We start from the raw sequence: 72,089 nt of genomic DNA, 5'->3' as shown, positions 1-72,089 counted from the left end.
CATCATATGCAACATATAAACCATAATTCTTTTTCTATTTTATGGCATTTAATATAAATCATATTTATATTAACTCCTTATATATCAAATACATCATATCAATTATATCATATAAATTTAATTAATTTAATTATATCATATATAATCAAATTCCCTCTTGTTAATTAGAACATTTCAAACTAACCCAAAAACTGATTCTCAACTTGAATCCATTGAGCTACCAAAAGGACCTTATGGACCTGTAGCTTAAAGTTTCAACGTACGTGAATAATTGACTACTCTTTAGTCATGATATCCGCCATCTGTTAATTGTCGTGCACTCCACTAAAGACCGACAGTTTCCCTCTTCGCACTACAGATATATTTTTGTGTCCATTGGATATAACCAATCAACAATACGATGACTCTTCACAAATCGCTCGTAAGTACAGCTGGGCCAAATTATCATTTTGCCCCTGTAGTTATATCTAACTCTTTAAGTACCACTGATTCCTCTAATGAACAATAGATCATAGTCCTACTAGGACTAAACCCTTCTCGGGCCAAAAGAGTAGGTTGGCAAAAAAACCCGCAGAGACCCAACCCGTTCAGGGTGGGGATTCCCCGGTTTGACCGGGGGTGGGGTCAAACCGGGGAAATTTTTTGAGGCCCCGTTTGGGGACAGGGCGGGGACGGGGACAGTATCCCGCCCCAACCCCGATTTTACATATTTTTATTTTTATAAATATATATTTAGAATAATGTAAAATAATTAATTTATATATATGTTTATAATATTAATAGGTAAGCTTGGATTTTGGAGTTTGGAGCCAAGAAGTCTAAGAAAAAGCTCAAAATTAAAAACTAAAAAGCCCTAAATTTTCTCATCTCTTTCCTCTTCCTTCCCTTTCCCTTTCCCTTCTCTTCTGACTTCTGCCGAGAAACAAAAAAAACATCCTTCCCTTTCCCTTCCATTTCCTTTCCCTTCTCTAATCTCTTCCTGCCGACCTACCCTAGTATCATACCACCCTCAATGGCATTGAGTCAACGCTAGTCAACAACGCGACCTCTTCCCTCAACGACTTAATATACCGCCCAGCCCAACGTGACCTCTTCCTTCCCTTATCATGAAGATTTTCGCCGCACCTAGTCGTGAATGTTTGCCATCCATCATGTGAAGAAGGTTCGTCTGCGGTCTGTGACTCTGTGAAGCGCAATCCAGCCGTGAAGATTGCTTTTTTTTCTTTCGAGTTTCGTGAAGCCAGTAAAAATTTCCTTTTGTTTTCCTTTCGAGTTTCGTTTTTTTCCCATGAATTTCTTATTTTTCTTCTTCAGACTTTTTTTCTATCTCCTCGTTTCATCTCAACCATAGCAAAATACGTTTCAACTTGCCATAGAGGTTTTTGTTTTCCCCAATAATGGCAAAAATTTTATTAATGTTTGGATGGAAGATGTTAGTTGTTAGTAAAATCTGTGGTTAAACTGTTCAATCTTTGGGTATTTTGTGTTTTATACATTTTCTTGCAAAAAGAGGGAGAAAAGAAAAGATTGTCTCTTGGGGAGATGGAGATTCATTCATTCATTCACTAAATAAATGAAATGGAATGATTAATAAATTGATGATAATGTAGCAAATAATTACCTACATGTACATCTTAGAAGCTTTCACACTAATGATGATTTTGCTTTGGAAAAAAAAAATTATAACATGCTTAAGAGGGAGGAAGAAGAGGCAACAAACAAGATAATATATTTTTTTCCCTTTCTTTTTCACTATCATATTATTATGTCAACCTCATTTTTTAGCCATTGCAAACCTGAGACATCTATACTTTTCACCACTTACAATAATTTCAAGAGCTCCATCTTGATTGTCTTGATTTGATGCAGTTCCCATATATTGAATATGTTTGAATGCTTCGAGTCTTTTTGAATGCTTTTGGGGTTTTTTTGAAATTTGAATGCTTTGAATTTTGGGGCTGAATGCTTTGAATATGTTTGATTGCTTTGAATATATTTGAATGCTTTGAAAATGAAGTCCAAGTCTAAATAGGGGTTTTTAAATTAAATCTTTGGTAGGTTGAAAACAATGTCTTCATCACCTTCTACAAATAAAGATTCTCCAAGTCCAATCCCAGATCCAACCCCAGATTCAACCCCAAATTTAACTTCATGCTCTTCGAATGATGATAATTTGAATGTTGATAATTGTGTCATTCTTGGTGAGGATATTGAGAACAGGTCTTTAAAGAGGAGATTGACATCGGTTGTTTGGAACCATTTTAAGAAACAAAAAATAGATAGAGTATACAAGGCAATTTGTAATTATTGCAAACGAAAATTAGGGGGTGAAAGTAAAAATAGAACCAAACATTTGCATATTCATATTAAGATATGTCCATATAAAGGACAAAAGGACATACGACAATCCCTACTAAATCCCAACAGAGAGAAGAAAAATACATTGAGTTTATATAACTTTGATCAGGAAGCTGCAAAAAAAGCATTAGCTAGGATGATAATAAGACGTGAATATCCTCTCTCAATAGTTGAGCATGGAGGTTTTAGGGAATTTTGTAATGTCATCCAACCATTATTTAAGATGGTGTCAAGAAACACAATAAAGATGGAGATTCTGAAAATTTATGAGACTGAAAAGTTGAAAACCATGACATTGTTGAATGAGATCAAAGGAAAAATTGCCCTTACAACGGACATGTGGACTTCCAATCACCAAACAAAATGTTATATGGCTATCACTGCTCATTTTGTTGATGATAGTTGGGTTTTGCAAAAAAACAGGTTTATATATGTCCCTTCTCCACACACTTCTGAGATGCTTCATGAAGAAATAATGGAATGTCTATTAGATTGGAATATTGATCGAAAATAGTTATATGTAACTGTAGATAATTATAGTACAAATGACTCCATGGTTAATATGCTTATTGATAGTTTGTGTGGAAACTTAATATTGGATGGGAGTTTATTTCATATGCGGTGTTGTGCTCATATTTTGAACTTGATTGTGAAAGATGGGTTGGTAGTGATAGGAGATGGGATCGAAAGAGTATGTAGTAATGTGTCTTTTTGGATGTATACACAAAAAAAAGGAGAAATTTGAGGAAACTGCTCGACAGTTGAATGTTTATGATGGTCAGATGTTGAGTTTTGATTGTTGTACTAGGTGAAATTCTACATATTTTATGTTAGCCACTACATTAAAGTACAAGGTTGTTTTTTATCGATTAAAACAACGAGAACCAAAATACAAGTGTTTGCCTTTGGATCAAGATTGGGTATTAGTAAAAGAGATATGTGAGAAACTGAAAATATTCCATCACATGACTGAAATATTTTCTGGATCCAAATATCCTACTGCTAATCTTTTTTTTCCCAAAAATTTATAAATTAAAATTGGCTATTTCTGTGTGGATTAATTCTGGCATTCAAGAGATAAGAGACATGGCTTCAAATATGATGCCAAAGTTTGATAAGTATTGGAAGAAAATTCATGAGGTAATGGCCATAGCTGCAGTTTTAGATCCATGTTACAAATTGAAGTTGATTGAGTTTTACTTCCCTAGAATTTATGAGGATAGTTTTTTTCTTGAAGTGGAAAGGATTAAAAAATTTGTTCAGATTTGGAAACAGAATATCAGCTTAAGCATGAAGGTGAAGGTGATGATCATTACGCTATAAATTTAGATGGAACCTCACAGAATATAGAATTTGATGATTTTAATGATTATGACTTGTTTGTATCAAATTCTAATAATATGAATCAGAAGCAATAGTTTGATGAATATTTGGATGAACCTGTCTTACCTCGAACATCTGGTTTTGACATTTTGAGTTGGTGGAAATTGAATGGTGTCAAGTATTCAATTTTACAAGAAATTGCAAGAGACATATTAGTCATCCCGTTATCTAGTGTTGCATCAGAGTCTGCTTTTAGTACCTATGGTAGGATTGTAAGCCCACATCATAACAAACTTCATCCAAAGACGATGGAGGCTTTGATGTACGCTCAAAATTGGATTGCAACTAAAGTTTTAACAAGTTAGTTTGTTTATTTTATTTTACCTATTTTTAGCATTTAATATATTAATAAATATTTTCTTTTATTACAAATATTTGACAATATAAGGTACTAGCATGGAAAAAGAAATGGTTAAATATTTAGCAACTATTTTAGAAGATGCAAACGATTCTGATGAAGATTGCGTGGTGACTAAGGTATGCTCAAGGATTAACATTCTTTTGTCGTCTAGCTTTTTTTTGTGACATTATTTGTTTATTACATTTTAAATGTAGGAATGAATAATACTCACAACTAAGGATGGGATGATACTAAGAAAGGAGAAAGATTTGATTATGAAGTCATCATTGAAGAGAGAAAGATGAGCTTTATTGAATTTTAAGTTGTAAACTTATTTGAATGTATAAGACGTTTGCCGTTAATTAACTTCCTTATTTAAACTTTAGTGAATTTTAAATTGTAGACTTATTTAATGGATTTGTTAGCTTTTAAAATATCAATTGTGTTTATTTCATATGATAGTCTATTATTTTTTGTTTATTTGTTGTGCACTAGTCAAATTTCAAATAAAATCACTTGAATTAAAAAATGAGGAATTCGATAAACTTATTTAATGGATTTTTTTGTGGGCTAATCAAACTTTAAATCAAATCAAATCAAATTTTAATTAAAAAAAAAAGGGAATCCTCGCGGGAAAACGGAGAATGGGGCCCCATAGGGACCCCGTTTCCCTGACGAGGATGAGAGAGATTTTCCCCAACGGGGCCACAGACGGGGGATGCCCCCCACCCCACCCCGGCCCCGTTTCCAACCCTAAAAAGAAGGTGTAGCGCCACATTGTTCAAGCCCCAAAATCAACTCTTAAATGAGCAATTTATCTACTTACCCCTGCTTCGGGGAAGGAGTGAATTCCATCTTGTGTAGCTGAGTTCCCAGCTCCCCAATCAGACGAATCCCCAAAATGGTAGACTTGTTGAGTTGGCGATCTAGCCACTCTCACCCATGCAAATAAAAAAAACCGCCCTCATAGGCAGCAGTTCACAACTCATTCAGGATTAAGGTCATGTTACTTATGGTCATCCTAGTGAATGAAAGTCTCAATTATAAACGGCGTTATATAACGAGACTAGACATTTCATGGTCTGGTCTTATACAAACTCCTTTGTATAGAATATCCCCGCTCGCATGTCTAATATATGAATGATTAGGATCAGATCATTTGTAGCAATTTAATACATTTTTAACACCTACAAAGCGGGTCACACTCGTAGTGTCACAAGGATAAGGTATTCCTCCTTATCCTTAGACTATAAACCATTTAGGTTATCACTTAAAGCACGATCCACTTGTATGTCTTCACATACATGCTTAAGTTACAATGATAACCATGGATCTTAGTTTATTGATTTATGGCTAATGCAACTAAAATATCTCATATTTCATAGATTGTGATATATAATAAAATATCATATAATATATATCACAATCTGTTTATTCATACAAGTGTTTATAAAACTACAAGACCCTACAAGATTTAGGGCATCAACCCTAACAAAGTCACCTATGGTCATCCTAGTGAAATGTAAGTCTCTTCTAGTAATGGTGTTATATAGAAAGACTATTCATTTCGTGGTTCGGTCTTATATAAACTTTTTGTATAGAATACCCCCACTCACATGTCTCCACAAGAATGATTAGGATCAGATCATTTGTAACACTTTACAACAATTGTAACAACTACAAAGCGGGCGGTATTTGTAGTGTCACCAAGATAAGATACCCAACCTTATCCATCTACTACAAACAATTTAGTTTATTACTTAAACATGATCTACATGTATGTCAACCACATACATGTTTTAATCTACATGAAATAACCTTGGATCTTAGTTTATTAGATTGAATTAATGCAATCTAAATGTCAATAAAATACCTCTTATTTTATTAAATATATGATTTGTATTTACAAACTACAAGATACATGAGATTTTAAGACACAAAATCCAACACACTTGTCTAAGAAATAGTGTCCTGAGACACCTCAAGAAATTGGGGATATAAGACGTATTCCTTATGCCTCAGTTGTGGGCAGCTTAATGTATGTTATGTTCTGCACTAGGCCAAACATTTGTTATGCAGTAGGAATAGTCAGTAGCTACCAGTCCAATCTAGGGTTAGACCACTGGACTGCGGTTAAAAACATCCTCAAGTATCTTAGAAGAAAAAGGGACCAGAAGTTGGTGTATAGAGCTAAGGATTTGATCCTTACGAGAGACACAGACTCTGATTTCCAAACTGACTAGGGTTCTAGGAAATCCATGTCAGGATCAGTGTTAATCCTAAACGGGAGAGCTGTAGTATGGCGTAGCATCAAGTAAGGATGCATTGCATACTCCATTGTGGAGGTTGTATATGTAGCTGGTTGTGAAGTAGCAAAGGAAGCAGTTGCGCTCGAAAAGTTCCTAATCGATTTGGAAGTGATTTGAAACATGGACTTGTTTATCACCTAATACTGTGACAATTGTGGGATAGTAGCCAACTCAAAACAGCCTCACGGCCACCAACGGGGAAAACATATGGAGAGGAAGTATCACCTAATATGGGAAATTATGCAATGAGAAGATGTGAACGTCACAAATATCGCTTTGGAGCACAACATTGTTGATCCATTGGAAGGCTCTCTCGGCTAAAGTGTTCGAGAGTCATCTAGAGAGTATAGGTCTGCAAGACATGTACGTTGTATAATCTAGGGCAAGTGAGAGATGTGTGATGGGTATATGTATACCCTAATTTATGATATCATGTACATCCTACTAACTAGAGTTTTGGTTCAAGTAGAAGTTTGCCCTAAAATTCGTAGATAGTAAATGTAAATAATTTACGATCATCAATAATGAGTTATCGATGTTATTTTAATAAGTGTTATTGATTATGTTGTATTTGTTTGTCTTAATAACCCTAAAACTAATAAACTAACAACCTAGGCTGTCTTATAAGTCTTGAACTATATGCAAAGGCATATAGGGATTAATGTTCAAGATATAATCTAAATGGTCTATATTATAGGGATAAGGTTGGGTACATAATCCCGGTAACACTATCGATACGACCTACTTTGTAATTGATATAAATGTAATGATCCAACGCATTCATGTAGGTGACATGCGAGTAGAGGCATCTTATGCAATGCATTTGCATATGACCAGAATGCGAAATAGTAACCACTAGAAATAAATCGTTGATTAGTTAAGTTTCTATTTCAATAGGATGACCTAGGTAACTTAGTATTAATCTTGAATATAATATGAACACTATTCACGAGAGATTGTCCTTTGATTTGTATAGATGAGAATGGCCAGTTCTTCGACTGAATAAGCCTACCATTTTGGGGACAAGACCGAGTAGGGAAGGAACATAATAATTCAAGATGGATTTCACTCATTCCCGACTTTAGGGTAAGTAGATGAGTGTTCTCTTAAGTGGTATCTCCGAGACTTGAACAAAAGGCCCTACACTCTCACTGTCCCGAGAGGAGTTTTCTATTTAATGGGTGGACCATAAACAGGTTTTTCATTAGATGAGCACTGGTACTTAAGGATATAGAGATAACCTAAGGGTAAAACAGTAATTAGACCCAGTTGGTGTTATGAACACTCATGAAGGACTAACTTACTGTCAGTGGTCTATATTTGTGGACATAGAAATATATCTGTAGTGAGAAGAGTGCAACTGTGGTCTTTAATGGACTGTGAAGGAAAACTATCGAAGGTTTCGCAGCGGAAACAAGGATCATTATCATTTTTAGTTTCACGGAATTGAAAAAATTACATAATTAAAACAGAGAAAATTATGCATTAAAACTTAAAAAGTTATAGTATGCTTTTACAGGGAGAAGAAGAAGGGAAGAAGTAACACTTACCCTTGAAACCAATCTTCTTCGTCATCCCTCGATCCACGATCACAATCCGATCTCCAAATCAAGACACCACCACTTGAAAACCCTCTGTATTCTCTTGGGATTAGGAAAAGTGCAAGAGTGGTGGGCTTTACACTTTTTGGAAGAGGGAAGAGAGGATGAGAGGGAAGATCTTTTTTTTTTTTTTTTTAGAGAGAACTCTCCTCTGTCAAGGATGGGAGAAAGAAGATGAATCAATTGTTATGCTTCAACCACCCCCACACTACATGTCTGTTTTGAGAGAAATGAGGGGGAGTTGTCAACTCCCTCCCTTTAATTAAATTTAAAAAATTAATTAAATTAATAATATGTGTGTATATATATATATATATATATATATATTAACGACCTTGTTTTATATATATACTATATGTTATATCAAATATAACACGTAACCTGTAGTTTTGTATTGTATCAAATACAATATAACCAATAGTTTTATTTTCTCTCAACAATGCATGACATTTAATATAAATCATATTTATATTAAATTTAATTATATGAATCTCATCCATATAATTAATATTCGAATCATATTCAAATATTAATTCCTCTCAACTATTTATGATATTTAACATAAATCATATTTATATTAAATTTGATTATATGAATCTCTCATATAATTAGTTTTGAATCATATTCAAATTCCTCTTAAAATACTTTATATTATAATGCATCTACTACATTATATTAATTATATCACATATAATTAATTTAAATAATTATATCATATATAATTAACTTTCCTCAATTAATTTGAACAATTCAAATTAATCCAAAATTAGTTCTCAATTAAATCCCTGTTGAGCTACAGAGGGGACCTTATGGAACTGTAGACTGAAACTCCAATAGTACTTGGATAATTAATTAAACTCTTTAATTAAATTACTCAACTTTCATTAACTGTCGGTCATTCCTAAAGACCGATAATTTCACTCTTCGCACTACAGATATATTTCTGTGTCCATTGGATATAACCAGTCAGCAGCACGATGATCCTTAACAAATTGCTCGTAGGTATAGTTGGGCCAAACTTATTGTTTTGCCCCTGTACTTACATCTAACTCCTTAAGTACCCTGATTTCTCTAATGAACAATAAGTCATAGTCCAACTATGACCAAGCCCCTCTCGAGCCAAGAGAAGATGTAGTCATATTGTTCAAGCCTCGAAATCAACCTTGCCTTGCAATTTATCTACTTACTCTGACATCAGGGAAGAAGTGAATTTCATCTTATGTGGTTGTGTTCTCAGCTCCCCCATCAGATAAATCCCCAAAATGGTAGGCCCATTGAGTTGGCAATCTGGCCAATCACACCTATACAAATCAAATGACCGCCTTTATAGGTAGGAGTTCACAACTCACTCAAGATTCAGGTAATGTCACTTATGGTCACCTTGGTGAAATGTAAGTCTCTACTATTAACAGTGTTATATAATGAGACTAATCATTTCGTGGTCCGGTCTTATACAAACTTTTTTTATAGGATACCCCCGCTCACATGTTCAGTCTTCTACAACACTTCATTAAGGCTCCATTCACATAGAAAAAATGGACATCTCTACATTTTGATATTTGAAAATATTTACAACAATTTTACCATTTAAAACAATTATCCTATTTTAATAAATATGGCATATGCCAATATGGTATATTGGTATATCTTCATATATCTGTATAACAATATATTTTTCATTTATTAATTTATTTTAATTATTTTTTAATGCACTCTATTCAGACATACAATTTTGGGAACAGACAATTCGGTTTGTTAGAAAATTCTGTATGGTTATCCAAAACATTAAAACTAGTTTTGTTTTTCCTTTTTTTGGAGATATAAAGATTAAAAAAAGATCCTTTTTTTAATAGTTTTCAAGTGTACATTGTATTTATTTAACAAAACAGCTGTTAAAATCCATAAATTCAATTATTGAAATGTGTTATTAAATTTGTAATACATATATACTAATAAAATTTTTAATCCCATTCTAATTGAAAATTTTTCCATTTTGATTCCGAATTTTTAAAATACAAAATACTTGTTAGAGTTCATTAATATGTATCTTAATTAGTTGATTTTTCTAGTATAACAAATGGAGATACGAAGAATTATTGAACTTTTGATCTTAAGAGAGTTATTATAATATTAATTACCGTTGCATTGTACTTTAACTAATTAGTTGAGAGTTAAATTTTTAATATTAATATATAATATTATGTTTTGGTTTTTTGTTCGTGTGTATACATATATATAATATTCTTTTAAATACTGCTTGGAGAACAATCAACAAAAAGAAAAAATAAAAAATCTCTTTTTATTCTATTCACTCACAATTGTATTGTGCGTACATTATGGTAAGGTCTATTTAAAATTGTTAATTATTTCCTTGGTTTGATTTATTTTGTTTTGAAGATATGATTTATTACTGATGTTGTCCATGGAGAGAAACCAGAAAAATCTGGTGGTGTTGATTTCAAACGTTAGTAACAAAAGATGATGTTTTATCTCACTACTCTGAACTTAGCAAAATTTTTCAAAGAGTATGCTCCTGCTTTATCTAAGGAAAATCTAACAAAGAAATACAACTTGCATATGATGTATGGAAACATGTTGAATGTCTATACAAGAATTATATTCTGAATGTGGAATGTGGATAAAACACTTTACAATGTGTATATATAGTAGTGTTGATTCAGCAAAGAATCTTTGGAATTCCCTAAAGAAAAGTATAAAATAAAAGTTTCTGGTTCGAAGAAATTCATAGTTGCCAAGTTTTTGGATTAAAAAACGGTGATAAGTCAGGTTCAAGAACTCCAAGTATTCTTCATGATTTACCTTATGAGAATATACTTTTGAGTGAAGGTAGTAGCAATGATTGAAAAATTACCATCCTCATGAAAATATTTCAAAAACTATTTCAAACACAAACGCAAGGAGATAAAGCTTGTAGAACTTGTGGTTCGTCTCAAGATTGAAGATAACAATAAAATTGCAGAAAAAGGTTCTCCAGACAGTGTTATAGACCCAAGGTAAATATTGTTGAGAATAGACTACAAAATAACAAGAAAAGGAAATTTTCTAGTGAGAGTTCAAATTAAATGCACCAATACACAAGAAAGTTCAATGACAAGTGCTTTAATTGTAATAAAATGGGACATCAATCGAGGATTGTACCAAGCCAATGAACTTTCATAAGAGAAATGTCCAAGCCCATATAACCGAGATGGAGAATCTTTCTGATGGAGTTGTATACATTGATTTATCTGCATAAAGTGTGCAAAATGTCTAGTCTTTGATTTAGTAATTATTATGAATTTAGTAAGTTTTATGTTTGTATGAGAATGTAGTACTCAAGTACTCTTTCTTTAATAAACTGAATATTTTTTAGTTTGCTTACTTGGTTGATTCTCCTAAAATTTGGCAATGGATGATATGGATTTAATTCCTAATTTGATGATGGCTATTATGATTTTCAATTTCTTATCCAAATGTGGTAAAAGAAAAGTGTTTAATATAACACATTGATGCCATTATAAGTGTTTGCCAAGAAGCAAATAAAAATCGATAGCAAGGATACCATAAAACCTCGGTGGGTAGGTTATGGAAATGGTATTAGTGTGAGGGTATTTGATAATATTCACTATTCCTAACTTGACAATCCTAGTTTAATATTGGAAAATAATTTAAAAAGAGGTTGAGATATGTTTTAGTTGGCTACAAAATGTTTGTATAGTATTCTTAAAGTGTGAATACATCCTATACCTCTTTAGTGAATAATAATACGTCTTGACATACATGATGAAGACATAATACAATCAAACAACTACTTTTCTAGTGAATTATCACAATTGACTTTGTAAGATCAAAAGATAATATTGTGGATCTGCTTACAAAAAGGCTTAACTAGAGAGTTGGTTGAAAGTTCATCAAGAAGAATGAGATTAAAGCCTTTAATTTTAAAAAGTTAACCAGATAGGCAACCCAACCTAGTTCACTGGAGATCCCAAGTTCTAGGTTCAACAGGCAAACTGACCACTAGATTACTTAGTAAGCCTACGTTGAATTTTTTTTTCTTTTTACCCACTCTAAGGATGTTGAGACAGTGTAAGTGTGGTTTTAGGGGAAGATGATTTTTATAAGTTGTTGAATAATTATTTACGAAAAGAGCATAAACAATGTTCTTTATAGGAATCACCTATGTGAGTGTGAAGGAGACGCTTCTATGAGAATTTTAAGGTTAATTCTCTAAAACACTCATGATACCAAGCGGTATTCAAAGCCAAAATGAATACAATTGTCTTAGTTTACTGTAAAATGGTTAACAGTTCAAGGCATCGAATCTATTGATTAGCTAAGTAAAATCGATTGATGTTCACTAGGGAAAGTTCAAAGTGTTTACTGTTTATCTCGATGCAGATTCTTCATTGGAAAATACTGAACGCTTGTTTTGTTCTTTTTATCGTAATTTATCAACTTACCATTTATGGAATGAATTGTTGGAATAAATGGTATGTAACTCTTCATGTAGGGTTGCATCTTTTCAATTCTATAAGTTGTGTTCTTTCATGAATGATTGCATCACTTCATAAATAACTAAATTGAAGAAAGGACATGACTATTCGAATGACCATGAATTAGAATATAAATATGTCATTTCTTTAATTTGTTTTCAAAACGTTTTTCATAACATTTTCTTCCTTTAAAATTTATTTCCATTTTCAAAATTTGTTGAAGAAGTTCGGTATTTCTACAAAGTTTAATTCGTTGATCTTGTGAACATGGTGCTACATTCATAAGAAAGCCAATTTATTCAATCCTAGAAGATAATTACACTCTAAACTCATATATTAAGGTGAGTAAATTTATCTTAAGGAGATAATATAAAGTTGTTAAACTCAGATAATTTCTTGTAGATGAAAGTTGTAATTTTTATGGTTTCATGTGTTTTTGTTTCCATAACATTTAGATATGATTTCAGATTATATGTATTAACATACTAATTTAAGTATATACTAGAGCCATATAAATAGATATTGGATGAGAATAAAAAAAATATTAGATAGCAAAATAATATCAGTGTTTTTTATAAAAAAATAATAAATAATATCAATGAGTAAAATTATTATTTCCTGAAAATTTCAAAAACTACCCACCAAACATTTCAAACTCAATTTCTTTTTTTTTCCCTAAAAAATATATTTAGGTAACTTCTCTCTCATACTTCAGACATTTTTAAAATATATATATATATCATACTTCAGACATTTATTATAATTGTTTCACGAAATGATTTCTTATAAAATATATTTAAGATCATACGAAAAATTAAGCTTAGAATGAAAATAGGGCATATGAAAAATAAAATTTAAGACATATTTGATGGACAATTCGAATAATGTTTTATGTTTTCATATTTATTGAATAGAGAAAATACATTTGGGAAATAATATGATTCAAACCGTGCAAATTTTGAAACCAACATTTTAGATCCTATTTGTTAACTATTTATTTTGCATTTTTTAGATTTTTAAAATTAAGTCTTATAGACATTTTTTCCATTACCAAATTTCTTTATTTATTATCTAAATTTTACCAATGGTTTAAAAAATAAAATCAAAATTAAAAAATTAAAAAAGTAGTTTTTAAAAACTTGTTTTTGTTTTTTGAAATTGGCTAAGTGTTCAACTATTATACTTAAGAAAAAATGCAAATCGTGGTAAGAAATAGGTAAGGCTTAATTTTCAAAAATAAAAAACAAAATGGTTATCAAATGGGGCCTTATTGTTTTCATTGTTTTCAAATTTTAATTTATTTAATTTATACTCTTAAACTTTGGGGGTTATATCAATTTAAATCTTAAATTTTGGGGTTGTATCAATTAAAACCATGAACTTTAGGATTTGTATCAATTTAAACCCTAAACTAATAATTATGTCAATTTAAATCATAAACTTTCATGAGTGTATCAATTTATACCCGTGAACTTTTATTATTGTATTAACTTAAATCCTCCATTATGTTTTATTTGAATACACATATGAATATTCAAGGTTTAAATTAATATATTTATGAAAGTTCAAGGTTTATATTGATACACTTGTAAAAATTTAAGGTTTAAATTGATAAAATTATTAGTTTGGGGTTTAAATTAATACAATCCCCAAAATTCATGATTTAAATTGACACAACACCTGAAATTTAGGGGTATAAATTGATATTTGTCTAAATTTTTAAATTAATAATTATATAGAAAAAAAGTAGACGACGTTAATAATTATAGTATTTTATGTTATAGACTCAATTATTTTTGTTAAACTAAAATATATATGATATAGTGTTTTATAAGTTACATGGTATTATAAAATAATAATCATACAAAATTTTTAACATACAAAAGAGTTTATAAATCAAGTAATAGTGTATTATAAGTTACATGGTAACTAATATATTATCAAACACTTCGAATAATTATTTAAATTTAAATTCAATTTATAAATATCATACCGTACAGTTAGTTTTATGATTTATAAATATATTATGAATTTATAAATATCCTACCAAACACATATATAAAAAAAAATATGGAATACAACTCTATTTCCTTACGTCTTTGGTTTTCAAGTTGAGGAATGAAAATAGGGTGAAAAAGGAGAAAAATAGTATAAAAATGGACTAGTTGCATAAATAGAATTCAAGCTCAAAATAATAGAATATGTAGCACAAGGATAAAATAATTGCATATCTAGATCAAAAAATGGTAAAAGACTAAAACACCCATGTCTAACCACCATTTTACTCACTTCTTCTTAGTTTTCTCAAATTAAAAGCTATCACTGGTAGGAGCTATCAGTGATAGCCACTGATAGCTTCTATCAATTGCTATCGATGATAGTTGCTATCAGTGATAACTTTCGATTTGAGAAAAATCAATACAATCTTGAAATATTAGCTTTTAATTTGCTATCAATTATCAGTAGCTATCATTGATTCATTTTCATCAATTGGAATCAACCTTGAAATATCAATACTCAAGGCTATCAATGGCTATCAATGATAGATTTATAAATAGTGATCAACTTTGAAAGAAGACCAACAACTTTGATTACCACAGTAACTATCACTAATAATCTTTTATCATGGTTATCACTGATAGCAGCTATCAGTTGCTATCATGGATAGACTTTCATTAATTAGAATTAACCTTGAAATATTACATTTAAGGCTACCAATTATAGACTTTGGTTATCAACCTTTGAAAGTTCTATCACCGATATCACTAACATCACTCATATTGTGGTTATCAGTGATAACTTATTTAACTAATAACATCACTGATAAGATGCTATCAATGATCTCACTGATCAGTGATAATTCTCTATCATCGATGACGTGCTATCAGTGGTAGCTTCTATCACCAATAACGTACTACCAGGTAGCTTTTATCACCGATAACGTGCTATTGGGTAGTTTCTATCGTCGATAACATGCTATTAGTATTAGCTTCTATCACTGGTAACATGCTATCAGTAGTAGCTTATATCAATCATAGCCACTGAACACCTTTTTGCCTCTTTCTTATCCTTCCCAAACATTTATAAGTCTCTTTTCTTTTCGATGATAGCTTTTATCACTGATAAACATGTTATTAGTGATAACTTCTAAGCATTCCACTTACATTTTAGTTCGAGGTTCAATTTTATTAATTAAATTCACTAAGTTGGCTATCAATGATAGATTTTTATAAGTGACTATTAACTATGAAAATATAATCAAAGATTAAGCTATCAATGATAGAAAATATCAGTGGCTATCACTATAGACTTTCATTTGCTATTTGATATAACAATCAAACTTGATGATTGGCTTATTGGTGTTAAGTCACTTATTAATCGAGTACTTTGAAGTCTTGGGTACGAAACTCAATCTCATAATTCGAAAAATTTTAAAAACAAGAGAAAGAGAAGAAGTAAAAATTGAAGAAATGAAAGAAAATTAAATAGGAAACAAAAAGAAGCAAAAACTAAAGAAATGAAAGAAAAATTTATAAAAAAATCGAAAAAGAAAAAGAAAATAAAATAAGCAAAAATCAAAGAAAAAAATAAAAACACTAAAAAAAAATGTACAAGATAATGCAAAATTTACAAATATCCTATAAAAATCATAAGGTCACGTGCGTATGACAACCCACAGACTACATATTCAAAACATTGGCCGCCATCTTATTTTCTCAATTTCCCTCCAGTGCGCTCCCGCCTCTCTCTCTCTTTCTCTCTCTCTCTCAAGCCTCGAACTGCAATACCCATTAAACCCTAACCGTTCTCCGATCTCCTTCACTCTCCTTCCATCCATCGATTCCGATTCAGAACACCATGAAACGCAAGCTTAAATTCTCGCCCAAACCATATGCAGATCGCACGGAACAATTCCACAAGTACTTGAAACCCGGTGCGTTAGCACAGATGCGAGACTCTCAAATCAGCGCCAAATGGTACCGATTCAACTCGCTCTCTCAGATCTACCTCCGCCGTACTTCTCCTCTTCCGTCGTCTCCACTTTCCACCATCGGTCAATCGGAGATTGACGTGGTCGATGATTTCCCTTCTTTGGCTGGAAGGGGTTATGGTCCCTTCTGCCTTAAGAGGAAGAAGCTCGCGGCAATTAAGGCTACCTGGTTTCCGAGCCCTAATTTGCAGACTCCAACTACCGATATAACTCGAGACCCGGTTGTTGATGTGTTTAATAGCGATGTTGCTGCGCATTGAGTATAGATTTTCATATTACAGTGAATTGGCCTTTTATTATACTGTTGTTCTGTAAGTAGATTGTCATTGGCTGATTAGTCCAGGCTGTTTCTTTCTATCTTATTATAGGTAAAATTCTTTTCAAGGGGCCGGTTTGAATAATTATAGCGGAAAGTTTTTTATTATGAGATTTTGAACCTATTTGGAATCGATCCTGTTTCATTTAAATCGATGTTCAAATGTATTACTCTGACTATTAAGCAGCGAATGGTTTTGTTAAGTGAATGTTGAAGTGGGTTCGAATAAGGGGTTGTTATTGATGGATATTCCCATCGGTGATTAATTTTATTTGAAACTGAAATGGGTTCAATTAAGGAAGTGTTCTTTTAATTGATGCGTTTAGCAGAATGAAATTGCATCTTAATCACTTCATATTCAGCCTGTATCTGCAAAACCACAGGGGTCAAGATATTTTTCTTTATCAAGAAGTCCAACTGAGTTCTCCATCGGCTAAGATGTATTGCCTTGCCTTGGATTTTGATAAAGGGTTATGCAAAGCCAAAGGTAATTTTCGAGAAAACAAGGTAAAGATGAAATGGGTTTTAAATGCTTAACTTCGTTTATTACAAGCTACATCTTATTGTTGTAGGAAGAACTGCCTTCTGTTAGGTTAGCTTAATAGTTCTAGTTTGAGGTATGAAAGTAAAAAAGCAAGACATCTCTGTTGAATCAGGATTTTGGAGAACTTGCATTGACACTTCATACATTTTTTGCTGATGATTCTTCTTCATCTTAGATATCTCTAATGTTATTACCAGTTTAGTTGAATTGCTGCAATGCTTTATCATTTCTCTTGATAGGTAGATGATTGAGGTCATTTTGCCTTGCTTTACTTGTGCTTCTTTGCATAGTGTGACTAAGAACAACATTCTAGTTGTATTAGAACTCGTCTCTAATGCTTCAATAATAGATGAAATATTGAACTTCCGACTTTTAAAGGTAAATATTATCTTAATTAGTTGAGTTGTGTTCATTGAACTTATTTCTAACACCTTTATGAACATTTCGGTTTATTTTTTTCTTTTCCTTTTTTGTGAATATTAGTCATGCTATTCTTGGCTAGTTTGGTGATTGATGGAAGGCCATCTTGTTCATCGTCTAGTATTTGATAAATGATAAGACTTTTTGTACCTAATCTACATGTTCATTCAATAGCTTGGAAAACATCGTTGCATTTTTTTAGTCCAACAATTATATGGATAAAAATTGAATTATTGACCTATGATACGATGATTGGTGTCTTATCCATTGTAATTAAACCATGGTCAGTGCATTATGATTTGAATGTAAAATATCCTTAATCACATTTAATGAATTACTACGTAGGGCTCACACCATTTTTATGGCTTACTTTCTACCATCTGCCCTTTCTCTCCAGATACATATCCATATTCATATGCATGTCAATATTCATATGCGAAATGATAACTTTTTTTACTTTGTACGAGTCCTTTTCAATTCTCTATGTCCCCACAAGTGGCACAATATGTTGGACTTAAATGCTAATTTAAGATTGTTAAAAAAAGTTGCAAATATGGAGAATTCGAAAACTAATTTATAATGCCGAGAAGAATTTGTTGTCATTAATAGGTTGCATCTTTTGTAAAGACACGATACACATGAATTTGTCAAAAGATGCAAATTGGTTTTATTTAATTTCGGACATGATCCTGTCCTTGAGATTTAGAGTTGTTGTCTATTTAATTCATAAGCTTTCAATAGATATATTTTAATTACTTAAGTTTGCAACATGATTTCAAATGATTTCTGATTCGACTCTAAACGGGATGTTGATTGGACGATTAAGTAGAATAACAAGTTATCTCATTTAACTACTTGGGAAAATCATTTGATTAGTTGGGAAATAAGTTTAATTTTACGATATTTGCACATATAGGACATCAGCAGAAAATAATTGCACAAATCTCGAACAAATTGAAAGATTCCAAGGAAATAGCAAAATTCTATTTTAAGAAACTAGAAATTACAAAAATACCATTTCATGTTTCCATAATCATGTGTTTCGTCTTATTTTTCTCAATTTGAAGTTATTGGTAACTATCGCTCATAGCTACTATCAACGATAGTTCATTAGTGACTATCAATGTAGTCTATAGAGGTTATTAATAGTTATTGTTGATAGACTTTCATCAATGACAATCAACTTTGGAAGTTAACACCTTAAGTTATTAGTGACTAACAATGATAGATTTTTATAAATAGGTTCTTAGCCTTGAAAGCAAACCATCAACTTCATAAGATCAAGCTATTAGTGATAGAAAACTATTAATAGCTATCATCGATAGACTTTCACAAGTGATTATCAACTTTAAAAGATTGACACTAAAAGCTATTGGGGGTTATTATTGATAAACTTCTATCATTGTTATCATTGATAAACTTTTGTAGATGGTTATCTACTATGAAACAAAGTTATACACCTTGAAATATTAACACTAACAGTTAGCAGTGACTATCATTAATAGACTTCTATAAGTGGTTATCAATTTCGGAAGACTAACACTTAAAAGCTATTAATTGCTATCGTTGATGAACTTCTATTAATAGCTTTCAACTTATATTAGCTATATGTGATTATCAATTAATTGTTGAGCTTCAAACAATGCTCTTCACTAATGCTTCACCTTGCATTGGTTTCTCAATTTGCGATGATGATTGAATATGAATCTTTGATTATCAATGGCTATCAGTGGCTGTCACTAATAAACTTCTATCAGTGACTATCAACTTTCAAATATTAACACTTAAAGTTATTAGTGATAAAAGCCTATCAGTGAGTAGTCTATAAGTGACTATCACTGATAGATTTCTACCACTCACTATCAACTTTGAAAGAAATTTATTAACATAGATTGATCCTTAAAATTATAATGGATGGAAGTTTATCAATAACTATCAACTTTGTAATATTGATATTTATAGTCATTAGTGATAGAATGTTAACGGTATTTATGACTGATATAAGCCTATCAACTTTAAGAGTTGTGGATTTTTTTCTTTTAATTTGTGAAAAGTGCGTAACACTTGAAGATTGATATATATTAGCAACAAACTTCAATCTATAATATATCATTGTACAATCAATAAAAATTTACATGTCATATGATTATAACCAACACAATGACAACGACTGCACTTCGTGTGGCTTCATTCTTGTGTAGATATCAATCTATAGTGGTAGATTGATGTTAAATAGGAATATCATTTTATCATTGTATGTCAGTGATATACTTATATTCTTTATATCACTTGTTAGTAACTATCCATGATAGATTGTTACTATTTGTTTCATTATCATTCATTACCCATGATAAATTCCTATTTTAAAAGAATTTCATATATAATAATAATAATTTATTTTTGACAACCGCTAATAGACTTCTATTTTGTATATAATTCTATTAGTGCCTCTCTATAAAGTACTCTTCTTATTATAGAAATCTATCTATAATTTTGTGATAACGATCAGAAGTCTATAATTTAATCGGCTACTATCAATTTTGGAGTTTTAGTTTAATTTAAGTAGGATAAATACATTGTGAAGTTTTCAAGTTGTTGAAGAAAAGTCAATGAAAAGAATAAGATCTAAGGTTTATGTTGATAACGTGCGACCAAGGAGACAATCTAAGCCAACAATTCTTTTTCACAGAACTCAAAAGATGAGAAATAGACCATAAAAAAGATTCTCCAGTTTTGTATTATTTCTTTTGTAAAAGTCCAGGCCCATTGTATAAGGGCCTCACGGAGTTGGGTAATTGCTATCGTAGCACTTTAGAATTAGATATTGGTGTTTTCTACCTATAAGGCCTTAAAAATATGTCCACATTATGTCCGGAACATTTTATTTTTAACAAATAAAAATAAAAATAAAAATTATTGGTTTTCCTATTTTCACTAATATTAGTGGTTATTTACAATTTAGTCCTCATCTATCTTATATATATATTTCTCTCTCCCATGCACATATTCTCCCCCATGATTCAAGACCATTTCTTCCTCCTCCCTTTCTTTTCTCCTTCTCCATCCTTCTTTTTTCTCCTTCCAACAATGTGAGTTACAGGCAGGAGATGAATGGCATGGGGCAATCAGGCGACGGAGCGACCACGGGATGGTAAGAATGACGATAGCAGATCCAGAGTAAATGAACAGCAACGACGAACTCGGAGCAGACGAACGGCAGACCCGATTCAACGTTTAGTTTTATTTTTTTCTATTTTTTATATATACTATGATATATATATATATATATACTTTTTTCACCATTTGTAGGAAATTTGATATATATTGTGGTATATATATTCGTTTATTTGATATAAACGATAGTGTTTTTTTTTAGATTTCATGTATTATGATATATATTGCAGTACAAATGAAATTTATAAAGATTTATGTACTGTGATATATTTCACATATTTGTATACTGTGTTTTACGTCAAATATTGAGTCAATCTCTAATTTATAAACGGTAGTATATTTCATATATTGGTTAGAATATTTTCAAATACCGTATAAAATGTTCTAAGATATATTTAGAATAACCATGAATCCGTAAAAAATGTTCTAAGATATATCTAAAATAGGCATTAATTCATCAAAAAAATAAAAAAGTTGATACGTGAAGACCAACGTAAATAGAAAATAAAATTTCATTAAATGCATTTTTTCCAAATCGAAGAATGGAAAAAAACTACAATAATTTATTTTCTCTCTCTAATTGATAAATGAGAAGAATTATGTTAAATGCATTTTCTCTCTCTATAATAAATGTATTTTCTACACTCATCATCAAAGTAGCTTTAAAAATAGGAAAAAAATATATAAAATTCGAATATAAATAAATGAAAAAGGGTATAATGGTCCAAAATTAACCCTAAAGTCATCTTTGAAAAAAATTAAAATTTTAAGACATTTATGAAATATAAAGTTTTCTTTAGGCCTTTAATGTAGAAACCCCTATATATAATTCTCTCTCCCCATGCATTTTCTCTCCCCCCATGCACATCTTTATCCCCATGCATATATTCTCTTCCCCGTGCTTCAAGACAATTTCTTCCTCCTCCCTCTTTTTTCTCCTTCTCCCTCTCTCTCTTTTCTCTTTCTAGCGGTGTGAGTTATAGATAGAAGACGGATGGCATGGGGCAATCTGGCGACGAGGCGAGCATGGGACAGCAAGAACAGTGATGGCAGACTCGAAGTGGACAAACGACAATGATGGATTTGGAGCAAATGAACGGCGACGGCAGACTCAGAGCAGATGAGTGACGACGGCGGACTCGGAGTAAATGAATGGTGACGGCGGAATTAGAGTAAATGAACAGCAACGACGGACTCGGAATAGACGAACGACAGACCTGATTCAACTTTTAGTTTTATTTTTTTCTATTTTCTATATATATATATATTGTGATATATATGTACTTTCTTTAGCTTTTGTAAACAAATTTAATATATACTGCAGTATATGTATTCGTTTATTTGATATAAATGTGAGTGTTTTTTTTTTTTTTTTTTAATTTAGACTTCATGTACTATGACATTTATACTGTGGCATAAATGAAATTTAAGAAGATTTATATATTGTGGTATATTTCATATGTTATTTTATATGTGATTTATGTCAAACATTAAGTCAATCTCTAATTTATAAACCTAGTATATTTCATATATTGGTCAGAATATTTTCAAATACCCAACAAAATATTCCAAGTTATATTTAAAATAACCATGAATCCGTAAAAAATGTTCTAAGATATATTTAAAATAACCATTAATCCGTAAAAAAAAGTCAATAAGTTGATACATGAAGACCAACGTAAATAGAAAATAAATTTTCATTAAATGCATTTTTCTCCAAATTGAAAAATAGGAAAAAATTACAATAAATACATTTTATGTCTTCAATTAATAAATGAGAAAAATTATGTTAAATGCATTTTCTCTCTCTATAATAAATGTATTTTATCTACAAATCATCAAAGTAGCTTCGAAAATAAGAAAAAATATATATAAAAAATGTATATAAATAAATGAAAAAGGGTATAATTGTCCAAAATTAACCCTAAAAGTCGTCTTTGAAAAAAATTCAAATTTTAAGACATTTATGAAATATAGAGTTTTCTTTGGGTATTTTATGTAGAAACCTCAATATATAATTCTCTCTCCCTCATGTAGTTTCTCTCTCCCCCGTGGGTATACATGTTCTCTCTCCCATGCATATTCCCCCATGCTTCAAAATCATTTCTTCCTCCTCTCTCTTTTTTCTCCTTCTCCCTCCCTCTCTTTTATTTTTTTTCGTCAAGTGAGTTACAAGCAGAAGACGGATAGTGTGGGGCAATTCGGCGATGGGGCGAGCATGGGACGACAAAAACGGCGATGGCAGACTCGGAGTGGACAAACGACAATGACGGATTCGAAGCAAACGACCGACGATGGCATACTCAGAGTAAATGGACGACGACGTACTCGAAGCAAATGAACTGCGACGGTAGACTCAAAGTAAATGAACGATGACGGCGAACTTGGAGCAGACAAACCACTGACTCGATTCAACTTTTAGTTTTATTTTTGTTTCTATTTTCTATATATATTGTGATATATGTGTATTTTTCTTAATTTCTCTAGGAAATTTGATATATATTGTGGTATATGTATTCGTTTATTTGATATAAACACTAATATTTTTTTTTTATTTAGACTTCATGTATTATGATATATATATTATGGTGTAAATGAAATTTATGAAGATTTATATACTGTGATATATTTCATATGTTAGTTTATACTGTGATTTATATCAAACATTGAGTGAGTCAATCTCTAATTTATAAACTGTAGTTTATTTCATATATTGGTTAGAATATTCTCAAATATCTAACAAATGTTCTAAGGTATATTTAAAATAATCATGAATCCGTAAAAAAATGTTCTAAAGTATATTTAAAATAACCATTAATCCGTAAAAAAAAGTCAATAAGTTGATACATGAAACTAACTTAAATAGAAAATTAAATTTCATGAAATGCATTTGTTTCCAAATTGAAAAATGAAAAAAAAAAATACAAAAAATATATTTTCTATGGACAAAAATTACAATAAATATATTTTCTCTCTCCAATTGGTAAATGAGAAAAATTATATTAAATGCATTTTCTCTCTTTATAATAAATGTATTTTCTTTCCCCATCATTAAAGTAAATTCAAAAATAGGAAAAAATATATAAATATTGGATATAAATAAATGCAAAAAAGCGTAGTCCAAAATTAATCTAAAAATCATCTTTGGAAAAAAAATTTAAATTTTAATACATTTATGAAATATAGGGGGTGTTTGTTTCAAGGGTTGGGATTGGATGGATTAAACATCCTAAACCCAACCCTTGTTTGGGGTAAGGATTTAGGAAGCATGGCTTCCTACATCAATTTTCCATGGGGTTACCCCTCATTTTTTATTTTCATTTTTTCTAATTTAATCTAGGAAGTACGTCGGTCTACCTTCGAACACCACTTTTGGTGACCACCGCGGTCAATTCCGACTGCCTCCCTCCGATGATCATTGCCAGCTAACTTCGGCGACCACCGCGGACCAACTTCGAAACCACCTCCATCGACCAACTCAGGCCGCCACCTCCGACAACCGCCACCAGCGAACTCCGGTCTCCACCTCGGCGACTGCCATCAGCAAACTTTGGTTGTCACCTTGATGAATGTTGTTGGCCAACTCCGACCACCATTGATCAACCTCTAGCAACCCCCTTCCCCTGGCAAAATTTTGGCCACCAACTCCATTGGCCACCTTTGGCGACTGCCACCAACCAACCTTGAAAAACATTAATAAAATTACTTTTAGTATATAACAAAATAGAAAAATTTGTATATAAAAACACTTTTAAGAAAGAATTGCAATACATATATGTCATTTTATTTTAATGAGTTTTTATCAAGAGTGTTTAATTAAAAATGAATTTTTGAAAGATTTTTTTTTTCTAAGTCATTGCAAACACACCTGTATAGTTAAATTTATTTAGGTTATATGTGTAGAACTATATATGTTTGAAAGCTTTAATTTAATTTAATATTTTTTTTGTTGGTCAATTTAACTAGCTCGAAGACTTAGAATCATTTTCTAAACATAAAGATTTAAAATGTTTAAAACAACTTAGCGATCAAATAAAAACTAAAACTTAAAATTTACGATTTTTTATTCCTCAAATGTAATTTATAAGAAAAAAAATATATAGTTTTTCAATCATTGAATTTAATATTAAAATACTAGTTTATTTCAATTTTAAGTCAATGTATTATGATAAAAAAAAAATTGATCATTTTCAAATTAGTTAAAGTGACAAAAGTCTGAAATTTTATTTTAAAATCTAGTAAGATTAAAATATCAAATTATTAAAAAAGATTAAATAAAATTTTAATTTTAATCAAAATCTCTATTTCAATTTTTTTAAAAATATTCTTCTAAATTTTTTAGTTTATTTTAAACTTAACTATATTTAAATAATTAAGATGACAAATTTAAACTAATCTAAAATCTAACTGGTGATTACATATAATAAAATATTTCACAAACTAAATATCTATAAATTACACCTCCAAACATAGGCTTCTTAAACCCAGACTTCTAAAACCTGCACTTCAACCACAGTTTTCCAGGCTACCTAGACCTCTCAACTCAATCCCTCTTGCTTAACATTCCTAGGTTTAAGATTCCAGACCTGCACGCCAAATGTCACGGTCATGCTTGTCCAGGGCCTGTTGCCCATGGCCGCATGCCCAATCCAACCCCCTTCTAGCATACTTTCATATCTTGTATTGTATTAGCTTAGTTAGCTTGCTTTCTTTACATTTTCATTGTAAGTGACCACTCGCCCTTTTGCATATGTAAGGGCGCCAGTTGGCTTTTTGTTCAGAATGCACTATATGGGGATAAGACTAACCATCACTTCCTCATACCCGGAGTAATACTCTATAAAGCTGTTGTTGTTGCTTATTGCTTTCTAGTCTACTACAATCTTTCTTTCTTTATTCACACTCACAAAAACTTCTTACGAAAACCTTTTCTCCAAACCTGTTTTACCTAAAACGGGGGTGGAGGTTGCAAGAGGCACTCGGTGTGCTACCGGCAGTCCGTATTTGGGTTGGCTGACTTGTTCGTGAGTGGGAACAAGTGCCGCACAATCGCTAAGAGAAGCTTCCAAAAGAGAGATTGTGACAGTTGGTATCAGAGCCGAGTCGGCTTACAGAGGGAAGATCAGTGATCATGTCGGCGACGAAGAACCTGAACAAGTCCCATGTGGACAGATTGGTAGAGATGGAAGAGCAAATGCTCTACCTGAGAGAGGTCCCAGATAATGTCCGTTTCCTAGAGACTCGGCTACAAGAAGTTGCTGAGAAAGCCGATGGAATTGATGCAGTAGTAGGCCGCCTAGACGGGTTACCCGTCAGAGAATTAATGATGAGGGTAGAGACCCTCGAGACCAAAACAGCACGGTCCGACAGTTTTGAACGAGGTGATAGCTCACCGGGCTCTATTGCCTACATAGAGGAGTGTGTCGAAGAGCTGGACAACTCCCAAAAAGCAATACTTCAGATGGTAACCGATTTGTCTGAAGACTTTCGATCAGTCCTTAACGTCGTTAGAGCCGAGATAGCGGATGTGAGTGCTAGGGTGAATCTCACCATCCGAGCGGTACGGAACCAAGCCCCATCTGGGAGAGCAATGGCAGTAAGCAGAATAAAAATTCCAGAACCCAAACCCTTCTGTGAGGTGCGAGAAGCGAAAGCCCTGGAAAATTTTATCTTCGACCTTGAGCAATACTTCAAGGCGATGAACACAGTGACTGAAGAGTCGAAAGTCACACTAGCAACGATGCATCTAGCTGAAGATGCAAAACTGTGGTGGAGATCACGATTTACAGACATACAGAAAGGACGATGCACTATTGATACTTGGGATAGATTGAAACAAGAACTTCGCTCGCAGTTCTTCCCTGAAAATGTCGAGATCTTGGCTCGACGAAAACTCCGGGAGCTGAAGCAAATAAGTAACATCAGGGACTACGTAAAACAGTTTGTAGGACTCATGTTGGACATACGAGATATGTCTGAAAAAGACAAGGTCTTTTGCTTTGTTGAAGGGCTGAAACCGTGGGCGAAATCAAAACTATATGAACAGAGAGTACAGGATCTCCCCTCTGCCTGTGCGGCAGCTGAACGGCTATACAACCTTAGCACTGACTCACAAGATGTGAGGAAGCAGTCAACTTCCTCAAATGGGGGAAACAGAAACAGCCGTTCCAGTCCTCCCAGACCTGGGGGAGGAGACAAGAACACAAGGGGGGACCGTAAATCATCCCAACCGAGATCAGGAAACAACTGGCGGGGGCCGCCGCAATAGCATAACAATTACAATCGCCCCCTGTCTTGTTTCATATGTAGAGGGCCACACAGGGTGGGCGAATGTCCAAATCGAACCGCGTTTAATGCTTTTCAGGCCACGTTAGCCTCTATCTCTGAAGACAAGGCTGAACTGAAGGAGACGGTAACCGAGCCAGCGGCAGAAATTGAGAATCCCAGGATGAGGGCATTGAAATTCTTATCTGCGCTCCAGAAGAAAATGGGAAAGGCGACGGACCCACTAAAGAAAGGACTCATGTATGTGGACGCTTGGGTCAACCAAAGATCGGCCAAAAACACTATGGTTGACTCTGGGGCTACCCATAACTTCATGGATGAAACGGAAGCTCGCCGCTTGAAATTGACTTGGGAAAGAGATGCAGGAAAGATGAAAGCTGTGAATTCCGCAGCCCTACCGATTACGGGGATAGCGAAGAGAACTCCGATGAAGTTAGGAGACTGGAAGGGCTTCGTTGACTTCGTGATTGTCAAGATGGATGATTTCGACGTGGTATTAGGGATGGAATTCCTACTTGAACATAAAGTCATACCAATGCCCTTCGCCAAATGTTTAGTCATTACCGGATCTACACCCACCGTAGTCCAAGCCAGTATCAAGCAGCCAAATGGGGTGAGAATGATCTCAACCCTCCAATTGAAGAGAGGCCTGGCCCACGACGAACCCACGTTCATGGCCATCCCGATAGAATCAGTTGAGTCCACTGAAGAGGAGATCCCCCAAGACGTTCTATTTGTCTTGGAAGAGTATCGGGATGTCATGCCGAAAAGCTTGCCCAAGTCCTTACCCCCACGAAGGGGGATTGACCATGATATTGAGTTGTTACTAGGGGCAAAGCCGCCTGCCAAGAATGCATATCGGATGGCCCCGCCAGAACTGGCCGAACTCTGGAAACAGTTAGACGAGTTGTTAGATGCAGGATTTATCAGACCGGCGAAGGCCCCTTACGGAGCCCCAGTACTGTTCCAGAAGAAGAAGGATGGGAGCCTCCGGTTGTGCATCGACTATCGGGCCTTGAATAAGCTCACAGTTCGCAACAAATATCCCCTTCCTATCATTACTGACTTATTTGATCAGCTTCACGGTGCTAAGTATTTCTCGAAGCTGGACCTACGGTCTGGATATTATCAGGTCCGAATTGCTGAAGGAGACGAACCTAAGACGACCTGTGTCACAAGATATGGAGCCTTCGAATTCCTCGTGATGCCCTTTGGCCTCACCAATGCTCCAACAACTTTCTGTACCTTAATGAACCAAGTGTTTCACGAATACCTCGACAAATTCGTCATAGTATATCTTGATGACATTGTGGTCTATAGTGCCTCGCTGGAGGACCATCGACATCACCTCCAACTAGTCTTCGAAAAGCTGAGGAAAAATCAGTTGTATGTAAAGAGAGAGAAGTGCTCCTTTGCCCAAGAGCGCATAAATTTCCTCGGCCACGTGATTGAGTGTGGTCGGATTGGTATGGAAGAGGGCAAGGTGGCCGCGATTAGAGATTGAAGGGTACCATCATCCGTGACCGAACTACGATCCTTCCTCGGACTAGCCAACTACTATAGGCGGTTCGTAGAAGGATTCTCGAGAAGAACAGGGTCATTAACCGAACTGTTGAAGAAGGATAGCCAATGGAGCTGGACTTCTGAATGTTAAGCCGCCTTTTAGGGCTTGAAGAAAGTGATGATTGAGGGGCCGGTCCTCGGAATTGCCGACGTGACCAAGCTATTTGAAGTAGAGACTGATGCTTCTGACTTCGCGTTAGGCGGTGTCCTTCTCCAAGACGGACACCCCATCGCGTATGAGAGTAAGAAACTAAATGATGCCGAACGGAGGTATGCCGCCTCCGAGAAAGAGATGTTAGCAGTAGTTCACTGCTTGAGGGCCTGGAGACAGTATCTCTTGGGGGCCAAGTTCGTGGTCAAGATTGACAACAACTCCATTTGTCACTTCTTCAAGCAACCAAAGTTGTCGTCGAAACAGGCACGGTGGCAGGAGTGTCTAGCGGAGTTTGACTTCCAATTCGAACATAGACCGGGGATAAGTAACCAAGCGGCTGATGCTCTTAGCCGAAAGAGCGAACATGCGGCCCTGTGCATGTTCGCCCGCCTACAAGAAAGTACGTTGAGTGCAACAGTACGAGAAACTGTCAAAACTCACTTGACAAATGACACAGCGGCGCAGGCCATCCTACAGTTGGCTAGAGAGGGGAAGACACGCCAATTCTAGATGGAAGATGATCTACTATACACCAAGGGCAATCGCCTCTACATCCCTAGATTCGGGAAGTTACGAAGGTCGTTGATGAAGGAGTGCCACGACACACCGTGGGCAGGACATAATGGTTGGCAGAGGACTTATGCCCTTCTGAAACAAGGCTACTATTGGCCAAGCCTTCGAGACGATGTCATGCAATTTACCAAGACTTGCCTTGTCTGCCAATAAGATAAGGTCGAAAGGGCGAAATTAGCGGGTCTGCTGGAACCCCTACCTGTGCCCTCTAGACCATGGGAGAACGTGTCTTTCGACTTCATCACCCATTTGCCCAAGGTGGGAGAGTTCGAATCGATCCTTGTTATCATCGACCGGTTCTCAAAATATGCCACTTTCGTCCCAATGCCGAAAATGTGCACAGTCGTGATGACTGCCCAGCTGTTCTTCAAACACATCGTGAAATTATGGGGCGTCCCCGCGAGCATTGTTAGCGATCGGGACGGAAGATTCACTGGGACATTCTGAACAGAACTGTTCAAAATATTGAAGTCAACACTGAATATATCCTCTAGCTATCATTCCCAAACTGACGGCCAGACAGAACGCTTCAACAGTATGCTCGAGGAATATCTGCGTCACTTTATCGACGCTAGGCAGAAGAACTAGGTCCAGTTGTTAGATGTGGCTCAGTTTAGCTTCAATAGCCAGTAGAGTTCCGCGACCGGAAAAACGCCCTTCGAAGTGGTGTGCGGTAGACAGCCACTCATGCCACACTTGGTGGACTACCCTTATGCAGGCAAAAGTCCTCAGGCACATAACTTCACTAAAGAGTGGAGCAAAACCTCTGAGATAGCTCGCGCCTACCTAGAAAGAGCATAAAAAAGGATGAAGAAATGGGCTGATAAGAAGCGGAGGGCCCTCGAGTTTCAAGCCGAGGACAAGGTCCTGATCAAGCTACGACCGGAACAGTTTCGTTTCGGAGGCCAGAGAGACCAACTGCTAGTAAGGAAATATGAAGGTCCAGTGGAGGTAATTGAGAAGGTCGGGAGAACCTCATATAAGGTTCAGTTACCCTCATAGATGAAGATTCATCCTGTCATCCATGTGAGTATCCTGAAGCCCTATCATCCTGATCCCGAGGATGAACAGCGAAACATGCTAAGGCGCCCACCGGTCACGATAAAGAGTTCTGCTGAGAAAGAAGTTGCACAAATCCTAGATAAACGTACACGCCGTATTGGAAGACCTAGACGAGAATTGACAGAGTTCTTAGTGAAATGGAAGGATCTCCCCGACGAAGAGATCAGTTGGGAGAGGGCCAAAGATTTGAAGAATGCAGCTCCAGCCATCGCAGATTTTGAACAAGGTCAGTTGACGGGGACGTCAACCAATTAAGTGGGGGAGAATGTCATGGTCATGCTTGTCCAGGGCCTGTTGCCCATGGCCACATGCCCAATCCAACCCCCTTCTAGCATACTTTCATATCTTGTATTGTATTAGCTTAGTTAGCTTGCTTTCTTTACATTTTCATTGTAAGTGACCACTCGCCTTTTGCATATGCAAGGGCACTAGTTGGCTTTTTGTTCAGAATGTACTATATGGGGATAAGACTAACCATCACTTCCTCATACCTGGAGTAGTACTCTATAAAGCTGTTGTTGTTGCTTATTGCTTTCTAGTCTACTACAATCTTTCTTTCTTTATTCACACTCACAAAAACTTCTTATGAAAACCTTTTCTCCAAACCCGTTTTCCCTAAAACGGAGGTGGAGGTTGCAAGAGGCACTCGGTGTGCCACCGGCAGTCCATATTTGGGTTGGCTGACTTGTTCGTGAGCGGGAACAAGTGCTGCACAATCGCTAAGAGAAGCTTCTGAAAGAGCGATTGTGACACCAAACTCCTCCATAGGATATTCTTTAGGTCTTCTATGTAGAAACCCCTAAATATTGGTAACATTTTTAAAGAATGACAAATATAGCAAAATCTATTGGTGATTCTATTGTTATAATAGAATTATATTAGTAATATGGTATATCAATGATAGACTTTGAAAGATGGATCTAAATTTTACTATATTTACAAATTCATTGTTAATATTTTGGATCTAATTATTATATTTGCAATTGTTCCTTTATGGTTTCCCTTGATTCCCCTTCTAGAGTTATTCCCTAATCGATTACTTGAAGTATTATTCAGTGTAGATATGTGTACTTTACAAGAGTTTTTCTCCCCAAGTCTTCTTTATATAAAGTTGGTTCATCTTTCCCAAACACAGAGAAAAATGAAGGACAGATTTTCTCTAGCATATTCTCAATATTCTCTCTCTCTAGATGCATTTTGCATTTATATTTACGATTTTGAGTTAGTGCCAGAGCCCTATGTCTAATGATAAAAGGTCTTTTTATATTTGCGTTTTTCACTCTTCTGCTTAAAGTTTGCTCTTGATTCTTTGGATTTTTTTTTTCCTATTGTTCATCCATAGATGTCGAGGAAACTAAAGAAGCTACTATGACTACCAAATATCTTGTTGTGGTCGTCTTTTCATTTCTAGACATATTTTGTTTAATGAATTGAATTTTCCTTTCGCTATATAATGTACTAAATCTTAACACACTTCTGACACTACTTTTGTATTGGGTTTTTGTCCTTAATTTCAAACTAATTAAAATTTTGATGATAATAAACAGTATCTTTATTTACTAATAATTTTAGTATTTTGAAGAGTTCATTGTGTATAACTGAAAATAACGATTTCATCACAATTTGAATCACTCAAATCAAAGCTCAAACAAAGAAGTTAAGGTCAAAACAAAACCGAAAGAAAATCTTGGCACAGTGATGATGTAGCAACTGATGTGGCGAAGTTAACAATCAAATTGATGATGTGGCATGTGACATACGGGTGATCAATGGTCAACACATTTATGTGGCAGACGACGTCGCATTTCCAACCATCCAAGTCAAAGAAGTGGACAATGACGTGGTGACAATAAGGTCCAATAGAATTGCGACACGTGACGGTTTTAATAATAAAATAATAAAACAGATTTAATATTAACAAAAAAGTTAAACGGTCAAAAGTTTAGAATTTATTATTATTATATTATAACCATTGAGGGACTGACACATGACATTAAAAATAATATAAATATTATGAGTCAAACAGTTAAATTATTATTTTTCTTATTTTTTTTTTAAATGCAACCAAATAAAAAGCTGACATGTGATGGTCAATGGCTAATTTAGCATTTATACCTTTATATGAAGTCCCACAAAATTGGAAAACTTGTGAAAAAATTCCTAAAAATACTACATCCTCTTGAGAGCTTACTCCATTTTTTGGGCAATTTTTTAGTTTTAATTTTTATATTTTTCATAGCATTAAAGGGTTTTACTTGTAAGAATCTTGTTTTTACATAGTGTTGAGATTATATTTTTATATCTACTTTTTGAGAGAGTTTTCATATCTTGCTTTTTATCTTCAAATCCATCGTAAGGGTTTTTCTTAAGTCCGAAAAAGAGTTGTTGTAATAGATTGATCTTCAATCATCGCAAAGATCGGGTTTGCTCTTCTCCCGAAAAAAGAACTTGAAGTGGTTTGGCTTTAAGTCGTGGAAAGAATCAAATGCTTCTAGTGAGATACCTAAGAGGACCTTCGAAAGTGGAGATACCTAAGAGGACCTTCGAAAGTGGAGTAAGTAGGTTGTATCAAACTACTATAAAATTATTGGTGTCAATATTTTTATCCCTCTCCTATTTAATTTTGCAATTAATTTGTTATTATAGTTTATTACATAAAATTAATTGCAATATATATTCTGAAAATTAATTGCTATATTAGTTTATTTTGATTGATAATTCTTAAATTTTCATATCATTTAAAAATCTTATTATTAGAATTAAATATGGTGCTTAAGAGTGTGAGTTTTAATTTATCGATTACTTTGGATTGATTTTATTTATATGAAATTATAGTTTAATTTTTTTTTAATACAATTGGAGATAGGGGTATATGAACCATAGTCTCGTGATTTCTAACACATTTTTGCATGTCAATTGAGCTAATCTCGGTTTGGCGAAATTATAGTTTAAATTATTTGCTAGCAAAAAGTTTATTAATTTATTTAATTGGACGCATATTAAGAAAAAAATTCATTAGTTCAAATAAATCTCATTCACTTCTCTAAGGTTATCGTACATTTGTACATATTAACATTGATTACACAAAAACATTTAGTCATGTTGTTAAGCTTGTTCTCTTTCGTGTTCCCTTAACTTTTAGCTTTGATGAAAGCTTGGTCCATGCCAAATTGATGTGAATAATGTTTTTCTTCGTGGATCTATTTTTATGGAACAACCTTCTAGTTTTCAACAATCTAGCCTTGTTTCATTCGTATGTAAACTTAAAAAAATAGATTAATGAAATTTGTATTTATAATAATTATTTAGTTAAAATAATTCATTCAATATAAAATATCATTTTTAGTAATTTGATAATTCTAAAATTACTTTTTGGAACAAAACATAATAATTCAAAATCACTTTTATGCATATGAAAACCACTTTTAAGTTAGAAATTAAACATAGATATGATTGTATAAAAATCAATTATATCTAAATCTCTTGTACTAAAATCACTACTTCAACTATCACTCCCAAACATGTTGTTTGTATCTAGAAAGCATTTCACTCCAATCTAACTCAAGCAGGAACTCCATCCCCAACACCACGTTACATCCATTTTAACAATCATAAAATTGGTAGAGCCACTCTAATCCCCTAACTTCACGACTGTTCTCTTTGCCATTCCTGTAATTGGCAAGGCCGCAGAGTTCACAACTTTCATTTTACCTACGCCTCTCTCCTAATAGAGATTCAACCATCTGGCTTCTGTTTCGGACATAAAATTATGGGTGGCTCCTTAGTCGACCATGGTACTTTTGGTCAATCTATGGTTGACCCAAGTATCTACATACATTAGTCCGCCCCTTTTGGGCTCATTTGTTTCTCTTGTATTCTTCTGGAGGGTAGTTAAAAATCTTAGGGCCCTGACTCGCGGGGTCTCATCTTCCTTAGCTTATACTTTCTCATCCTGTACCTGAACAACTTTGCCTTTCTAGTATGAGGCTAATGAGGCTTGAAAAGTATTAAAGGCTGCTTATTTCGGACATTCGCTCGCCTTGTGTTGTCCCTTGCATATATAATAGGAAAGGGGCTGATAGAAATTCTGTTGATTCTGCCCCCGCCACGTATTTCCAGTTGTCTGCTGAAGTGGTTTTCCATCCCCACCAGTGTTTCTCTCTCCCCCATTGTTCCTCGATGGGCTCAAACCACCGCTCTTTCTCCCTTTATTAAGGGATCTTGAGTATTGCCTCACTCTTGAGATTCATCAATTAAGTCGAAAAATCGTTCGGCCGCCGCGTATGTGGCTGGGAGATATTGTATTATCTGTTCATACAGTTTTATCTTTGTCCATGGTTTCAGACATTCGACAAAAAAGAAAACTTTGTCTTTTTCAGACATATCTATTATGTCCAACATCTACCCAACAAATTGTTTCACATAGTCCCTAATGGTGCCAGTATGTTTTAATTCTCGTAGCTTACGTCTTGCCAAAATCTCAACATTCTCAGGGAAGAACTGAGAACGCAACTCTTATTTCAATCTCTCCCACATGCGATGGTGCACCGACCCTCTTGGACATCCATGAAACGGGACTTCCATCATAACTTGACATCCTTTGCTAGATGCATTGTCACTAGGTGATCTTCGACTCTTCAATTGTTGTGTTCGTAACTTTGAAATACTACTCCATATCAAAGATAAAATTTTCTAGCGCTTTTGCATCGTAAGACCTACAGAAGGGCTTAGGCTCAGGTACTTTTACCCTGTTGAATTGGACTGCACCCCTGACTAGGGCTTGATAGCATGTGTAAACAATGAACATTAGTCATACAACTAGAAAGCAATAAGCAACGACACGACTTTATAACATACAACTCATTGGTATGAGGATATGATGATTAGTCTTACCCCCATATAGTGCATTATAAACAAAAACACATCCATCACTCTTGCATATGGAAATGGGCGAACGGTCATACACTAAGAAAAGTACATAGAAAGCAAACTACCTAGCAAAAGGAAATACATAAGATGAAAGTATAGTAAAAGGAGGTGGAGGCGAACATGTGACCATGGGCAACACGTCCTAGACAAGTATGACCGTGACACATAGCGTCTAGTGTCAAATTGAGATTGGAGTAGCTAGTGATCCACAAGGAGTTGGTTTAAAATTGTGCAATAGAGTTTCAGGTGGCTCTTTAAGTCAGAGTCTGCTGTTGTATTTTGTTTTACGTAGTTTAAGTTTTAAAGATTTATGTATGTATTTAGTTAAATGGTTGGACATGTAAACATAAACCTTTAGTTGGACAAATGGACTATTTTAGAATGAACATATATATATAAAAGGGTTGATATTTATCGTTTTTCACCTCTCTTTCTAAGTTAAAAAGTTAATATATGAGGGGGTGTGACAATAGACCAATTGTGGCAAACTACTATAAAATTCTCAGGATAAATTTCTTTATCCACTTCCTTTCAATTTTGCAATTAATTTATTATTATGGTTTAGTGCATAAAATTAATTGCAATATATGTTCTTGAAATTAATTGCTTATATTAGTCTATTTTGATTACCAGTTCTTCAATTTACATATCATTTACCATTTACTAGAATTAAATATGGTGCTTAAAAATGTTAGTTTTATTGATTATCCAGATTGAATTTATTTGTATGAAATTATAGTTAAATTTTTTTTAATTTAATACAATTGGGGGTAGGGGATTTGAACCACAAACCTTATAATTTTTAGAACACTTGTATGCCAATTAAGCTAATTTCGATTTGGCAAAATTATAGTTTAAATTAATTGCTAACAAAAAGTTTGTTGATTTTTTTAATTGGGTAGGGAAAATATTAGGAAAATTTGTACGGATGACCCAATTTCTGGGTCCAAAATGTCAAATGACCCATTTTAAAAAAATAATGTCAATTGACCCCTTACTGACATCATCGTCATACCAAATTACGTAAATTACCATTACATCAGTCTCACAAGGTAAATCTCGCTATCTTATGACCCATGCCCACTCAACCCATCCTCGAGCACACGTCATGCTCACCTTGCCCACGTGCCATGCCCACCCACCCTGCACGCCATGCCCACCGATGACCACCCGCCCACCCTTACACTAGCATTTGTGCACGACATGCATCACCCCTATGCTCGCCATCCCCCACGTGCCTTCCTCCCTCATCCAACGCTCAACATCAATCCTTTTCCCAAAGATACATGAAGGTTATGTTTATCCATGGAGGTTAGCATATATTAAGAAAGGAGTAGGTTAGATATTGTAAAGGCCTAACTTCAAATTGGATTGATTCTTAAATCATTGGGTAAAGTGTATATTAACTAGTGAGGTTTTGTAGTTGCACATGGTTGAAGAGAACCATGGTGTCACCCGGTCTAAGCTTAAGCGGCCATAGTCCCTCTAAGAAGCTGGTCGCGGAGGGGTACCTCCGCATAGCTAGTTAGCAAGCTGAGGTCTCGTTCGTTAACGGAATTAACCAGACAAATCGCTCTACCAACTAAGAACGACCATGCACCACCACCCATAGAATCAAGAAAGAGCTCTCAGTCTATCAATCCTTACTATGTCTGGACTTGGTAAGTTTCCCCGTATTGAGTCAAATTAAGCCGCAGGCTCCACTCCTGGTGGTACCCTTCCGTCAATTCCTTTAAGTTTCAGCCTTGCGACCATACTCCCCCTGGAACCCAAAGACTTTGATTTCTCATAAGGTGTTGGCAGAGTTCTTAAAGCAACATCCGCCAATCCCTGGTCGGCATCGTTTATGGTTGATGTGATTGCTTGTCAATGTACAAATGGTTTGACAATTTTAATTAGTTTAAAATTAAGGGTAATTGTAATTGGTAGCAATTTTAAGAATAATAACTAAGTGTATAGCAACATTTTAAAAAATTGCAAATATAGCAAAGTCTATCAGTGACAGACTTGTATGGTCTATCATTGATGGTCCGTCAATGATAGACCGTGAGAGCAACTATAGAAGTCTATCGCTGATAAACTTTGCTATATTTGTAATTTTTTAAAAATGTTGCTATATACGCTAATATTTTGAATATGATTACTATATTTGTAGCTATCCCTTTAATTACCCTAATCGTCTTTTTTAGGGTTGCCATATTGATCCTACATCTTGTTGCCCGTGTTTCCTCTATCATACCTACTTTGTCCAATGAGAACCATAATGAAATTATGTCTACTACTATTCCAGTTACTCGACACCTTTGATAATCTAATTTATACTAATATTGTATCCTTTAGAGATAAATTCTTTTGAAGGGTCTCCAAATGGGGTGACTCAATATTCAACTACCAATGCCACTTCAAAACTACTTTTGCTCCTCTTCTAGCGCCTCCCATTCCTACTCATCCTATGGTTGCTCAAGGTAAGAGTGATCTTTTTAAGTTTAAGATTTACTTGATTTATTATACTCGTGTTGAACCATATGATGTTAAGGAAACTCTTAAAACACCTTTATTTGAAACATGTCATTGAAGATGAATATTATGCTCTTATTAAAAATAACACTTGGGAGTTGGTTCTTAAGTCAATTGATAAGAAAATTGTAGGTTATAAATGGAAGTTTAAAATAAAACGTCACTCTGATGGCACCATTGCTTGCTATAAAGTTCGTTTAGTTGCTAAGAGGTTTCATCAAACTCTTAATATTGATTACACAAAAAAATTTAGTCATGTCGTTAAGCTTCTGACTATATATATTCTCTTAACTTTAACTTTGATGAAAGGTTGGTCCATGCCTATTCGATGTTAATAATGCTTTTCTTCATGACTTATTCACTTAATCTATCTTTGTGGAGCAACTTTCTAGTTTTCGACAATCTAGCCTTGTTCCATTGGCGTGCAAACTTAGAAATAGATTAAAAAATATATATACTTATCTTAATTATTTAGTTAAAATAATTTCTTAAATATAAAATGTCATTTTTAGTAATTTGGTAATCCTAAAATCACTTCTAGAACAAAAAATAATAATTCAAAATTACTTTTATGCATATAAAAATTACTTTTAAAAGTTAGAAACAAATATAAAAATAAATTATATCTAAATCTTTTTTAATAAAATCACTACTTCAACCATTACTATTGCTCGTATCTTAGAAAGTATTTCACTCCAATTCAACTCATGAATACACTTATTTTAAAATTAAGTGATGAAAAAGATTTAAATTTTAAAAAATAAGTATATGAATAATGAAATTGGAACTTAAAACAACTTTTTTGGAAAAAACTAGGGGTGTTTGGGATATTAAAACCCAAATCGTATTTGAGACTCAATTATAACTTAATGTTTCAATATGATGTATATTATGAACATTTGAGAAGATTTGTTAAGATTGCAACAATTACGATTTCTCTTAAAATACAATAATGGAGTGAGAAATTGAATCTATGATTTCTGGAGATAAAGTGCATGCCAATACAATTAAGTTGGCGACAACCATTTTGACCAATGGAGTAGTGAACATAGCCTAAATTATTTTACAATTACATCGCAACCGTCCAGCTGTGAAAATTAGGGGAAAATATTCCCATCCATTCGGCATTCAAACGCCCAGAAAATATTGCTTCAAAAAAAAAAAAATAAATAAAAAAAAAAGAAAATAAAAAAGGAAAAAAAAAGAGAAACGCCTAGAGAACAGTGCTCACCATCACTCGTCTCCTTGCTCTTGCTCAACGGTCATATGGCGTTGGTGGGAACCAAATCCCTCCATAGTCTTCTTGTTTCGTCTCATCGGAGCAATCCACCGGCCTTTTGTCTCCAAATTTCTCGTTATTCCTCTAATGGTGCACCCTTGGGTTCCAGTTCTCTCGCTTTGAATCGTAAACGCCAAATTTATAGTCCCATCAGAGCCTGCGGATTACCCGATAAGGTTGTGATCTCTTCCTTTGGATCTTTGTCAATGTTGAAACTCGTACATCGATTTCTTTTCCCTGCATGTAATGGCTTTAAGATGAGATTTTATCACTGTGATTCAGAAAGACGATGGTGGAAGGATAAACGAACCTGCCAGTGTTTCGGGTTCGGAAAATAGGGTTACTTGGTTCGAGGCCTTATCGACTTTTGCAAATAATAATTTTCTTCCTCTAGGTAAGTTGAAGACTTATTGTTTTTATTTCCATTCAATTGGAATTATATTTATTCTGTCAGCTTGTCGTAATTTTGTTCCTCAATTCAATATGTAGCTCTTGTCACTGGTGTAGCAGTAGGAGTTGCAAATCCGAGTCTTGGATGTCTTGCTGACAGGTATTATCTCTCAAAGTTTAGCACATTTGGGATATTTGTCATTTCAGGTTAGGAACCGTTACTAACTATCCACATTAAATCTAAATTTTGTTCTGTAATCTATTATTTATACATGATGTGATTACGCAGGATTGACTTTGCGTACTTCAGAAATTAGTGCCTCAGTGGAGGCATGGCCTGTTGCAGTTTATGGGCTTGTATGATTCTCACTTATAATCTTCCATTATATTTTTTTTTGCCTGTAAGTTTATTCTTTGAGTATATTCATATATTCATATTGTTTATAATTAAGTTTTTTCCCCTCCATATTTTTTCTTTTGAAATGTGGTTTCATTTTTGTATGTGAAAGCCCATGCGTGTACAAATTTTCCATTATTGGCAATGTGACTTTCCACGCATTAAAATTTAATTTGTTATCTGTTTCATCATTTCCTGATGCTCATGTATTTCGAGTGATAATGCAATTCATGTTACCTGACTTATTATCATTTAGACTTTTATTTATTCATCCTGCTTTTAGCTCTTGGCTAACTAGTTTGAAGAGGTTTTCTACAATGCAGTTGAATGTTTAAGTTTTGTACACTGAATTTGGATGCTCGAGTTGCAGATGACTCTTTTTCTCCATGTTGACCTTTGGGAGTGGGGTGTGATGGTTGCTCTTTTAGTACTTACTATCTTCATGTTTGGTATAAATGAAGGGACCAAAGAGATTATTACAGATCATGTTCACTAAGAAATAACTCGAAATTGGATCTTGGTCTTTCTGAGATTGTCCCTTTTTATAGTAATAAGATGTTTTCTTGACTCTCATTTTCTTTTTCCAGATAAATTGAATATCCTTGTTCATGGGTAGTTTTTATGGCATATTCAATGCATGGGTATCATTTTGCACTGTTGTATTAATTTCGGTATATTTGTTGAGCTTGTATTTACACACACTCTCTCTCTATTGTTTTTTTGTCAGGCTTCGATTCTTTTGCTTACTCCATATTTTTCTAGGCTGATATTGCAAATTCATCTTCAACCTCAAGAATTTGTAACAGGTTTCTTTATGAAATTATTTTTAGCCATTGCATGACAGGTTAGAACTCTTGTCACATGTCCCTTATCCAAAAAAAGGGACCAGTTAGCCATTCAGATTTTCTTGGTCTATCTTCTACGTAAAACTTGAAGTTGCTAGCTTCATGATGCAAGCATAAAACTTTTTGATGAAAATAGAAGAGGAAGGAGAATAGAAACACACAAATAATTTACGTGGAAAACCCTAGGCCAGGGAGAAAAAACCATGATCTAGACTAGTTTTTTATTATTCAAGTGATCCAGAAATACAAGAAGACTTGCTCAAATAAATAGACAGACAGGAAGCCTTAGGCCCATAAGAGAATTACAAATAAGCCCCTAGGGCAAACCAACCCTTTTCGACACTCCCCCTCAAGTTGGGATGTAAATATCAATCAGATCCAACTTGCTGATACAATAATCAAAACTCTGTCTTAATAACTCCTTTGTAAGGACATCTGCAATCTGCTGATTAGAAGGGAGGTAGGGAATGCATATGCTCCCATTGTCCAGTCTTTCTTTGATGAAATGTCAATTTCGACGTGTTTGGTCCTATCGTGCTGGACCGGATTGTTTGCAATACTTATTGCTACTTTATTATCACAGAACAATTTCATTGGAAGCTCACTGTCTTGTCGAAGATCTGTCAACACTTTCTTCAACCAGATTTCTTCACATATCCCCAAACTCATGGCCCTGTACTCGGCTTCTACACTACTTTTGGCAACCACTCCCTGTTTTTTACTTCTCTAAGTGACTAGATTGCCCCAGACAAAAGTGCAATACCCAGACATAGACTTTCTATCAACAACAGACCTAGCCCAGTCCGAATCAATATATGCGTCTATGCCACATTTACTTGACTTCCTGAACAATAGGCCCTTACCAGGAGTACCCTTCAGATATCGTAGATGCGTTCGACGACTGTCATATGTTCCTTGTAGGGAGCTTGCATGAACTGACTGACAACACTCACTGCATATGATATATCAGGTATCGTGTAAGATAATATATCAACTTCCTGACTAATCGCTGATATCTCTCTTTACTGACAGGAGCTCCATTGTTAACATTGCTCAGTTTGGCATTATACTCCGCAGGGGTGTCTACAGGTTTACACACAACCATTCCTATTTCTTTGAGGAGATCCAGAGTATACTTTCGTTGTGAGATAGAGATACCCTCCTTCGATTGAGCCACCTCCATCCCAAGGTAATTTTTCCAGATCTTTAATTTCAAATTCTTCAGCCATCTTTGTTTTAAGTCTCATAATTTCACCAATATCATCACCGATCAATACAATGTCATCTACATAAACAATAAGTACTGAGATCTTTTCTGAACTAGACTTCTTTGTAAACAACGTGTGATCTGAGTGCCCCTGATCATACCCCTGTGCTTTAAATAAATGTGGTGAATCTATCAAACCAGGTTCTTGGAGACTGTTTCAACCCATACAATGACTTCTTCAATCTACAAACCCAATGCTTAAACTGGTTCTCGAAGCTGGGTGGAGGGCTCATATAGACTTCTTCGAGTTCTCCATTAAGAAACGCATTCTTCACATCCAATTGGTGCAAAGGCCAATCTTTACTAACAGTAACAGATAACAGCACCCGGATCGTATTGAGTTTGGCTACAGGGGAGAATGTCTTAGAGTAATCAATACCAAAGGTTTGAGTAAAGCCTTTGGCTACCAGTCTTGCCTTGTATCTGTCAATCGAGCCATCGGATTTATACTTAATAGTAAAAACCCATTTACATCCAACCGTCTTGTGCCCCTTAGGAAGAGCAACCTGTTCCCATGTCTCATTTTTTTCTAGAGCACTCATCCATAACTGCAGCCTTCCACTCAGGAGCTTCCATGACGACATGTATATTAGTTGGAACCATTACCATATCTAGACTGGTAGTGAGAGCCTTGAACTTGGGAGGTAAGTTATTATGTCATGTAACTATGCATAGGGAACTTCGTACATGATTTAGTTCCTTTTCTCAAGGCAATGGGAAGATTGAGAGACGCATCACGACTTTCCTCTTCTCCAGGTTTCTTACTGCAGCTAATCGTCTGATCTATGGATCTTTCTTTAGAAGGACTTCCCACACAATCACCTTCCCTTCCACTGTTCTCGTTTGCTGGAGTTATTTCCTCAGTGTTGTTCTTTCCATCAGTTTCTTCATCCTCCTCAATTCCTTTTATTTTCTCATCATTGTCACCAATTTCTATATCTCTGTCCACTCTGCAATTATTAGTCTCAACACAATCATCAGTATCACAAACAGGGATGTTCATACTTGGAGCTGAGACCAAGTTAGACTTATGAACTGGAGCCGGAGAAACGACAGGCGACACTATTTCCTTCCTGAGATTCTTCCTGTAGTATGTTATCCAAGGGACTTGATTAGTGGGAAGAACAGGACCAAGATGTTCAGGTTCAGTCGACACCTCTAGGGGAATGGAATACGTGGACCAGTTAGCCTCTTCACTAGGACTCTCCTCCTGAAGAGGACTAATGGGAAAGAAAGGCCGATCCTCGAGAAAGGTGACATCCATAGACACAAAGTATTTTCGAGACGAGGGATGATAACACTTGTACCCACATTGATGGAAAGGGTACCCAACAAAGACACATTTTTGGGCACGAGGAGTAAATTTCGTACGGTTGGGACCGTGAGTATGGACGAAGACAACACATCTAAACACTCATAGAGGTACGTCAGGGATTAACCGGGTGTTGGGATATGACTCTTTGAAACAGTCAAGGGGAGTATGAAAGGCTAAGACACGGGAAGGCATGCGGTTGATAAGGTGGGCTGCAGTGAGGATAGCATCACTCCACAAATAGGAAGGAAGAGAGGTAGATATCGTAAGGGAACGAGCGACCTCTACCAGATGCCTATTATTTCTCTCGGCTACTCTGTTTTGTTGGGGAGTATAGACACACGAGCTTTGATGGACAATCCCTTTAGAGGCTAGGAAGTCCCGGAACGAGTTATTAACAAACTCACGCCTGTTGTCACTTCGTAAAATGGCAATTTTTATGTTGAACTGGGTTTCTACGGTCGCATAGAATTGTTGGAAAACAGAGGACACCTCAGACTTATCGGTCAAAAGAAAAACCCTGGTCAGTCTGGTGTGATCGTCAATAAAGGTGACAAACCAACGCTTGCCTGTAGAGGTAGTGGTTGGTGAGGGACCCCAGACATCACTGTGGATAAGACTGAAAGGTTTGGACGGTTTTTAAGGTTGAGAGTGAAAAGAAACATGACTTTGTTTAGCCCGGATACACACATCACAATGTAAGGATGATAGATTAATATTATGAAATAAATGCAGAAAAAGAGACTTCATATATTGAAAATTGGGATGTCCTAGACGGTAATGCCATAACATAAAATCAGTTTCAGTAGTAGAGAAATTCAAAGAAATAAAACTAGTCCTATAACCATCCCTAAAAGAAGTTTCATCAGTCAGGAAATAGAGCCCCCTATCGTGCCGGGCAGTGCCAATCGTCGTCCCCGAGCTCAGATCTTGAAACAAAACAATGTCGGGTAAGAAAACAGTCCAGGTCCCTTGTAATTTTATTGATAGATAATAAGTTGTATGAAATTCTAGGAACATGCAACACATCACGCAATATTAGACCCTCAAAAGGAGAAAGATGTCATTTTCCCGCGACAAGGGCAAAGGACCCATCTGTGATTCTAATCTTTTCATTTCCAGCGCTTGGGTGATATGATATAAAATGATCAGAAGAACAGGTCAGGTGATCTGTTGCTTTGGAATCCACAATCCAGGGTCGTTTTCCATTAATTCTAATAAAACCAAAGGATGGAGTCGTACCTGAATGTGCAATCGCACTGACCCCGACAACACTTAAGTTACTTTGACCGTCAGCTTGAGGTTGAGCCGAGGCCTTGTCATTCGCCGAGTCGCTTACCAGAGCCCGTCTAGGACCTTGTCCTGTGACTGACGTTGTTTGTAATTTGAAGGTTTTCCATGCAACTTCCAGCACGAGTCTTTTGTGTGCCATGGTTTTTTGCAATGGTCACAAACAGGTGGAGGTTTCTTGTCACTGTCAGATCCGGAGGACTTTGTGGCAAAAGCAGTAGCGTCAGTAGATGTAACTACTGAAATATTCATTGCACTAGACCTGTCTTCTTCCAGGCGTATTTCAGAGCACACCTCCATCAATGATGGTGTAGGACGTTGGCCCAATATCCTGCTGCGAACCCCGTCAAACTTCGGATTTAGCCCAGCCAGAAAATCATACACTCGATCAACTTCCTCAATTTTGGAATACTGAGTCCCGTCATGTGTACACTTCCAGATATCTCACGGCATAAGTCTATTTCTTGCCATAACAGGGATAATTTGTTGAAGTACGACGTTACGTCCATAGTCCCTTGCTTACATTCATGGACTTGCTTGCGTAAGGTATAAAGGCGGGATGCATTCTGCTTCTTTGAATACAGCTGCTGTACTGCATCCCAAATGTCTTTGGCAGTCGCCGTATAAAGTAACGGTCTGCCAATTTGAGGTTCATGCTATTCACCAGAACTGACCATAGCAATGAATCTTTTGCTTTTCCAGATATGTTCTTGGGGGTTACCAGGTTCAGGTTTGGGTATCTCCCCAATTAGATAGCCAAATTTTTGTCTTCCTTCCAGAGCCATTCTGATGGATTGCGACCAAGAGAAATAATTTTGGCCATTCAGCTTTTCTCCAATAATAATTCCTGCAGAATGTCCCATTGATCCAGACAATAAATTTGCAGTAGGTAAAGAATGGAGAGAGTTTACTGGGTTCTCGGAGCACAGTTGAAGATTGGATGGCTCCAGTTGAGCACTTTGTGAATTCGTGCCAAGAATCGACCCAAGATTCGCGAGTTGTTGCTGAAGAAAAACAAATCTTTTTTTAATCTCATCAGGACACACCCCATTCACAACTGTTGAAGAGTTTGCCGGAAAAGTGATAGGACCTGTGCCACTGCAGTCGGATTGGACCGGTTGATCCACCGGCGGCTGCTGTTCAGAGACGAAGCCGACGAAGCCGCTGCTGGTCGAGCCAAGGAAATCGCTGCGGCTTCCTGTCTGTACCCAAGGGTTTGCCGTGAAGAAGGTCTGCTGCGGTCGAGTTTGGATGCCGTCGACGGATCAGGTCTGCGCGGATGGCTGGGCTTCGATCAAATCTAGATGCCGAAAATCGTTTGCACCCAAGAGATCAACGGATCCGCTGCTGAAGTAGGGTTGGGCACCGCCATCGATGGGGTTTTTTCTATGCGCAATCGGAGCGTTGTTGACGTGACGGGGCTGGGTGCGTTCCTCCGCGACCGGCCGCGATCCTCCATGGCTGGGCACGACCCGATCTGTCCGTTGATGGATTGGGTTGTTTGTTCGGCGGCACTCATTTGTTGAAGAAGACGTGGTAAGGCAGCCTCTAGGTACTGTTGGACAGCTTCCTTAATCGTGTCAGCTATCTTGGAGTTGGTCGTCGAAGGAGACTCATCAATGGCGGCTAGGATTTCGTCGCCTTGCTCTGATACCATGATGAAAATAGAAGGAGAATAGAATTACACAAATAATTTATGTGGAAAACCCTAGGCCAGGGAGAAAAAACCACGATCTAGACTAGTTTTTTATTATTCAAGTGATCCAGAAATACAGGAAAACTTGCTCAAATAAATAGATAGACAGGAAGTCCTAGGTCCATAAGAGAACTACAAATAAGCCCCTAGGGCAAACCAACCCTTTTCGACACTTTTAAACTATCATTTGTTGGGTTTAGGAAAGAAAAGTTAGAACTATCACATTCAATTTTAAAATGAGGTATAATTTGATAATACTCGCATTGGCTGAAAATTCTAAATGGTTTTCTCCTAGAACATGAACATTATATTGGTATAAGATAAATTTGGAATTGATAATCATAGTTTTATCAAGAGTTTGGTCTAATAAAGGTTCGTGCAGTGGCCATATATGCATCCTAGTATTTACTTTACTTAGTGATCCAGTTAGCCTTAAGGCCTTTAACCAAATTCAGTGGACCTTTTGTATGGATAATTGAAAAATCAGTTGCTTATTTAAAATATACTCATTTACACCAGTGTTCTACGTTTGCCCGATAGAAAGAATGTATAATGCTGCCAATTTAACAATTTAATAGGTCTTTTTTCTTTAAAAAAATTGTAATCACTGTTGGTGTATAATGTCTTCTTAGGGTAGAGAGTGTTCACCTTATCCTGTATCTGGCAACAAATGATCTCTACTGTCGCGTCAAATTGATGCTATTGTCATAGGAAATGGTCATTGAGGGAAGAAGGTACAAATTCAACTAACTTGAGGACTGCTAGAAGTTTAATATTTCCAATTTGATGTGGAACTCCAAGATAATACACTGATTTGTAAAAAAGTTGCAAATACCTTGCAATGCAATTTGGAAAATATTTTTTTAGACATAAAACTCAGTTTCATTAATAGGGATCAATATGCAACTCTTCGGGATTTCTTTTATGGTTTACTCTCTTTTTTGAATAAGGAACCAACTTTCCCTTCAATCTAACCCATTGTTTCTCTACTGTTTACAGGATTAGCAATATTTTCCTGCATGCCTACTACATTATCAAGTGGTGTGGCACTAACTCAGGTACAAAAGTTGCTTCCCCCACCCCAAAGAAAAAAAATTATGATGTTAAATATTCTCTGTTCTTATTGCATTTATGTTTTTCAATTTCAGCTTGCTGGTGGGAATTCTGCACTTGCTCTGGCAATGACAGTGATATCAAATATGTTAGGAATATTGGCTGTGAGTTTAAAATATCCTTAACTTTCTTCGTGTAAATTTAGAAGAATCACTGTACTAATTTTCTAAATCCACTTTCAGAGCTATTTTTCATCAATCATTTCCCAAAAATTGTGCATTGATTCTAAAGCATGGTCTTTTGTGGTTTTTAATAAACTATAGTGGTCCTTTATATGATTATGTATAATCTGCATTTAAAGTGGATGTACTAGTCTAGTACCATAACTAACCACAGGATACCTACTGTGTATCTCAGTTTATGATAATTTTGCTTCACGTGCCAGCCACTTCATGGTGTTTAAAATCACACCATTCCTCTAAATCGAGGTCTCTCATAATCCTTTCTTAAATATTGAGGATTGCTCCATACATGCTTCTGTACACAGTTGGGTTATAAGGTGAGTCAAGTTTAGATAGACCTTGAATTGCAGAATTCAGCCAAATCACCTTAAGTGAAGAGATCATTTGCCATATATTTGATTTCCATTGAATCAGCTCAATTTAAGGGGACTAGCCAACAGAAGAGCCAATGTTTTATTATTATTTTATAAGAAACATATTTGATTATAAGAAATGATTGTACAATCTCCCAGACATCCAAAAACCTCTCGCTTTTCTTTCCAGCCACTTTTTCTGTTTTCTTTTCATAAAGCTACTTTCATGACATTCATCCACACACTTGAAAAGGGCATCGTAGCAGCCAGAGTTGACACGTATTTTCTAGTTGTTGAAATACGTTGAATTAGCCCTAAGGGCATTTTTGTAGTTTACACTATATTTGCTAAATTAGGGTTTCACCTCATCCTATTTATATCTGAGGTTGGGGTCACTTATATGTATGACATTAAAAATAATAAGGCCTTTTCTATCGTGGTTTTTCTTCCCTGAATTAGGGTTTTCCACGTAAACCCCTTGTGTCGTTTCTTTCTTTTCTATTTCAATATGGTATCAGAGCAAGGTGATGAAACCCTAGCCCCGATAGAAGAAACTCAGTCATCAAACTTGATAGGTGAAGGTACACTGGCAGACACAACTAATGTGGCTGTGATTCAAGCAGCAGTTGATCGATATCTCCGAACCATCTTAAACCCAGCGCAACCCAACCCATCTGGAGCCCCGCTGCTAGATTTCAATAACCCAGTCGGCGCGCACCTTGGACAGGTTCAATCGCCGAGCATCATCAACTCAGTCGGCGCGCATCTCGGACCTCAAACTCGGCTTGGATCGCGTTCGATACAGGGCTCTGGTGGATTCGCTCCAGCCGGCGCGCCAAACAGCTTCCAGACGTAGCAGACGCAGCCGTTCCAGCCGAACATCGTCGATGAGGGTCCTTCGACTTCACACGCGATCGGTTCTTCGACTTCACACGCGCTCGGTCCTTCGACTTCGCATACGCTCGGTCCTTCGACTTCACACACGATTGGCCCTTCAACTTCGCACGCGATCGGGTTTGCTCCAGCTGTCGGGTCGGGTCAGATCGACGCGTTTTCTTCAACCTTGCAACTGATCGTCAAGCCCTCTGTCCATTACCCACCGTCGCAACCGTCTGGGAGCAACACCGATCATGGGCCGCCATATTTTGCCGCTGGTGGGATTCCGACAGTAGCCTCTTCACAGTACCATGGTGGACAACCTCTTCCTCATGTGTACCCAGTTCAACCTTAGTTTCGAATGAACGATTCCGTTGAAGAAAATCCCATGACCTATGGACAAACACTTTAGATCTGAATCTCATGGGGAACTCCAACAACAATTGGTTAGTCTCCAACAATAGATGGCCGCCCTTGGAGCCAGATTGAATGGCCATGATTCTTCCCCGATGTATTCAGAAAATCCGGTATCAATGTTTCCTATCCTACTACTAATCTTTTATTTGGAACTATAGGAAACTCTGCAGGAATGATCACGGGAGAGAAGCTGAATGGACAAAATTACTTCTCTTGGTCCCAAACAATTAAAATGGTTCTTGAGGGATGCCATAAGTTTGGATATTTGACTGGAGAGATACCATGACCGAATCTTGGGGATCCTCAAGAGCGTGTCTGGAAGGCAGAGGATTCTTTGCTTCACTCGATGTTGATCAGTAGCATGGAACCACAAATTGGGAAACCTTTACTCTATTCAGCCACTGCCCGAGATATTTGGGATTCAGTCCGACGGTTATATTCGAGGCACCAAAACGCATCCCGCCTATATACTCTACGTAAACAGGTTCATGAATGCAAACAAGGGAGCATGGATGTAACGTCGTACTTCAGCAAGATGTCTTTGTTATGGTAAGAAATGGATTTATGTCGGGAGATCATCTGGAATTGCCCGCAAGATGGAATTCAATACTCAAAGATAGAAGAAGTTGAGCGTGTATGATTTTCTTGCAGGGTTGCACCCCAAATTTGATACGGTTCGGAGTCGAATACTAGGGCAGAAACCAATACTGTCTCTCATGGAGGTCTGTTCAGAGGTTAGATTGGAAGAAGATAGATCGAGTGCAATGAATGGGCCGGGTGTTACCACTGTAGAGTCAGCTGCCTTTGGGGTGAAATCCGTTGGATCTGATGGTGACAAGCAGAATAGTAAAACACTCCTAGTGTGTGAGCATTGCAAAAAACAGTGGCACACGAAGGATCAGTGTTGGAAACTGCATGGTCGTCCTCTGAATGGTAAACGTCGCTCTCCAAATGACAAGTCGAAATCTGGTCGTGCTCTAGTGAGTGAATCAGTTGAGGAGGCCGCACAACCACAGCCTCCAGTGACCAACCCTGGTGATTCAGGTACCATAGGGATCGGAACAATTGCTCAATCAGGTAACCCTCAATCTTTTAGTTTTCTTGTTGAAGGGAATATGTTATGGATTCTAGATTCAGGAGCAACCGATCACGTGACTGGCTCATCCGACCGATTTCTCTCAATCCAAGCGCTGGAAATGAGAGGATTCGAATTGCGGACGGGTCCTTTGCTTCTGTTGCTGGAAAAGGCAGACTGTCACCATTTCAAGGATTAACTCTACAAAATGTCCTACACGTGCCCAAATTTCTTACAACTTGTTATCGATAAGTAAAATAACAAAAGATTTGAGCTGTAGAGTTGTCTTCTCACCAGATGCTGCCTTGTTTCAGGACTTGAGCTCGGGGAAGACGATTGGCACTGCCCGATATGACAGAGGCATCTATTTCCTTTCTGAAGATGCTTCCTCCAGGAGCTTGTTTAGGACTAGTCGTTTATCTTTTTTTACTATGTCTGAAAAAAATTATTTATTGTGGCATTTTCGTCTTGGACATCCGAGTTTTCAATATATGTGATATTTGTTTCCTCATTTATTCCATAATGCGAATGTTTCTTCATTATCTTGTGATGTCTGTATACGTGCTAAACAACCTCGTGTGTCGTTTGTTTCTCAGCCCTATAAACCTACCCAGCCTTTCCACCTTGTCCACAGTGATGTTTGGGGTCCTGCAAACATCTCTACCCTGTCTGGTAAACGGTGGTTTGTAACTTTCATCGATGACCATACCCGACTTACATGGGTATATCTCCTTGCTGATAAGTCCGAGGTTCTATCTACCTTCAAACAGTTTTATACCACTATATTAACACAGTTCAACACAAAGATTGCCATTCTTCGGAGTGACAATGGTCGTGAGTTTGTCAATCACACCCTCTAGGAATTCCTAGCGTCAGAGGGGATCATCCATCATAACTCGTGTGTATATACTTCACAACAAAATGGGGTGGTTGAACGGAAAAATCGCCATCTCATTGAAGTTGCTCGTTCCTTGATGATTCCAGCGTCTCTCCCTTCGTACCTGTGGGGAGATGCGGTTCTTACCGCAGCTCATCTCATTAATAGAATGCCTTCACGAGTTCTAAAGTTTCAAAGCCCTCTTGAGTGCTTCAAAGAATCCTATCAGTCTACCCGTCTTATTCCTGAGGTTCCTCTTCGTGTGTTTGGGTGTACAGCTTTTGTTCATACTCATGGTCCACACCGAACTAAGTTTGCTCCACGAGCTAAAAAATGTGTGTTTGTCGGGTATCCCCTTCATCAGTGAGGTTATAAATGCTTTCATCCATCTTCCAGAAAATATTTTGTCACTTTGGATGTCACGTTCCTTGAAGATAAACTGTTCTTTCCCGTTAGTCATCTTCAGGGAGAGACCACGAATGAAGAGAATAATAGTTCCACATACTCCATACTATTAGCTTCAATCTTGAGCCTAGTCTTAATATTCCTGAACTTGAGCCTAGTCCTAATATTCTTGGACCCAGTCTACCTAGTCTTGAACCTAATTCTGCTTCTGCTGTTCCCGTGTCTGTCCTTCCTACTAGACAAGTGCCTTGGATAACATACTATAGGAAGAATCTCAGAAAGGAAATTCAGGAAACCCTTGGTGTTCCATCGGAAAGTGTCCAAGCGTCGGAACCAGCTCAGGTTCAAGATCCTGTTGTTTCAGAGGAGATTCTTGAAGAAAAGTTTTTTGGGAACATAAAAAATGATGAGACGAGCTCAGAGAAGGTTGAAATTTCAGGAGGGCTGAAAGATCCTCAAGAAGATGCAGAATTGTCTCAGAAGTCTGATACTGAAGAGAGACAGACGAAAACTGACAATTATGATACCACTATGGATATGCCAATTGCTCTGAGAAAGGAAACCAGGTCATGTACAAAGTACCCTCTGCATAGTTTTCTGACCTATAGTAACTTCTCTCCTGATTTTAAGGCTTTCATTACCCAACTGGATGCTCTAGCAATATCTACCAGTGTACATGCGGCCATGGAAGTTCCAGAGTGGAAAGCAACAGTAATGGAGGAAATGAGAGCTCTCGAGACAAATAAGACTTGGGAGATAGTAGCTTTCCCTAGAGGTCACAAAACAGTTGGTTGTAAATGGGTGTTCACAGTGAAGTATAAGTCTGACGGAACGCTCGAGAGATATAAGGCCAGGTTAGTTGCTAAAGGGTTCACTCAGACGTATGAGATTGATTATTCAGAAACTTTTTCCCCAGTGGCTAAGTTAAACATGATTTGTGTTCTTCTGTCTGTCGCCGTAAATAAAGATTTGGCCCCTACATCAACTAGATGTAAAAAATGCCTTCCTGAATGGTGAGTTAAAAGAGGAAGTTTACATGAGTCCGCCTCCAGGTTTCGAAGCTAAGTTTTGGAATCATGTTTGCAAACTCAGGAAGTCCTTATATGGGTTGAAGCAGTCCCCTAAGGCATGGTTTGACAGGTTCACCGTGTTTGTTAAGTCCCAAGGGTTTGTTCAGGGGGCATTCTGATCATACCTTGTTTACCAAAAAATATCCTTAGGGAAGATTGCTGTGTTGGTGGTGTATGTTGATTACATCATTTTATCAGGAGATGACATGGCAGAAATTGCTAAGCTAAAACAGAGGATGACAGGTGAATTTGAAATCAAGGATCTTGGTAGTTTGAGGTATTTTCTCGGGATGAAAGTGGCAAGATCAAAAGTAGTAATATATGTATCTCAACGGAAATACACTCTAGACTTGTTGAAGGAAACAGGCATGACTGGATGCAAACCCATTGACACTCCTATTGAGGTCAATAGCAAACTGAAAAGCATTTCGGAAGGAGTTCCTGTGAATAAGGAGAGGTATCAACGCTTGGTAGGAAAACTGATTTATTTATCTCATACTAGGCCCGACATCTCTTATGCTGTGAGTGTGGTAAGTCAGTTCATGCAGAGTCCATATGAGGAGCACATGGAAGCTGTGACTCGAATTTTGAGATACCTGAAGTCCACCCCTGGGAAGGGTTTATTGTTCAAAAAATAGGACACACGGAGCATCGAGGCATATACTGATTCAGATTGGGCCGGATCTGTGACGGATAGAAAGTCAATCTCAGGGTACTGTACCTTTGTGTGGGAAAATTTGGTAACTTGGCGGAGTAAAAACAGGGTGTAGTGGCTAGAAGTAGTGCTGAGGCAGAGTATAGAGCTATGAGTCTGGGAGTGTGAAGAAATCTGGTTGCAGAAAGTTTTATCTGATCTTCACCAGAGTAGTCCGGGGCTCATGAAGCTGTATTGTGATAATAAGGTTGCCATCAGTATTGCTATAATCCCGTGCAACATGATAGAATCAAACATTTGGAAATTGACAGGCACTTTATTGAAGAGAAGTTAGACCGCAGAGCTATCTGTATTCCCTATGTACCTTTAGTCCAACAGGTTGCAGATGTTCTTACGATTATCGAGACAGACGTTTGAAGCTTGTATTAGCAAGTTGGGTCTTGTCGATATCTACGCCCCAACTTGAGGGGGAGTGTCGAAATACGTTGAATTAGCCCTAAGGGCATTTTTGTATACACTATATTTGCTAAATTAGGGTTTCACCTCATCTTATTTATATCTGAGGTTGGGGTCTCTTGTATGTATGACATTAAAAATAATAAGGCCTTTTCTATCGTGGTTTTTCTTTCCTGAATTAGGATTTTCCACGTAAACTCCTTGTGTTGTTTCTTTCTTTTCTATTTCAATACTAGCGTCCTTTATATTTTATTCCTTGAGATAATGTGTTCTGCTTAATTGTTACATTACTATCATCTAGATAAAGTTGACTTTCATTTCCTAAATTTTTCTGTAGATTCCATTTTCTATCTCAAAATTTATATCTGCTGGAGTTGGTATCACTGTTCCAACAAAGGAGTTACTCAGAAGTCTTGTACTTATCCTGCTAATTCCTCTCATTTTTGGAAAGGTGAGCTGATTTTTCTTTGAAGGAGTCCATTCTAAGAAACTTGTCTGAAAGCTTAATATATATCCCTTCTTACAGATCCTAGTTATAACTGTTAAGAACGGATGGTAAGGACACATGTAGTAGCATCTTGTGATAAAGTTGTTTAGAAATGAATATATAATTACTGTGACTTGTTTCTTGTGACAAGGAACTTTCCATCTTAGGCCTATAATAGCACGAGGCTTCCAATTCCAATTATGCACACAAATTACGCACACAAATTATCTGTAGCTTTCTCAACTTGGTTTTTTCATGTAAATAATTTGCAACAATGTAGACGATTCATCTACAATTTAGTTGTTTTTTAACCTGAAAGGGGCATTATATTGTAACTTAAATAAATAAAGGAATAAACCAACTCAGTTTTAAAGATGGTGTTCCTATTTTCTCCTTACCCTCTGCCTCCTTTTTTCTTTTTCTTTCTTTTTTTGTTTTTTGTTTATTTTATTTTATTTTTTTGCTAAAAGCTTTATTTAAGGCTGTGATATTGCAGAAAGTTCTTTGGTATACCATGAGATAGATCTTACGTATAACTAGTTTTTGAAATATGATTATGTCACTTGTTTTTTTCCCTTTGTTATTAAATAATTTTATTATTTATTTATTTCATCCTTTTCTTTTCTTTTGACAGATCTTGAGAGAGTCATTCAAAGGTGATTTCTTGTCAGTTTCATTTGCTTTCTTCAGTCCAAGTTTGCTTCTTTGCTACCTTGCATGAAGTGTGCGGACTTCATTTTGCAGAAACTGTTTAGAATGGTTGCCCATCATCTTTAATGTTTAACCCTAGAACATACTTTGAGAAGAAATTAGCCATAAAACGTTCGTAATTTATTATTATTATTATTATTATTATTTAATTGTTCTTCGAGTGTGCTAAGTTATTGTTTCTCTTCTTAATCTTCATTTTAGGAGTGGCTGACTTTGTTGATGGAAATCGAAAGCTTTTCCCAATGATTAGTGCAATTCTTCTCAGTCTCGTGAGACATGAATCATTATCATCGTCATTATTATTGTTATTATTTACTTCATGATTGCTCGAGTATTGTTTCCTCTATAAAACTGTATTTGTCTATTTATAAATACGAGATGCTCTAGTCATTTTTTATTCTTTTAATTTTTACATGGACAGTAAAATAATTGCTTAGGGCCTGTTTTCATTGATCTATGGTTTCAAATAAACTTTCAAAGTGTTTCAAAAACTATTTTGATTGGTTGTCAAACACTTCAATTTTTTCCAAAATGATTTATTTTCAAAATAGAACACTTGGAAAGGTAAACCAAACCACACCCTTAGTATAATGGGTAGCCATGTTGTTAACAAATAATTATTAGGTTCTACATGCTCTAATATTTTATTTGATGGCATCGTTAATTTTTGTTCTTTAATTAGACTAATATTTTAAGATCAGGTGCCATGGATGCAAGTGAGCAGATCAAGGTCACTACTTCTGATGGTCAAGCCTGAAATATTTCTCGCAGCCATAGGAATGGGAACGTAAGATACTAAAAAGCCTTCCTAGTTTCCTAATCTTTGCCCAACAAAGCATTAAATTTACAGGTCAATCACAATTTTCTTTCAGATTGATGCCGGTTAAAGACTGATACACTGTTGTATTTTCAGATTCTTGCATCTCGCCTTATTGGCCTTTAATGCTCTTGGTATACGAACCCTAGCAGCCTTTTCTGGTGGTAACGAGTCTATTTTCTCAAGGAGACAAAATGCTAGTGCCGTTCTGCTCGTGGCAAGTCAGGTACATAAAGACAAGTACATTTATAGTGCTTTTGAAAAACTCGTAAGATTGTTATAACATATCTATGTGGGAGAAAAGAAAAAGAAAGAAGAGTTCCTTTTTTTGTGTATGGTTGTGGTGATCTTGAGCATGGACACTTTAGTTTAGGTGATGTGTTTAATAGTTTCCACTAATGTGATTAGTAAAATAGACGTAGATACAAGACCGGCACTTATTGGATACATGTCAATTGCCAATCACTTTTTAAGCACAATAAAAGAAACGCGTCTTAGATAGTCAAGAACTTAATGTGGAGCCTCATATAAGCACATTCTTTGCAGAAAACTCTGCCTGTGATGGTGGCAGTCGTCGAACAGCTTCATGGTGCGCTTGGTGAATCCGGTTTGCTGGTTCTTCCATGTGTTGCGGCACATATAATCCAGGTTTCTCAGATTTTCCCCTTCGAGTTTCTAATAGTTAACTTTTCAGTTCGATTGACATGAAAGTATTCTTATTTGCAGATTATTATTGACTCCTTTCTTGTCAAGCTCTGGTTTGCTTCGGATGACTCATCAAATAATGTGAAGGTAACCTGATTGATGTAAGGACATTTGTTTAATATTGATAACTTGGCAACTTCTACCATTATGCTTGATGGAATACTCAGTCGATTAATGATACAAGATACTGGACATGTAAGTTGTTATTGGACACATGCTACTACTTTTTTTATACATATATTCGATTCAATCATATGTGGAGGTAGAGATTTAAAACCTCGAATCTTTTGATTGAAGTTATATTGCCTTAACCAGTTGAATTATATTATCACTTTCACATGGAGTGGAAAATTATGATGCTATGGTCATTTAGTTGGTAGAAAATTGATATTAATATCAAATGATGAGTCAGCATTGAGGTGGCAGAACTTTAGTATGCAAGATTAACCTCACTACCACACGCACACACTATTTTCATTTTTATAATCTCTGTCTGCTTTGTTTCTTTTCTTAATTTTGGAGCAAAGTTAAGAGATCCGTGCATCTAGATTAACGTTTAATATCATTCATTGTGAAGTTTAGTTGCTTTTACTTAAATTTACATACAGTTGCTTTAGAACGTGATGAAAACTATATTGAGATATTGCCTCCTGTGAATCACATTCTCTTTTTTCTATACGGATGGGCTTCTTTTGTACTCAACCATCGTGCAGTGATGGTCATTTTCCTCTTATCTTTTAAATGAGTTGAATTATACAATATATGTCGAGAGTAAGTTCTAGATATGTACCTACGTTTGTCAAACTCAATGTTCATCTAAATGATTTTAAAATGAAACTCGTGTTTATCTAATATTATTCAGGACAGTTGAGACCACAAAACCTCGTCCTACTCAAAGATTGCCCTACTAAATTCAAAGGTAGAATCGCCATGCTCTCTTTACTTCAATTTGTTGTTTACTTTGGAACAGTATTGTTTCATGGTTAATATTCCGTCTATCCTGTTGCTTTCATGGACTTGTCACTTGTCGTCAATATCTGGTTTTTACATTGGTTCTAAAAGTTAGTGGGTTAAGTGGTGGAAATGGAACACACCGTAAAAATGCAACACTTTGTAATTGAAAAATTAGGGTGAAAATTAACTGGGAACAATATCAAATTGCCCATAATCTTGACACTATCAATTTTGACGATAAACGTCTCTTTCATCAATTAAGAATCCTAAAAACTTAGATAAGTGGTGCGATTTTTACCTTTTGCCAAATTTCTCTTATTAATCCACAAGTTGTTGTAACAAGAAAATAACGTAATACTAATACTAATACTAATACTAATAATACTAATACTATACGATACGGATACGATTGGATACGGTGATTTGTCAATTTCTAAAAAACTAAGATACGGATACGTCTAAGGATGCATCACTATTATATATGTATATTTTTAATCTATATATTTCTAAATAACGAGGATATTGATACGTTGAAAATACATTTTTATTTTCTTTTTCTTTAAAAAAATCTAGGATATAGATAAAGTTAGCATACAAGTTAATAACAATGACACAAAATAGAATACCAACATTGGAATACAATGCAAAAAAGGTAACATCTAAGATATTGAAGTACAATAGTTAATAAAATGCAATAGAAAAGTGACTCATAGTGCAAAGAAGAAGAAGATTAGAGGGAGAAGTATGAAGATAAACGAAGAACTTCTTCATTGAATTGTTGAAGATATTTAAATGATTTATATTTTGGACTTTGTGGGGACTCAAATGTGAAGATGGAGATTAGATGATTCTAGTCTAGAGTTTGGTACGTTATTTTTTTTTTTTCTTTTAGTTTTGGACTCGAGTAAATAAGTTGCCTAATTTTAGATTGGGAAAGATTAGATGAGTTGTTTGTCTTTTTTCTTAAAAAAAAAGTACACATAGAAATAAATACGTCAAATTGTGTGTCGTATACGTATCTGGGAAGTATTTAGAAGTATCAGTATTCGATACGTGTTTGATACTGATATTGATTTTTTGTTTCACATGAAGTAGCTGTGCTTTATAGTTTACAAATATAACAAAATGTCACTATTTGTTAGTGATAGATATTGATAGACTGACATAGAATCTATCGTCTATCACCAATAGATAGTGACATTTTGCTATACTTGAAAGTCTTTCAAGCAATTTTATAATTTAAAACAATTACACAAAACATAACTCTAATTTGATTGTTTCAATTTTATCCGTTACATACCATATATATATATATATATCATTAGTTGCACGTTTTTTTTTTAAAACCAAAAATCTAAGGTGAAAGTTTCTTAAGATTTAAGGTAAAGTTTTGATGAAACCTTGGGAGTAGATATTTAACTTTTTGTTATTAATTTTAATCCTTACACTTTGATGTTTAGTTAATGTACTTTCAATGGTTCAATTTTAGTCCCTACACTTTTAATAAAGCTTAAAAAATAGACCACGTTGTTACATTAGGGTTAATGGTCAGTTGAGTTGGCCAAAAAAAAGTGCCAAATAGGAAAAAAATTTGAAAAGTTATTAAGTTGGGTTAAATAAACAATGGGTCAGGTCGGGTTAGTAAAAATTCATGGCAGTTTTTGATCTCTCACATTTTGAAGCAAAAGATGTTGAAATGGGGGCAGAAGGTCACTGTGCTCTTCGTCGACGGTCGATAAAGAGGGTGAAAATTTTTGAAATTGAAAGCAGCGGCTAGTCATCATTGTTGAAGGTGAATGTTAGTCCCTCCCTGTCATTGGTTTAGAAAGAGATGGAAGCTTTGTTGTTTGACCTTTTCTCTGTTCAGTGGGGAGAAGTTCATTGAAGTTGCGTAATGGAGTAGTTGGAAATTAGGGCCAATGATTTTAGAAACTTCAAAGAATTTGGAAGTTGATAATGATCATTTCTAGGGGTTCGTAGATTGAGTTGGATTGGGTTGAAGAATATTTTAGACTCAATCCAATTATTCGGGTTATAAATTTATACAATCCAAATAATCTTCATGTTCGACCTAAACCAATCATGAAACATTTGGATTGGGTTGGGTTGGTTTGGGTTGCTCGGATCATTTATTTAAATTTTTGTTCTAAAATAAAGTGAAATGTTAATATGTAAAAAATTGATTTAACTATCTTCATATATTGAATTGAGATCAACAACTCAATTTCAATTTATATGGTGTAAAATCTTTTTTAAAGTGGTAAAAAATCTATTTTCAAGAGTTGTTAAGAGAATAAATTATCCAAAAAAACTAATGAAATTAAAATATATTTATTTATTTATTTTAGTTTTATTTAATTTCATTGGTTTATAAGTAAACCCAAAGAGACATTATCTTGAAATAGCTACTCCTCCAACGCCAAGTTTTACGATGAAATTTTATGCTATGTAATATCTAATAAGTCATTGAACTTTCAATTTTGTATCTAATAAATCTTTGACTTATTCAAAATTTTTAAAATGTATGTGCTCTCCTAGACATAAGTTTTAATTTGGCAAATATCAATTTATACATCTAAACTTTGGGTTGTGTCAATTTAAACCTTAAACTAAGAACTGTAATAATATAAACCTTAAACTTTAGGAGTTGTATCAATTTTAGTCTTGAAATTTGGGAGTTGTATCAATTTAAACCTCAAACTAATAATTGTATCAATTTAGACTCTGAACTTTCATAGTTGTATTAATTTAAACATTAAATTTTTATAAATATATCAATTTAAACCTTAAAATTTATAAGTATATCCAAATAAAATATATTGGAGGGTCTAAGTTGATACAATTATGAAAGTTTAGGGTTTAAATTGATACACTTATAAAAGTTTAGGGTCTAAATCGATACAATTATTAGTTGAGGTTTAAATTGATACAACCTCCAAAGTTTAGAGTTTGAATCGATACAATTATTAGTTTAGGATTTAAATTGATATAACACCTAAAGTTCAAGGATATAAATTGAAATTACCTTCTAATTTTGTTTATAATTGGAATGTTTCTATTCTTTTTTTATCTAATAGACAGTGAATTTGACCAATTTTGAATGGATTAAAGACCTATTAAATATAGAATTAAAGCCTTAGCTCAACCAACCTAATGATATATATATATGTTAACAACCAAGAGTTATCTCATTCGAAAATTTAAAAATTTATTAACACATTTTCAAATTGAGGGATTTGTTGTGCTCTATAGTCCCTGACACAAAGTTCTCACTCCATTCTCACAATATTGTTAAATACTATTTTTTTAAGTACAGTTGACTAAGTGATGGTAGAAGAATTTGCCGTCGTTAGCATACTTCCATGGGTCAAATGGAATTTTTATTACCGAACTGTACTATAATTACTAAAACGTAGCAATATTGGCTCTGGATGGATTTGTAAGAAAACAGTAGTATGAGTTTCATTAAATCAATTTCTTAAATAGGGGCTGTGTGGGAAGAGTCATTAGTGCAGTAAATAAAGGCAAGAAAATAAAAGATAGCGGTCAAACATAATCTCAAACTAGAAATACTAGTTCTAGGAGTAAGAAAGGGTACCTATGCAGTTTTGATCATCGAATGCTCTTAATTAAAACTGCATACGATTTACGTGTGCACAGCGACTTACTTGGCTCAACCAACTTGTCAACATTACAAACAACCAAACTCGTTGAGTTAAACCAAGTAAACACCCTAATTATCAATTAAAGCCTAAGTCCTAATGAAACTAAATGCCTTAGTTTTATTGGATTTGATAGCAATCATTTAGAACTAACACACTTGCATTAAGTTAAAGATTTCATTGTGTGATTAATCAAGTAGAGTAAGCCCAATTAATCAACCAAATTTATTTTTGAACCTAGGCCTAACATGTATTTTAAGGTGTATGGATATATTCCTTAGCATACGATTCGACCTTTGCTACTTGAGCGATTTAAGCCAGACGAGCAATTAAAGAACACACAAGTTTAGAATCTATAGTTAAGACATATGTCTATGGGTAGGGGCATCAATCCATATATAAAACATGAATCAAAATCCAACGAGGTTCAAAAGAACCATAAATCAAGATGCATTAAGTTCAAATAAAAGAGTTCTCACAAAGCTACATAAGTTCCTTACTCTAAAAACTAGAAAAAAAGCACACTAGCCTCAACAATCCATAGAGAAGAAGAGATTAGGAAGCTACAATCTTTGATTATAGAAATAAGATGAAAGAAAATCTAAAATCTAATGCTACATATAGATAGAGGACGAAAAAACAAAGAAAATGAGTGATTATTCGCCCAAAACAGCCACTCGAATAAAAACTTACGAGCAAAATATCGAGGAGCAATTTTTTTAATCGTGCGATAGTACCGCAATGTTGTGCTCTATTTTCAGCCTTCTGTGAAGAGCGCCAAATGTTGTGCTGAGTATGGCGTTGCTACCTCTCACTTAGAGGATGTTTGGTCATTTTCTCTTCTGTTTGAAACCTCAGAAGCACAAGATGACTTTTAATATCTTCGAATTAATCCCAAATGGCCTGTATCACTCCAGAATGCATGATTTGCTCAAGAATCTACAATTATAATCATTTAAACACATTATACATAACAAGCAGGATAAATTAAAGGCATAAAAGTAGCTCTTTTTGAGAGCTAACATTAAGTTCACTTTGATCCTCCTTAAATACTATTACTAGGCCACATTTACCAACCCATAATGAAAATTGGTGCAATCTTAATGAGATTTCATTGATAGATCAATCATAATGAGCCATAATTGCAAACGTAATTGGATTACTTTTGATACCGTTTAAATTATGAATCTATCACATCAATGTTATCATTACCTTTATCGTTTAGAGTCAAATAATACAGTAACTGTAAATGTCACAAATTTATAATTCTCATACTGTAATAGTAACAATAACAATAATCTTAATGGTAACAATAATGATATCAGCATAATTTCATTGACACAATTCTTAAATGCAATTGAATTGAGCACCTTCCACTCTTCAGTCAATTTACGGTTTTTTATTATAGATTTGGAAGTGGATTCTAGATGTTAGTATAGGTAAAAAACACAAGTAAACAACACTAAACGTACTCAACTGAGGCATACTTTTTAAATTACCGCTGATTTATTACGTTTCTTTGGATAAGCGTGACCTTTCTATCTATACTATATATACTATATATATATGAGGCAAAATGGGGAGAATCTTTACATTTCTATTTTACCCTTGGTTTCCAAATATATGCCAATAATACCCTTTGTTCAATAGTTATTTAAATCTACTTTTTACGATAAAACACAACCTTTCACCCAAACATTGCTACCCTTTGTTTAATAGTTAGTTCTTTAAATCTATTTGAACGAAAACCTCTTTCGCATGTATGTTTATTTTCATCTTTCATTTCATTTCTTTGTTTTGATTTTGGTAGCTTAGAGTGATTGATATTATTTCTCTTCTCATCTTCATTATTTACTTCATGTGTTGGCGATATTATTTTTCTTCTCATCTGCATTATTCGATTGGTGTACAGATAATATTGTGTTTCTTCTCAACTTCTGAGAAGAAAACTCTGGTAAGAATCCATCTTGTTCAACAATAAAAACACCTTGGTGAGAACCTAGGTCTCGTGTGGAAGAAGAGAAGTCCCATTGTTCGATATTTAAGTGAAGTAGTCAACATAAAAGCCGGAGGGAGCAAGACATTGCACACCACGACTTTATTCTCTATCCCTTCCATTATTTTACAGTGTATTTATGTTGTATCGTTAACATTGAAGAATTCATATATGCAATATGAATACCTGTTTATCTTATTCTTTGTTCATTACTTCTATCACCATCATGAGTAGCTAAATTACTTTATGGGTTGAGAAGTATATAACCAACATGAACTAAGCAACAAAAGAATTATGCGATCACTTGTTTTATGTGTGCCCACTTGCTTCACTTGAATAAGTCGAAAGATTATTCTAAGTAAATTGAATCTAAATTTGAAAGAATTCAGATTTAGAATTCGTAAAACAAAAGGAGATGCTCCTTAGAAATAAGTATGACTTTTGCATATTGTACTCACCACATACATCCTAGAGATAGGGTAGTGTGGCTAAATACACTGAAAAGTGTTGGTCGTATATCGAGTGCACTGCTTCAACGCATAACTCATCTAATTGCTTAGGGAGTTTTGGTGAAAATTTTTCTCAACCCTTTCATTGCATGCTAGTATCCACAACCACCGCTCACACTGTTTCACTTGAAGCACAACCTTCAACACATAAAATTTAGACTTAGAATAAAACCAAAAATCGACTATTTGTGTGAACATTTCATTTGTATTAAGATCTGAGTAGCAGTTCATCACATAATTGTAAGCAATCCCTGAGTTCGACCCTGGGCTTATCAGGACTCTGGTTGGACTTACACTTGGGTTCTACCATGAAAAACTAAGTGTTATAACCTCATAATCATCATTCATTTCATCGCATGGTATGAACGCTCCATGTCTCTACCGATGTAGTTAGGCATAGAGTCAATTACATAGATAGTGCACATTTCTAGATTGATGGCAAGCATGAGCCAATATTGTTTGATGTTGATTGGACCAAATAAGAAGTCAATTGGCATCTATGTTGGTTTGTATTCTTCATATTGTCCTAGCATATAGTCAATAAAGTAAGATGAGCCTGCCCAAAACCTCATATGTGCTTCCTGATCCAACCAGTCTACCACTTTTCATCGTCCATTTTCACACCTTCTTGTCGGATCTTAGAAGCAATTCCTTCTGGCTCCATAATTGCATCCTAGTGCAAAGCAATACGTAAATATAAAGTTGAATGAAGAGTAACTTCAACAATGACGTGAAATGTTGTATACCGTGAAGCTGGAATCAACCACTATGAATCGATACTTGCACAGATCAAGTTCCGACTACAACTTATGATGCACGTGTACTGATAAGAGATCCATATTCTGATCCAAAAAAGACAATATAAGTATAAATAAGAATTTTTAAATGATCACCTAGGTTTTCTTAAACGATCATTGAAGATTTTCTAAACGATCGTTGAAGATTATATAATAACCATTTAATATTTTCTAAACGATTGTTTGGTAATTCTATATGATCACTAAGAGTAGTCTGAGTGATCGTTTAACATTTTCTAAACGATCGTATAGAATTTTTCTAAGTGATCGTTAAGGAATTACTACATGATCTTATAGATAATGTAGCATCCCGAATTTTTCAGGTAATTTTCATTAAATTATCTTGAAATATTTGAGCGTTATTTTGATAAATTGGAGCTAAAAAAAATTGAATTTGAGAGATAGGACAATTAATTTAAATGATAGTTGTAAAGATTTGGAATTTTAATTTAATTTGAGGGAAAAATTGGATTAATTTATTAGGAAAAATCATGGTTTAAAATTTTTATCCCTTTTATTTTTGGAGTTTGGATCCAAAATTTAATTTATAATTAGGAGAAAGAAATTGGATTATTTTATTTGGTTAATGATTAAGGATTTTAAGGATTTTAAAAATGTGTTTAAAAGCCTTCATGTCAAAGCTTTATGTACGGATTGATTGTTCTTACTAGTTTAACGATCGGAAAGAAGTTAGTATGAGATGGCTATTTTGTTTGGGTATTATGGAAAGGAAGAAAATTATTATAAGGCCAATTGGCGCTCGTTTATTTCATGGAAGGACTGTTAGAAATGGACATATATTTTTGCTCAAAGCTATTGAAACTGGATGAAATTTTGCAATGTTATGAACATATAACAGGAAAGAAAGAAAATGATGTATTTGTTTAAGCTGTAGAATAAAGTAGGCGAGTTGGGAATTCACTGAGGAATCGTATTAAGTTTTGCATTAAGAAAATAAAATTGGTGGTGCTACTAGAAACTTTATCACAAGGAACTCGTTCTTAGATACGAGATTAAAGTTGCTTTATAAGATAAGAAAGAGGTAAAGAAGAGACTTTAGTTCTATTAAAGATCACTAGACATTAGAGTCAAAATGTTTCTAGAGAAATTTTGAAAGGATAAATAGATCATGATCACTTTCTTGATGTCGAAGTTGGTGGACCGAGTAAGGTATGGTGTTTTTGGTTCTTCATGTTACGTGCCTAAAAGGAAGAAGAATTATTAGTGAGAGTATAAAGCGATAGTATGAGGAACTCGTTACAAGATCAAGGTAAGATGGATCGGTCAAGGAAAAGCCAAGATGGTTGAAATTATAGTTGGCTTTAAATGGTAGGAAAACGAGCTGCTGGATTGAATTATTCTTAAGGTACTAGGGTCTGAACTATGTTTTGTTGCCATGAAAAGGCTCAAGATTAATTAATTGACCCAAGAGGAAGCAAAGGTATTTGAAGTTAAAAACAATATCAACTTGGGAAGGATAGCTTGTTAAAGGTTGAATTTAAGAATTGGATTGTAAATTGTGAAGGGGTTACAAATAGTCGTATGTTTTGATATAGATATATCTCACTAGGAAAGTGAAAAAACATCTTGGATTTATTGGTCTTGGAAAAGATATAGGTAAGAGAAAATAAGAGTATTTGAGAAATATTTGGTTGTTTTGAGAAGGCAAGGGAAATAAATGTTTTGAGATTAAGGACATAAGTATGTTTTATTTTTTAAGACATGATATGAGTGGTTACAAGGTATGAGTTTTAGTGTAAAAGAAAAATCTCTTGTTACCATTTGGGACCTTGGATCTCAGTGTTGGTTGGTTGAAAAGATAGTTTACTCAAACAATTGGTTATGGAACTCAATATTAGCCCCCCCCCCCCAAAAAAAAAAAAGAAAGAAAATCTTATTCTTAAAATAAAAGACTAAGTACAGATAATCAACCGTTGGAAGAGTGCTTTTTCAGATTAAAGTGGAGATGGAGGAAAATAATGTTTTATGTGAAGATGTTTGGTAACAATAGTTTCCAGAAACTATAAAAATGGAAGAGATAAGACTTTGTTAAAGGGGGGTAAATCGCTAAAAGGTATCAGCAAGTTTTAGAGATTTCGATTGTGGGCACAAATATTTAGATCAAGGAATCAATGAAGTCTTCAATTTGATTTGAATGTGAAAGTAATCTAGCTCCAACTAAAAAATGAAATGCATGGATGTTAAGATTAAGTAAGTTAGATCCCTCAAGATCACAATTGGCATAAGAGATAGACTTGAGAATAGAACTTGAATTGATAGCAAAAAGTTGTTATAGATAGGAAGAAGTAGTTCAAGTCACAGAAACATGAACTATTCCGTAAAGTTCTTACTATGCCCTATTGTTGGCTATATTTGATTGGCATACACTATTTGAAGTTAACATTTTGGTGCATGAAAGGGAAAGTTAGGTGTAGATGAAGATTCAGGCACATAAGCTTTTGATGTTGTCTTAGGTATAAATGAGTTGGTTGAGTTTGATGCCCATATGGAGGTTGTACGGAGTTGATTAGGATATGTAGAACTAATCAGCCCTAAACTGAAGTTGAAGGTAGTTGCTTTAATTTTGTGATTTTGGAGACATTGCTTGAATGAAGAGGAAATATGAATGGGCCATGAAAGTTGAGGAGCTTCTCCATTATGATCGATGAAGGCAGTTGGGGACAAAAGGAGAAGGTAAAGATTTAGTATGCAAAGTTTTGTTTTGATGTATAACTTTCGAGGACAAAAGTTTCTTAAGAAGGGAAGAATGTGACATCCCGAATTTTTCAGGTAATTTTCATTAAATTATTTTGAAATATTTGGGTATTATTTTGATAAATTGGGGCTAAAAATACTTGCATTTAGGAGACAGGACAATTAATTTAAATGATATTTGTAAAGATTTGGAATTTTGATTTAAGTTGAGGGAAAAATTGGATTAATTTATTTAGAAAAAATTGTAATTTTAAATTCTTATTCCCTTTGATTTTGGAGTTTGGATCCAAAATTTAATTTATGAATTAGGAGAAGGAAATTGGATTATTTTATTTAGTTAAGGATTAAAGATTTTAAGAAATTTGGAGTTCTGCAGGAATTAATTTTTTTTTGGAAGAGGATTTGGAATTTAAGTAGAAAAAGGAAAGGGTAATTCTTATAAATAGGAAAAAAAACTATTTACGATTTATAGCAAAAAAAATATTCCAAGTTTCCTTTGTTTCAAATTACCAAAAATACCCTTCGTTTGTCTCGTTATCTTAGTTTCCCTTTTTTAAATTTTAACCATCGTGTTTTCTTCTTTCCAATTTCACGATCTTCCTCGCCGTTCTTCATCCGATGCCGTGATATTCTTCCTCGCCAATCTTCCTCCTCGACGTCGTGATCTTCTTCCTTGCCGATCTACTTCCTCGCCAATCTTCTCCATCGAATACTTTCTTCCTCGATCACGGTAGGATTTTTTTCTTATATTTTATGCGCTTGTAGGTCTACATTTCTTTCTTGCTTTTCTGCACGCGTCCGTTGATGGCTTCTTCTCCATTGATAATGGATTCTTCTATCCTTCGTCCATTATTGATAATGGATTCTTCACTCTCCCGCATTTCTTTTCTTTTGTCCTGTGCTCTTTCTTCTTGTTATTCTCTTCCCTTATTTTCTAGGATTTCAGATCATTCATATGATGTAGCCTTCATTCTTCTTCTTGTTTTTCTTTTTTAGATTTTTAGTATGTTAGAATTCTATCAATTTGGTTGTTATATTTTTGTTCTTTTCAATCTTTCGTTAATTTTTATTATTCTTTAATTTTTATTTGTTGTTATGCATATAGGTAGTTTTAGGTGTGAATATGTATGAATATGAACAATTTTCTACCACTGATAGAGAGTGATAGAGCTCTATCAATAATAGAAAGTGATAGAATTATCAGTGATAGACAGTTATAGAGCTCTATCACTCTCTATAACAGTGATTGAGCTCTATGACTAGTTGATATACTGTGATTGAGCTTTATCATTGTCTATCAGCGATATACTTTGATTGAGCTATATTATTGTCTATCATTGATAGACAGTGATAACACGCTATCACCGTCTATCAGTGATTCACAATGATAGAGCTTTGCACTAATAGAGAGTGATAGAGCTCTATCACTGTTTATTACTTATATAAAGTTATTGAGCTATATACATATGAACATCTTTCTTATAAAATCTTCTTTTCTTTTTATTGCAGTAATGTATATCATATATTTTTCTTCATTTATGGATCTTTGAATATATATGGATGTTAACATTTCTCTACCACTGATAGACTGATAGATCTTTATCACTGTCTATCAGTTATATAAAATGATAGAGCTCTATCACTGATAGATAGAAAGTGATAGAAATCCACCACTCTATCACTTTATTATTCTTTATTTTTTATTTGTTGTTGTGTAAATAGATAGTTTTTTGTGTGAATATGTATGAATGTGAACATTTCTCTACCTATGATAGATATCTATCATTGTCTATCAGTTATACAAAGTGATAGAGCTCTACCAGTAATAGACCGTGATAGAGTTCTATCGCTTTCTATTAGTGATAGACAATTATAGAGCTCTATCACTCTCTATAACAATGATTGAGCTTTATCACTAGTGGTATACTGTGATTGAGCTCTATCATTGTCTATCACTGATAGACAGTGATTAAATTCTATCACTGTCTATCAGTAATAGAGTTTTGCACTGATAAACATTGATAGATCATTATCATTATCTATCACTAATATAAAGTTATAGAGCTATGTACATATTAACATCTTTCTTTCTTCTTTTTCTTTTATTGCAGTAAATTGATACTATGGTTAATATTTCTGTAGTCATTTTTTATGGTGGACAGTGGACTCATTACAATTCTTATAAGAATCATAGTGTTGCTGAAGTTTTTATTGATCATATGATAGACTTCAATAGTTTAGTTAGTTTGATATTGGATGAAATTCAGTTGGATGTTTCAATAGATTTATCAGTATTGTTGGATTTTGGTCAAACTAATATTCAATCTAATTTGTATTCCAAATAAAGAAAGATAAGGATGTCATTTTGTACTTGTCTTTAGCTAAAGATTTAGGAACTTGGCATCCTTTAGTTGCTCATGTTAGTAATCATTCTGTAGAAGTATTCTGTAGAAGGATCTTGTAGTGGTATTAATGGTGGAGGTGGTGATAGATTGCTATGTTTAGGTTCTTCTTCTAGTTCTTTAAATGATCAAGTTATATAAAATGTTGGTTTTAATGATGATTTGAAGGAAAAAGATGTATTTGGAAGTAAAGAAATACTATCTAAGTACTTTTATGTAATAGTAGTGAATGAGAATTTTCAGTTCAGGAATACACGGTCAAATTCAAAGTCGCTTGATTTGAAATGTCTGCAAGAAGGCTATCAATGGTATATTCGGGCATCTCAATACAAAAAAAGTGAGCTATGGATGCTTAGAAAGTATGTTTCTGACCATAATTGTTCAATGAATACATTTCAAAGTTGTCATCGGCAAGCTTCTTCATCTGTAATTGGGGATTGTTTGAAAGAGAATTTTAGGTTTATCTCTACTAATCACTCCCTTCCTGGAGATATTGTTCATAAGGCTCGTACTAAGCTTGGTGTTAATATTAGTTATCAAAAAGCTTGGAGGGCAAAAGAACATATATTATGATCATTAAATGATGATGCAACTGAATCATATAGCTTGATTCCACAGTTTTTTGAAAGATTGAAAGAAATGAATCCAGATATTATTACAAATGAAGTTTTCTTCTTAGAAATTTATATCATTGTGTATTGTAGTTAGACTGTAATAGACATTTATACTGTCTATCTACCAATAACAGACAACGATTGATTTGTTACCATTGTGACTAATATAATTATTTTCATTTTTTTTTCAGGAACATACAATGCTTTAAAGATTAATGAAAATAGACATTTTAAATTTTGTTTCATGGGTATTAGTGAATCTATTGAGGGGTGGAGGTACTGTAGACCTACCATATCTGTTGATGGCACGTTTTTGAAGTCTAAGTTTGGTGGTACTTTACTATCAGCTTCCACACTAGATGGTAACAATAATATTCCCCCCCCCCCTGCATTTGCTAGTGTAGATTCTAAAAATGATGTATCATAGAAATGGTTTTTTGAACATATACAAACTAGTTTAGGGGATAGAGAACATTTAGTCATTGTCTCTGATCGACATTTGAGCATTCCAAAAGGTTTTTTAAGTGTGTTTAATAATGTTGAGTACTATGTGTGCGTTCAACCTGTTCTACAAAATTTGAAGAAGTTGTTCAAGGATCCTTTGATTGATCAGTTTTACTTTAGTTATGTTAAATCTTATACTGTTGATGACTTTGAGTTTAATATGAAATCTATGGAGTCAAGTTCTCCAAATATTCAAAGTTACCTTATTAATGTAGGATTTGAGAAATGGTCACGTGCATATTCTCAAAGAAGAAGGTATGAAATGATGAAAATAAGAAATGATGAAAACAAACCCTTCAGAGTGTGTAAATTCTATTTTGAAAGAGGATAGAAACTTACCTATTGCAAGTTTACTCGATGTAATCAAAGGTTTTCTGCAAAAATGGTTTCATGATCGAAGGAAAACTAGTTTGCCAATGAAAACAATTTTGACTCATTGAGTTGAGAATATATTATGCAACTAACATGAACAATCAAGAAGTTTTATGGTCAATGTTCTCTATAAAATTGATAGGAGAATGATATTCAGTGTGACAATCACTGTCTATCACTGATAGACTGTGATAGAAGTCTATCACTAACATTGATGATTTCTACAACTTTTTATTTATTTATTTATTTGGTATGTTTGGTATGTTTATAATGTGCTGATTTCTTTTCCCATTTTTATTTATTAGTTTTATCCTATTGACAACGTTGAATACTCAGTAATGGATGATGATAAACAATTCCTAGTAAAGCTTAATTTAGGATCTTGCAACTGTCGAGTATGGGATTTTGAAGAAATTCCATGCTCTCATGCGCTTGCTGTTCTTCGCCTGCTTAACATGGATACTTATTCTTATGTATCTAATTATTATTACTCAAGTGCGTTGTTATCGACATATATAGGTTGTGTTCAACCTGTTAGTCCATTCAAATTGGAAGGTTTTAGATGATGGCATTAGAGCATTACCTCCTATTTTTAAACATTTAGTAGGAAGACCTAAAAAACAAAGGATTCCATCCATAGGTGAAGCTAAAAGTAGTTAATTAAGATGTAATCATTGTCATTCTAAAGGTCACAATTCTAGGACTTACAAACTTCGTCAAATTACTCAATGATGTAATCATTATAGTTGCATTTTTTCCTCTTGTATTGCCAAATAGATTGATATTAGAACTTATGAAAGTTATTTTCCCCCTTGATTGGTTCTATCATTGAGTTTGTAAATGAATAAAACGATATCTTTATATGAATAAAATT

The 72,089-nt window shown here is 34.8% G+C and overlaps 2 protein-coding genes, 1 long non-coding RNA gene and 1 pseudogene across 3 annotated transcripts; all 4 read left to right on the top strand.

Moving 5' to 3' along the window:
• Positions 1–16,345: 16,345 nt before the first annotated feature.
• Positions 16,346–16,738, top strand: LOC120089036 (uncharacterized). The gene has a single exon (XM_039046467.2). The coding sequence runs from the start codon at positions 16,346–16,348 to the stop codon at positions 16,736–16,738; it is 393 nt and encodes a 130-aa protein (XP_038902395.1).
• Positions 16,739–26,063: 9,325 nt separating this feature from the next.
• On the top strand, positions 26,064–28,906 carry LOC150033305 (uncharacterized; annotated as a pseudogene).
• Positions 28,907–39,153: 10,247 nt separating this feature from the next.
• Positions 39,154–56,986, top strand: LOC120088040 (Sodium Bile acid symporter family). The gene is made up of 14 exons (XM_039045063.2): positions 39,154–39,470; positions 39,577–39,688; positions 39,784–39,891; positions 39,974–40,041; positions 40,809–40,887; positions 47,491–47,549; positions 47,640–47,708; positions 54,308–54,421; positions 55,092–55,113; positions 55,370–55,437; positions 55,870–55,955; positions 56,082–56,211; positions 56,532–56,633; positions 56,712–56,986. The coding sequence occupies exons 1-14, from the start codon at positions 39,282–39,284 to the stop codon at positions 56,784–56,786; spliced, it is 1,281 nt and encodes a 426-aa protein (XP_038900991.1). The 5' UTR covers positions 39,154–39,281; the 3' UTR covers positions 56,787–56,986.
• A 10,930-nt stretch (positions 56,987–67,916) lies between these two features.
• LOC150033304 (uncharacterized) lies at positions 67,917–70,876 on the top strand. The gene is made up of 2 exons (XR_016523741.1): positions 67,917–68,053; positions 70,531–70,876. It is a non-coding gene; the product is annotated as an uncharacterized LOC150033304 (long non-coding RNA).
• Positions 70,877–72,089: the final 1,213 nt, after the last annotated feature.

This window comes from Benincasa hispida, chromosome 10, assembly GCF_027475165.1.
Source record: "Benincasa hispida cultivar pf3 chromosome 10, pf3_genome.v1.1, whole genome shotgun sequence".
NCBI lineage: Eukaryota > Viridiplantae > Streptophyta > Magnoliopsida > Cucurbitales > Cucurbitaceae > Benincasa > Benincasa hispida.
This window is presented reverse-complemented; position numbering and strand designations above follow the sequence as displayed.

Excerpts from the sequence above, each read along its gene's own strand:
- LOC120088040 (XM_039045063.2), top strand. The coding sequence starts at position 39,282 with ATGGCGTTGGTGGGAACCAAATCCCTCCATAGTCTTCTTGTTTCGTCT. Across the intron at positions 55,114-55,369 it reads CTTGAGAGAGTCATTCAAAG|GAGTGGCTGACTTTGTTGAT; the intron begins GTGATTTCTTGT and ends TCTTCATTTTAG. Across the intron at positions 55,956-56,081 it reads GCAGCCATAGGAATGGGAAC|ATTCTTGCATCTCGCCTTAT; the intron begins GTAAGATACTAA and ends TTGTATTTTCAG.
- LOC120089036 (XM_039046467.2), top strand. The coding sequence starts at position 16,346 with ATGAAACGCAAGCTTAAATTCTCGCCCAAACCATATGCAGATCGCACG.